At 44.4% G+C, this 72,089-nt stretch overlaps 1 protein-coding gene across 1 annotated transcript; it reads right to left on the bottom strand.

The window, feature by feature from the left end:
* Nucleotides 1–22,414: 22,414 nt before the first annotated feature.
* LOC145802406 (uncharacterized) lies at nt 22,415–65,952 on the bottom strand. Its single transcript, XM_082895117.1, has 4 exons — nt 65,782–65,952; nt 23,287–23,364; nt 23,102–23,200; nt 22,415–22,859 (listed from the first exon to the last, which is right to left on the bottom strand). The coding sequence occupies exons 1-4, from the start codon at nt 65,950–65,952 to the stop codon at nt 22,575–22,577; spliced, it is 633 nt and encodes a 210-aa protein (XP_082751243.1). The 3' UTR covers nt 22,415–22,574.
* Between the last annotated feature and the right edge of the window lie 6,137 nt (nt 65,953–72,089).

The raw sequence follows: 72,089 nt of genomic DNA, 5'->3' as shown, positions 1-72,089 counted from the left end.
CGACGATAAAAGGCGTCTAACCCCATCAACGTCTCAGCCAGAGTCATGACAACGCAACTCTTGCCCTCTTTCAAGCCCTGGGTAACCTCGATCAATCGAACGGAGCCTGAGGCAAATAGAAAATGAGATAGCATGCACAAACAGAGGGCGTGTCGCCGGAAGCCTTGCCAATGATGGTTGTTGCGATCACCGGCATCGAAAAACCGATAGATCAAACTGGAAATGTCTAGCATTCCATCATAAATCAGAAACTGAGCGTCACGCATAGTGAGTCCACAGATTCGCCCTAAGGTTTGGGCATGGCCAAAATTAAGATAGGGCAGGATCTCCTCGTCACGCTCAGATTCCAGTAAAACTCGGAAATCTTCAATGGTAGGACACACTTCTTGCCCGCTAAAGCTAAAGACATGTGTCACCGGATTACAAAACCTTGCCGCCCATGGAGAAACGGGAGGTGTAACGGGATACGACCCAGAGTGAATAGTGCGTTTATGCCGAAACCTCGGAAATTCAGCTTTTCCGAGCCATCCAAGTTGTTAATCCAAGTTGTGAGATTTTAGGCAAGAAGCGCTTCCATTTGGGGCAAATCAGTGTTGAATTGGGAAAAACCACGAAACTGAGGCCTTTTTGTAGAAGATAAGGTTGAGTGAAGGACAGATGTCAGCATTCTGCTGATTCTGACAATTCATGGCTGGCCGGCCAAATATAGTGTCGACCGACCACCACTTTTGGCCGATTGATCAAAGTTTCTGGCCGATGGCCATTTCTCACGGCCGATGGCCTTTATCTCTGGCCGGTGGTCTTCCTCCTTGTTCTCTGAGCTGTTCATGTTGAGGATTGGGGAATTCCACCACCTCCAATGCCCTCCGGTGATCGATTCTTGTCGAGTCACGCCTATTTGCTTATCGAGTTGTTGTACATTTGCTTATTGAGTTGTATGTCACTCTCTTCAAGTCTTTAATTTTCTTATCGAGTTGTACTCACGCTTGGTTGGTTATATTGAGTCTCTCTGTTTTGCTTATCGAGTTGTAAATGGGTTCACTACCTGATTATTACGATGCGAACACTCTGTTTTCAAACTAATCTCATTCACATTGTTATGTGATGCCATGCGATGCAATGCATAGAATGTACAAATGCAACACCTTTTTGAACAAAATAGCAGTCTCATTCCCATCACATGCTTTGCAAAAATATGCAGTTTTGAGAAAAAGTAAAACCTGCTTGAGGCAGTGCAATGTGCTTAGACTATTAGTAAAAAGGAAAGTGAAGCAAAAAGAGAGTGAGGTAGCGAAGTATCAGGATTGATGCCGGTAACCCCTCCCTTGTGGTCAATACATCTCTCGCGTCCTTGTTTGGATCAAATGTATGGTTCGGCACCTTCATTTCTTAAGGCAGTGCAAGGAAGTACGCCTTCGAAACATTCATAGATCTCCGAGTTGACCTCAAGTTGTGTTTTCTATGAACGATGCTCTGTACATACGAGAAACATCCTTCCCCGAAACCTTTATGTATCTTGTGAACTTCACAAATCCTTTCAATCATACTGTGTTGCAGTACTTTGCATTTCAGCATCATGAATAGCTCGTCTTTGTTTAATTTCAAGCTTGCGTAGACCGCATGCTTTACTTACATGTGTTCAAGTTCCTTTTTATACACATTGCTTGCGTAGACCGCATGCTTTACTTACATGTGTTCAAGTTCCTTTTTATACACATTGCTTGCGTAGACCGCATGCTTTACTTACATGTGTTCAAGTTCCTTGTTATACACATTGCTTGCATAGACCGCATGCTTTACTTACATGTGTTCAAGTTCCTTTCTATACACATTGCTTGCGTAGACCGCATGCTTTACTTACATATGTTCAAGTTCCTTTCTATACACATTGCTTGCGTAGACCGCATGCTTTACTTACATGTGTTCAAGTTCCTTTCTATACACATTGCTTGCGTAGACCGCATGCTTTACTTACATGTGTTTAAGTTCCTTTTTATACACATTGCTTGCGTAGACCGCATGCTTTACTTAAATGTGTTCAAGTTCCTTTTTATACACATTGCTTGCGTAGACCGCATGCTTTACTTACATGTGTTCAAGTTCCTTTCTATACACATTGCTTGCGTAGACCACATGCTTTACGTACATGTGTTCAAGTTCCTTTTTATACACATTGCTTGCGTAGACCGCATGCTTTACTTACATGTGTTCAAGTTCCTTTCTATACACATTGCTTGCGTAGACCGCATGCTTTACTTACATGTGTTCAAGTTCCTTTTTATACACATTGCTTGCGTAGACCGCATGCTTTACTTACATGTTCCTTTTTATACACATTGCTTGCGTAGACCGCATGCTTTACTTACATGTTCCTTTTTATACACATTGCTTGCGTAGACCGCATGCTTTACTTACATGTGTTCAAGTTCCTTTCTATACACATTGCTTGCGTAGACCGCATGCTTTACTTACATATGTTAAAGTTCCTTTTTATACACATTGCTTGCGTAGACCGCATGCTTTACTTACATGTGTTCAAATTTCTTCATACACATTGTGCACGTTGTCATGTGTTCTTTACTTACATGTGTTTGTGCCTTCACAGCATTGTTACGCGCCCCACTCGACTTGCGTTGTCACACACTTTCGATTGCATTATTGGGCATGTTGTTGACAATATTGTACCTGTTAAGTTTGTTTTCTTTGTAGGCACGATATTGTATGTACTGTTCATTTGAGGCTGGTGCAACTAGACGAACCGGACAGGTACTGTATTCTCTAAGTTAGACGTATCGAGAATTGCATAATTCTCTTACATCCTTTCTGCATTGTAGTGTAGTTTGGTGTATGCTAGCTTAAAACTGTCGCGTGTTATGCTTCGTTACAGCTTTCTTTGCATGATCACAAGTTATGCTCGGCTTTGTGCATTGTCTTGCATTCTGCCCCTGCCCTCGGGCACGTATCTTTATCTGCAGCTTGTATGCCTTGTCTAAGTCTTCGGCCTTGTCAAAAATGGGTCGTCACTGGGCTTTGACATTCACTCCCGTCATTGTTATGACTTTCGAGTTCTGTCAAAGAGGGGCAACTGTAGACACCCCATTTTTGACCGTCTTCAAGAATTGGATATCACCGCTGGAACACTCGGTGATTACTCATGTTTGTGTTTCGTTTTGAGTTCCCGGAGGTCTCGGCTACATGCCTTGCCTCAGGATCTCTCAACTCGACTGTTCTGTTTTTTGTTTTGCACCAAACACTTGTGTTTTTGCTTCTGAGGGTAGAAAGTAGCTTGTTAGCTACCCCTGACACCCACCGGCCTTGGTTTGAGGCCACCGACCATGTTTTGAGGCTACCGGCCATTGGTGAATTATACCATTGGTCGGTCGACACTCAGTATGGCCGGACGGCCATCTGTTTGGCCGGTGACATACTTTTCTGGCCGGTATCACCGTTTTACCTTTTTCAGGCATGGTGCATGCCAGCTGTGCTAGCTGGAACGCACCAAACCTGCCCCGGGGCATGCTTGTGGCTGTTTCGCCCTTTTTGCACCCTTTTGGTGAAAGCTTCTTGAGGAAGCTTGACCCTTTGTCAAAGCTTCCTCAAGAAGCTTGCCAGCTGTTCTAGCTTCCTCAGGAAGCTTTGCACCCTTAGCTTGGCTTCCCTTGTAAGCCTTGACCCTTTTGAGAAGCTTCCCTTAGAAGCTTTGGCCAATTCGCTTGCCTATATAAGAGCCCCTCCTCCTCCTTTGTTTGGTTCAGCAAAAAACCAGAGCTATACACATATATCTGATATATATCATCCTCTCTCTCTATATCTCCCTCTCTCTCTTCATTTTGTGTGTGTTTGAGGGCCTAAAGTGTGTGTTTATTCTTAGTTTTGCACTAAAACACATAGCATTACACCTTACTTTGAATTTGAGAGGCTTTGGGGGTTTGTTCTTGAGGTTTTGGACTGGTTTTGATCAAAAGAAGAAGGCTGCACTTGCTGTTCATCAAGGGTTCTTCAAGGGTAACTCTTTTACTTTAGATTCCCCAATCTTGCATTAGACTTTTGCCTATCTTGCTCATTGTTTTAGACTTTGTGTATAACTAAAAAAAGTCTTGTATTTGCATGCTTAAGATATCTCATTTAGGTTGTTTTGGCTTTGGGGGTCGACCTCCCCCTCTTAGGCCTTGTTTGGCCCCTTTTTGTGCTTCCTTTATTAAGTTTTGATTTCTTTGGTGTATTAGCCTTCTCACCACTGAAATCCAGTGGATTTTCAGGGGTGAAGAAGGGGGTTTGAGGTCTTGCATAGGGGAGGGACACCCCTTTCCCTTGGTCTCTCTTTTACCCTCATTTTTTGCTCATAAGGGTAGCATGTATGCTTGGTTGTATTTGGCCCCCATTTCAGAAGTTTTTGGATGCTATTTGGTCACTTATTGCCTCTGTTTTTGGTTGGGTTTGTGGTCCCTTACATTCATAGTATACTTGCCTTGCATTCCTCCATTTTGCCAAGAAGTAAGCCATGCATTCATGCCATGATTCTTGCATGTTCTAGCTCAACTCTATGAAGGTATTAGCATTATTTTGCCATGCTCAAGGACTGTTGGGGGCTTTTTTAGTCATATTTGCCATGTTTAGGGTAGCCTCTTTGCATTTTGGCTTGTGAGCCTTGAGCGTGTGAGTTACTACCATGCTTTAGTTGGGTTGTTTCAATGATTTGGAGTCATTTTATATGTCATTTTAGTCCTCAAACCATGCTTGTATGCTTGCATTCATCACTTCTTTCATGTTTTGAGGATGTGCCCTCTTATGCCTAGAAATGAGCTTTGGTGCATGCATTGTGTTTAAGTCACTTAGGCGGCCATACCAGTGAATTTTGGGGGCTCATTTTACATATTGAAACTCTTATTTGTATTGAAAAGTGCATGCCATGAGTGGTTGGGGTGGTTGTAGTAGGATACTCTCTTTAGTGGCCTTGAATGCTTCCTCTTTTGTATCCATTTCCTAGCATGTTTTGGTGCCATCTTTTGCATGCATTTTAGAGTCTAACATGAGTGTTTGGTATCCATGTACCTCACCTTTGGGTGCTCTTGAGAATAGCCCTCCATGCCTTAGCTTTAGGCCCCTTTGATTTGCTTGTTTGGTATGCTCGTTGTCCATCATTTTGGCATTTTTGGCCACTGTTTTGGGGTGTGGCTGGGGCCTCCCATTTCAGCCTAAGTCCACTCTTGTATATGGTTGCATGCTTGACTTGTTACCTTTAGTTGCATGCTTGCATTATGCCATGTTTACATTACATTTTAGGTTGCATTGCATTGCATCTCGCATGCTTAGTACATTACATTTGCATGTTTAGGTTACCTTGCATTTGGCATACCTTGTAACTTAGCCTCATGTTGCATAGTTGAGCTACATTTGCATACATATATTTTATTGTTTGGTTTGGGGTGTCAAACCAAACATGACAATTGAGATGCGTTCGTATTCAAAGTGACGTAACGCGCCTCGATCCTCGGTCACCGACCCCCCCTTGACCTCAACATGATAGGGTGTTGGCATTCATGTGTTTTGTTTGCATGCATTTACATTAAGTTGCTAACTTGGCCTCTTAGGCCATCATGCATCAAAATGCACAATTGATGGCTCGAGGATCGAGGGCCATGCTCCCTTGAGTCCTTCACATGACAGGGAGTGTGTCCATGCATACATTTGCCTAAAAAGTCCATGCCATACACCGCTTGCCCTCTGTTGCTGTCAACTGCAGGATCTACAGGAAGGTTTGGCCGGTCGGCTAAATACAGTGCTGACCGGCCAGGAATTTTTGGCTGATAGCTTATTTAGTGGCCGGTGATCATCCCCTTCGGCCGGTAGTGTTTCTACTTGGTCAGTGGTATCCCCCAGCATCCAAAGAGCATATCCTTGGACTTTGGCAGTCCTCAGAAGGATCAAGGCAGTGTTAACAGAGGCAGTAGTGCTATGGCAGCAAGTTTCTGGGCGAGACGAGTCAAGCATGCATCATTCATGCATCCTGAGGCGGGGTTGTGGCAACCTTCTTTCTGCATTTAATTTGTTAATTAATTAGAAGTTTTGTAATAGTTAATTTGATATTATTTATTCGGACTGTAATATTTATTCGGACCCTCCGAGCGAGGGCAATTGTGTAATAAGTGTGCATGAGTGTGTGTATGTCTCCCAACCCCACGTCTTTCTTCCCTTTTATTTACTAGCTTTCGATGGTTAGCCTAGGGCATGTTTCAATTAGCATACAGTATGATAGCATGTGTTCATCCATACATTCATCTTACATGCATCGGGCTCGACGCATCATACTAACTTCATTTGTATTTCAATTCCAAAGTTGAATACATGTTAGTTGTAGCATCATCACATGCCATCTTAGAATAGCCGAGTCTATTATAGTTGCATCTTGTATGTGTTGCATTAGCCATCTTAACATGAGCTAGGATCATGGAATGATTAGTAACTAGCTTTTATTTTGGCTCGGAGTACTAGGTAAGCATTTATGCTTTAGCATACCACACGCGTGTGGGTATTGCCATAATAACATGATTACCACGAGGCTAGCTGCTTATGTGATATAACTGCTTGAATGCCTGTGGGTGGAGGTTGAATTACCTAAATTGGAATAATGTATTAAAACTGTGAGTTTTAAGCCCACTAGATAGTGGCAAAACCATCTTTTCTAAAGCCCATTTGAGGGTGGCAAAACCTGCATTTTAGCCTACTTACGAGTAGCAAACCATTTTCGAAACAAACATGAAATGTTTTGTTCCAATTTAGGCGATTTGGTCTATACTTGTTTGTTGTGCGTATATCATAGTAATTCTAGGGTAATAACCGGAATAAGAACACATAACGTTTTCAAAAACGGATATCACGGTTAGTAGAGGCCGATCTTCGGATCGGGCAAGAGGGGGTGCTCATAGCTGACCTTCCCCAATTGTACCCAAGCTCCCGAGCCGAGGCAACTTTGGTGATGACGGACACGTGGCCTTTGGCACCGAGTCAGGGTTTCCTAAATTCCCCATAAAAAATATTTAGGTGGCGACTCAGTATCTGGCAAAGTAATCCATGTTTGGCACTTCTTTCAACAAAAATCTGTTTTCAAAAACGATTTGCCAGATCTGGACTCTTTGATGATTCATCGGTCTTGCATTGCACTTTGCGAGATTAGATACAGGACCGTGACGCCAATTGAGTCCGAATTGTAGCATGGGGCCCGAGGGCGTGTCTACACCTACGTATCCCAAAAATGGGAATCAAGCCTTACGCAGTTCAGGCTTAGGTTCACTCGAGTATTTTCACTCTCCTTTTACGCTCTATCTTTTGGCAAGGCCGCCCTTTGCGGGTTTTCAACCTTGGGAGCTCAGTTTTTGTAATTTCAAATTTTCTATGCTCTAACTTTTGCCTGGGTCGCCCTTTCGGGTTTTCAGCCTAGCGAGCCACTCAGGGGTAATATTTCTTCAACTTGTCCATGTTGATCGGCTGCGAGAACTCTAGGCCATCTAGGTCCATCAGAACCATAGCTCCACCTGACCAGATAGACTTGATGATGTAAGGGCCAGTCCAATTGGGTCTGAACTTGCCCTTAGGGTCATTGATGGGAGCTCGGTTGTCCTTGAGCACCAAATCTCCTTCTTTCAAATTCCTGGACTTAACTTTCTTGTTGAAAGCCCTGGTAATTCGGCGCTGATAACCTTGAACATGGTACAGTGCTTTCAGTCTTCTCTCATCAAAGAGCATGACTTCTTCAAATCTGCTCTGCTGCCAATCGGCTTCGGCTATTTGACACTCAGCCAATACTCGTAAAGACGGAACCTCAATCTCGATAGGTTGAACGGTCTCCATCCCATAACTAATGAATACGGAGTCGCCCCAGTAGATGTTCGAATTGACGTCCAGTAACCCCACAGAGCAAACAACAGCTTATCTGGCCAATCCCGATAGGTTTCCACCATCTTCTGCAGTATGTGCTTGATGTTCTTGTTGGCGGCCTCAATCGCTCCATTGGTTTGCGGCCGGTATGTGGATGACTTATAAAAAGCCAGGTTGTATCTCTCCAACAAGTCAATCACTTCCTTCTTGAAGTGGGAACCATTATCTGAAATGACCTCGTTTGGGACCCCATAACGACAGATGATGTTGTTTCTGATAAACTTTGCAACGTGCAACGCCTTCAACACCGCATAAGATTGGGCCTCAACCCACTTCATGAAATAATCTATCGTGACTAGGATGAACTCATGCCCATTTGACCCCTTTGGAGTGACAACCTCGATCACATCGATTCCCGAAACTGAAAATGGCCATGGCGAAGTCATATTGTACAGCTTCGACGGCGGAATGTTCATGCGGTTTGCATGGATCTGACACTTGTGGCATCGCCGAACAAAGCCAATACAATCCTCCTCCATGGTGGACCAATAATAACCGTGTCTGAGGATCTTCCGCGCTAACATTACCCCATTCATATGCGCACCGCATTCCCCTCCATGGATCGCCTCCATCAGGCGTTTTGATTCTTCAACTTCAACGCACAGCTTATGCATTCCCAGATGACCTCTCTTGTACAATTTACCTCCGCAGATGATGAACTGAACGGCCATTCTTCTTATTGCCCTTTTATCCTTGGCATTTACCCCTGGTGGATATGCTTCCTTCTCCAAGAAATTCCAAATATCATAATACCAAGGGTTCTCATCTTGAGCCTCATCTATAGCAGCAATCGACTCGTAAGCCGGCACAAATTTCTAGTCAATAATGACTGGACGCATCCGAACTCCAAACGGGATGTCTATCATGGAAGATAGAGTTGCTAGTGAGTCTGCGAACCTGTTGTTTTCTCTTAGTAGGTGAGTAAAGTTTAGCTTCTCAAACCGAGGAATTAGCAGGTCCAAGGTCTGGTGGTACATTATCATCTTTTCTTCTTTGACCTTCCAATCCCCCTTAGCTTGGGATACAACAAGGTTCGAGTCCCCAATGACGTCCAACCGTCTTGCCCCTAGTTCTAGGGCTGCTTCTAGACCGGTAATGCATACCTCATATTCTGCTTCGTTGTTCGAGACTTTGAATGGGAGTTTAAATGCTAAAGGGATACGGGAATTGTCGGGTGCTATCAGCAACACCCCTATCCCATATCCATACTGGTTCGACGCTCCGTCAAAGTACATCGTCCAAGACTCATCTTCAATATGCAAAATGGTCTCATCTGGGAATAAGTATTCAACTGCTTCACCTCCTTCCACGGGATGATCGGCTAAGAATTCCACTACCGCTCTTCCCTTGATGGACTTGCGCCTCACATATTTCAGATTGAATTCGGAAAGCAACAGTAACCGGCGAGCTAGCCTACCCGTAAGTGTCGGTTTCCCGAAAAGATATTTGATGGGATCTAGTCGTGAAACCAACATTACAGAGTGAGCTAACAGGTAATGCCGTAACTTCCTGGTAGCCCATACCAAAGCGAGGCAAGCCTTCTCCAACGGTGTGTAGCGAGTCTCATACTCTAGCATCTTCTTGCTCAGATAGTAGATGGCTCTCTCCATTTTGTCCTCTGATTCTTGCGCGAGCATACAACCCATTGTAGTCTCAGTTACTGAAAGATACAAAATCAACGGCTTTCCCGGCTCAGGCGGTGACAGCATAGGTGGGTTTTGTAAGTATTCCTTGATTTGTTCAAAAGCAGCTTGGCATCGGCCGTCCCATTGGAACTTCTTTCCTTTTTTCAGGAGGCCAAAAAGTGGTTCACAAGTCAAGGTTAATTTTGGGATAAACCTCCTTATGATTGCACTTTACCCAGAAAGCCTCGCACCTCCTTTTTAGTCCTTGGTGGTGGCATTTCTAGGATGGCCTTGATTTTGGAAGGGTCGACTTCGATACCTCTCTACGTAATCGGAAACCCTAGCATTTTTCCTGCTGTAACACCAAACGTACACTTCTGAGGATTTAGCCGTAACCGAAACTCTCTGATCCTTTGGAAAAACTTTTGCAAGGCGGTGTAGTGGCCCTCTCTTTGTTTGGACTTGACAATCATGTCGTCCACACACACTTCAACCTCTTTGTGAATCGTGCCGTGCGATATTGTGGTCGCGGCCCGTTGATATGTAGCTCCAGCGTTCTTTAGCCCAAATGGCATTACCCTGTAGCAATAAGTCCCCCACGGGGTGGTGAATGCAGTCTTTTCTCGATCTTCAGGTGCCATCACTATCTGGTTGTAGCCTGAAAAGCCATCCATGAACGAAAGAAAAACGTACCCCGCTGCGAAGTCCACTAACTCATCGATATGCGGCAAGGGGAAGTCGTCCTTCGGACTAACTCTATTCAAGTCCTTGAAATCCACGCATACCCAGATCCTACCATCCTTCTTCAGCACCGGAACGATGTTGGCCAACCAAGTTGGGTATTCGGATACCAGCAGGAAACCAGCGTCAATTTGCTTGGTGACCTCTTCCTTAATCTTGAGAGCCTAGTCCGAGCGGATGCTTCTGAGTTTTAGTTTAACGGGTAGAGCCTCGGGGCCAAGAGAGATCCGGTGCTGTACAATCTCAGGATCGATTCCAGGCATGTCTTCGTAGGACCACTGAAAACAACTTTGAAATCTTTTAATAAAGCGACTAAGCCCTCGCATTCCTCTAAAGACAACGTGGACCCGATCTGGACCAGCCGTGGGTTCTCCTCAGTACCAATACCCACAGTAGTGATTTCATCCATTAAGGGTTTAACAAATCTTTCCTGCTCTTGTTCAATTAAGCGTTGCAAAACTGGAAGAATTTCTTCCTCGTCGTTTTCATCAAAATTTTGAAAGTCTGAGTTAATGCAATAAATCAAGGGCATAGAAAAGTACTCAGAAATCAGAGCCACATCATTCTCATTAAGCACATCCAAATCATTCGATTCTTCGGTTACAACAGACTCAGAAGAGAAAGAAAAAGACAACCTGGACAGGACTGCGGCATCCGAGTTGTCACCCCCAGGAATACCGGACTCAGACTTAGTCGAGCTGCAACCTGATTTTGACTCAACAAATTCGGTGGAATCAGATTTCGGCTCACTATCGGTGGTGCTTGACAAGAATCCCTCTTCATATTGCCAAATGAGAGAGGGTGCGATAGATGCATCCAAAATGTTTACTGGTAAGCTCGCAGCCATTTCATTCCTGATCACGCATACCGAGAAGTTATCCCCCAAGCACTTCTGTTCGATCGGAGGATCTAAAAGTAGACACGCCAACGCTACCCCCATTTCACTTTGGGCGTCCTCAGACTCCACTTTCTTGCTCTGACCAGCCTCAGCCAATGGGTCTGTCTGCTCCTCGGCAACATCATCCCCGGATAACTGTAGGTCGAAGAAGATCTCAGACCCGGGTACGCACTTCCTCACCGCATTCAGCCATGGTTCCGGGAAGCCACAAAATGGAAAGTCCTCCTCCTCCCGGACGAAGCATCCGTTTAGGGTGCCTTGGACAGGTCGGTGCATTAACTCAAAAGGCTTACCTACCCTCTTTGCTTTGGCTCTCCCGGCCATCTCCTTGCCTTTTCTCACCCAATCCTCTTTGGTGGGTAGATAACCCAAGCCAAAGGTGTGTGGGTTGTGTGGCACTTCGGCCAACGCTGCAACACCCTCCCGACCGCTCTTTCCCAATCCCATCCTGGGGATGTGTTGAAGCTTGTTCATGAGGTATACTGATTGAGCACTGACATACGCCCCCTCATTAACAGCCAAAATGTTCTACATGACCCAGGCCTCAGCCAGAGTGAAACCGGATAAGAACACATCCTCCATTCCATGCTCAATTTCCAGGACTGGTGCAGACACCTTTGGCGGTGGATGGATTGATGAATTCCCAAAAACAATGGCTACTCCTTTCCCATGGGGGTATTTCACCATCTGATGTAAGGTGGACGAAACTGCCTTCACCTGGTTCAACCACGGCCGCCCGAAAAGTAGATTGAAGGTCGCAGGAACTTCTAAGACGTGAAAGTCTACCTCATGCTGTCCCGGGCCAACCTTGACCTGAATTTTCACTGTCCCCATTACTTCTCTGCTTGTGTTATGATATGCCTGAATCACCTAGGCTGTCAGCACAAAGTCCGCGGTCTCTAAACCGATTGCATATGCAGTCCTTGCCGGGCACACATTGATGGCGGACCCAGTGTCGACAACCACCACGGGTATCCATTTGTTTCTACACTCCACAGAGATGTAGAGTGGCTTGTCATGGTTCACACCCTCAGGTGGCAGTTCTTTGGCGGAGAAAGTCAACATCCGGGTAGCTCCTCCCAGAAAAACTAAACCCACCAGCTACTCTGGTGTGGTGTCTATTGAGAGCTTGGCCTTGTCCATGGCCGATAAGACAGCTTGTCGATGCACTCGCGATGCCATAAGTAGTCCATAGATGGAGATGTCTGCTTGTATCTTTTTCAACTACTTCAATACAGCCTCTTCTTCGAGTTGCTTCTCTTTCTGTTTCTCAGCCTCCTTGTCCTTCCCAGATGCCTCTGGCTGATCTAGGTACAGGGGCTTGAAGTACCGCCCGCTTCTAGCCATATGATCAACTTCGCCGATGTACCAGGTATCGTCTGGTTGATTGCTCCCCCAATCCTCATCCGTGTAGGCAAGACATAGATCATCGTCCTCCCACCACATTCCATCGGCAGCCAACAGACACCTGTCCGGCTCCAGTTCAATTATACTTACAATACTTTCAGTCCACATGCTCGCAGCATTCTCTATCCTCGTGCACGCAGCATTTTCAGTCCCTTCAGGGGCCTTGGCTCTTCTGATTCTCTCAAACTCTTCGACTCCTTTTTGCTCTAATTGCGTTAGTACAACTGGCTGCTCTATAATTCCTGTATTCAAAATGCCCTGATCCTGAGCGAAATTCTTAGCAGCGGCGCTCTCCGGCGATGCATCCTGATTTCCGGCCTTTCCGGCCACAACTGATATTCTTGCCCCTATCGGGTCCTGTTCTGGTTGGAACTCTTCCACAACATCCAGTTGATCATCTAGCCACCCGGTAACCTCTGATGACTCCTCAAAATCTGACCAGTTGACTTCCATGCCCACTGGATCTTGTTCATCGAAAAATTGGAGGTTAGCAAAGTCCCCTTCCACAATTGCTAAGTCATCTATCCTCTGACCAGATTCATCCCCCTATATCACACAAAGCTCTGTCCCTGCAGATAATTCCACATTTGGCCCAACCTGGCCCACTGATAGAATGTAGTCACTCGGACTGTATACCTCCTCAGCAAAACTCCTAGATTCCTCAAATTCTAACTCAACGATCCTATTCTGCCCTGAAACCTCCATTGTTCTGTCTTCGACAGTCACCACCATCGATTCAGGTTGGGTTCTGGAAATGTCCAACATGCACAAGTCAGTGCAGTCAAGAAGGAGCACCTCCGGCATGGGTAGGTGGGACAGGGTAATATATATGCTAGGATCGTAAGACACGACCCCAGCCTAGATAAAGTTGATACGTTTGGGGGGTGGAGCATGGTTGTGCGGTGGGAGGGGGTTGGTTATGACGTTGGGTTTTTCCAGAGGCACAATCACCTGCTTGTCAACGAGATCCTGAATCTCGTGACATAATCTAAATCATTGGTCAGTGTCGTGACCATGTTGTTGGTGATATGCGCATTATTTGGTTGGGTTATGGGAGGGAGGAAGTGGATTTGGCATTGGCCTCAGCTCTAGGGGCTTCAAGTGCCCTTTTCTGATTAAAACACCTAGAACCTTGGACAGGGGCATATATAATGGGGTGAAGGTTCTCTGGCCTCGAGGTTGGTATTTGCTGGTTTGTGTGTTGCTTCTGAACGCGCCGGAGAAAGGTGTAGCTGCCATGGGTCTAGGAGGGGGAATGGTGGTGACCATGTTTACTTCTGAAGCTCTAGCATTTACGGCATTGCTGGTGCCTGTATTGTTGTTGCGGTTGAAGGTTCTTCTAGGTTGCTCTCTGACCTTGTTTCATAGCATCCTCAATTTGTACCCCCATGTAGACACCCCATTTTTGACCGTCCTCAAGACTTGGACGTCACCGTTTGAACACTCGGTGATTATCCATGTTTGTGTTCGTTTGGAGTTCCCGGAGGTCTCGGCTCGCACGCCTTGCCTCGGGATCCCCGAACTCGACCGTTTAGTGTCTGGTTTTACACCAAACACTTGTATCTTGCCTTTGAGAGGCAGGGTGGGGCTTGTAGACCATTCCCACCCACCACCGGCAGTGGCTAGATGCCACCGGCTGGTTTTTGCTGCCACCGGCAATTTAGTTTGCCGGTCGGCACTATTTGTTGCCGGTCAGCACTTTTTTTGTGCCGGTCGGCACTTTGTTTGGCCAAGATGGCATTTTTTGCCGGCCGATTGCTGTTCATCTGCTTTTGCAGATATTTTTGGACAGCTGTATAACTTTTGCTCCCCTCCATACACGTGTATGGAGGGATCTCCCTCTTGCAAAGCTTGTTGAATAAGCTTTACAAGAGGCTTATAGAGAGGACTCTCTCTAAGGCAAGAAAAAAGGGGGGCTTAGACATTTTTGAGAGAAAAAAGACAGAGGAGAGCTCTGGTTTTCTAGGGTTAGGGTTAGATACACTCAATCTATCTCTCTTTCCCTCCCATTTTGCACACTAGGTGTTTTGTGCCTTACTATTGCACACAAACACCTAGTGTTTCACCTTCCTCTTAAGATTAGAGTTCTAAGGGGTTGTTCTTGAGCTTTTTGACTGATTTGGAGCCAAAGGAGGCCATTGGAGCATCCTTGTTGAAGAGGACTACAAGGGTAAGAAACTTACACCTTTATTCCCCATTCTTGCATCAATTTTATACCTATCTTAGAGCTTTTTTTGTGATTATTGTATAACATAAAAAAGTTCTATTTTTAAGCCCTCTTTATTGTTTATTAAGAGTGTTTTGTTGTTTGAGGGGTGTTGACCACCCTTAAGCCCCAAAAGGCCTCATTTTGAGCCATTTTGTGCTAGCTCCGGGATTTTGGTGTTGAGGTCTCTTCACCACTGAAATCTTGAGGGATTTCAGTGGTAAAGATGATGCTTTGAAGTCCCAAGAAGGAGAGGGCCACCCCCTCTCCTTGTTGTCCTTGAAAAGGGCACATTTTGGCCTCTTAAAGAAGCCTATGCTTGAGTGTGTGTTGAGCATGTTTGGTTTGTTTTTCATGCTTATATATCCATGATATAACATGATTTCAAGTCGGTTTTGGAACCTTATGCATGTTTAGCATAGTTGCCATGTAATGCCTTATTTGTGCCTTAACATGTTCTAGGTTGTTAGCCTTTGTTGGAGCATGTTTTAGGCTTGTATTTGTGAAGGTTATATGCTTATTTTGCCATGTTTTAGATCTGTCCATAGTCGTTTGGGTCGATTTTAGCATGCATTATAAGGCTCCTTTGCATTTGGGCTTGTTGGCCTTGAGTATGTGCATGTGTAGCATGCCATCTTTGCATTGTTTTGGTGATTTGGGATCATTCTATATGTCATTTCAGTCCCATTTCCATGCTTGTTTGATTGCCTCGCATGTCTCTTTAATGCTTTGAAAGCATGTTTTGCAATGTTCCATGTTTTGGTGCCTTTGCATGCCTTTGAATTTGGGCCACTTAGATGCTATCTAAGGAGTCCTTTGGCCTTGTTATGAGCTAAAAATCTATTTTTAGTTGTTTAATGCATGCCATGTTTGGTCATGATAAGTGTAGTTCAATGCCTTATCAACTTGCCTTGAACACTTGGACTTTTTGTTGCATGCTTGACTTGATTTATAATTTGATTTGGCATCATTTTATAACATGATTTTAAGGCTCATGTTGCATGCTAATTTGTCCATGTTTCCTTCTTTCAAGTGTGCTTGAATGTTATTTGATTCATGCTTAAGTGTTGGTCCTTATGAGCATGTGTGTGTGCATGCCATTTAGCTCTCACTCTTTAGCACTTTTGGCTACTGTTTTAGGCCTATTTTAGAGTCGCCTAATTCATGTTTAAGTCCATCTTTGCCATCCATTTGCATTGCTCTATGCATGCTTGTATGCTTGCATGAGTTGATTGCCATGCCATGTTGCATTCCTAGCTTGTATGCCTAGGTTGCATTGCATTTCGCATGCATGCCTTGTTCCTTGAATTGGTGATAGGAATTGCGCCTTATTTGTTTGATTGGTTTGCATGCATTTGAAACCAAAGTTGCTTACTTGGTTCCTTGGGCCATCATGCATGGAAATGCGTGATTGGTGGTCCGAAAACCGAGGCACATGTCCCTTTGAGTCATCACAATGATAAGGGACATGGTTAGTGCATACATGTCTTGAAATATGCTGTCATGCCTTGTTTTGCCCTCTGTTGCTGTGAGTTGCAGGTTCTGCAGGAATACTCTGCCGACCGGCAGTGTAATGTGCCGACCGGCACAATTTTCTCTGCCGACAGGCCCTATTTTGTGCCGATGGCCATACCACACTGCCGGTGGAAGTTTCATCTAGCCGGTGGTGATCCCCTCTGTCCAAGGATGTAGTCCTGAGGTTTTGACAACCTCCAGAGGAGGAAAGGGAGGAAAACAGAGGCAGCTTGCGCATGGTGGCGCGTTTCCCGAGACGCTTTCCTGCTTTAATTAATTTAATTTAATTTGTTAATTAAATTAGTTAATTTGTAATATTAATTAGCTTGCGTAGTTAGTTAATTTGTAATATTTATTTGGTCCCTCCGAGCGAGGGCAAATCTGTAATAAGTGTGTGTGGGTGTGTGAATGTCTTCCAATCCCCACTTCTTTCTTCCCTTTTACTTACCTGCTTTGATGGTTAGTATTAGGTCACGTCTAATTTAGCATACCTTATGCTATGCATGTGTGCATCCATGCATTTGTATTACATGCATTAGGCTCGGTACATCACGCTAATTGCATCAATACTTCAATTTTCAAACTGAATACGTGATAATTGTGCATTTTCACATGACATGTTTAGGATAGCCGAGCCTATCTTAGCGACATTTTGCATGTGATGCATTAGCCACTTTTAACATGAACTAGGACATACATGTTTGCTAACTAGTTTACTGTTTTGGCACGGAGTACGATGTAAGTATTTTTGCTTTAGCATATCGCATGAGTGTGAATGTTGCCATAACAGCATGCTTAACATGTGGCTAGATGCTTATGTGTTAAACTGTTTTGAATGCCTGTGGGTGAAGGCCGGATTGTTTGAGTTGGAAAAACTCGTTGAAATCCGTATTTTAGCCTACTTGCGAGTAGCAAATTCCAAAGCATTTTCAAACCAAACGGATATGCAATGTTTATTTCCAAATTAGGCAATCTAGTCTATACTTGTTTGCTGTGCGCATAACATAGTAATTCTAGGCTAATAACCGGGATAAGAACACATAAAGTTTTCAAAATCAGATATCACGGTTAGTAGAGGCCGGTCTTCGGACCGGGCGAAAGGGGGTGCTCATAGCTGACCTTCCCCGATCGTACCCAAGCTCCCGAGCCGAGACAACTCCGGTGATGACGGACATGTGGCCTTCGGCACCGAGTCAGGGTTTCCTAAATTCCCCCATTTTAAAATATTTAGGTGGCGACTCTGTATCTGGCAAAGCAGTCCATGTTTGGCACTACTTTTTCAAAAATCTGTTTCTCAAAACGATTTGCCAGATTTGGGGGAGGGGCCTCGCGCTACAGTTCGGACTCTCGATTTGTGTCACGGTTCTTAATCTGAACCAAAGAGTCCAAATCTGGCAAATCGTTTTGAGAAACAGATTTTTGAAAAAAGTAGTGCCAAACATGGACTGCTTTGGTTCAGATTAAGAACCGTGACACAAATCGAGAGTCCGAACTGTAGCGCGAGGCCCCTCCCCGGGCGCTGTTACAGTTTCTGGCGACTCTGCTGGGGAGTTTTAGAGAGTTTGACTCGAACTCGTGATATCCTGTTTTTGATCTCATTTATGTGTTTTTTTTGCATTACATGTGCATTGGTGCGCCTAGGAACACAGTGTTTGCCATCTGCCATTCCTGAACGGTTTGCCGGAGGCTTGTCTTGTCAAGGCATGTCCATAAGGCTGACCGGCTATGGGCTCTGACAGTGTGGGAACACAAACCCCGGTTTACCGGGGCACCCTTTTTTTGACCATTCGACCTAGTGCATATTCGGAATCCATGGTGACCATTCCAAGCTAGGACAGGTTGCTTACCCGATTATAGGTTGTTTGAAACCGCTGCGTGCGTAGTGAAATCCTAGTTCCTGACAAAATAGGACAGGGAAACCCTACCCCAACATAGGGGTGTTTTGGCTCTCTCTTACTTGCTATGTGCTTTTAGAGTGTATCTCTACAGGAATGTACATACCAGTTTGCAAGTTTGGGGCATCAGGCCTAAGGGCATTGGTATCAGAATTTGAGAATCAGTTATCCGCGGGTATCAGATTCAGTATTTTGGGGAACAGAAATCTGGGAACAGTGATCAGCAGTAGGGAACAGTTGTTCGGCTACACCCGTGTTTGATCAGTTTGGGCTGAAGTGCTGTCTGTTTTTCTTTCAGTCCAGAGAGTTGCAGAGTTGATACAGAACAGCCAGTGTCTCCCCTTTGCTGAGGCAAGATTTATGGCGACACAAAGTTCAGAAGAAATTGTGGTTATGACAGCCGCACCGGAGCAGGGAACCACTCCGCAGAATGAAGCCAGCATCAGTATGTCATATCCGCCCAGGTCGCCCGTTGTGCACCCGGTTTGGGCTCCCCAGTTATACCAGGCTCGTGAGCCCACCACCTTCGAATTGATGGGGATGATAGGCGATCTCCAAAGGTCTGTGGCAGACCTCGCCTATGGAATGTCGGCTTCACCACCAGCGGCACCGTATGCCGGGAATTTTGTACCACAGGAGCCCCCGCTACTGGGGCGGATTGTGATAGAGCTCAGCCAGCCAGAGATGGCTTCTGGCTATAGCCACGATATGTCAGCACTAACCCCGACCCTCGATCAGGCTGAGGCCAAAGGAAAGGACAAGGCAAAGGTAGATGCCGACCCTATTGAACAACTGCTGTGGGCAGTCGAGGCTCTGAAGGCCAGAGGGATGAACAAGCAACAAACATCCGCAATAGTGACCAAAGCTATAGATGATGCTTTCCCCGCTCCAACCAAAGGCAGTTCAAGCCAGGCAGAAAACCGGGATGGGCCCCGTCATGCCCAAACAGTTCCTGTTGTTCCCAACCCTGCACCGGGAAAGGTTCAAAAAGCCAAGGCAGCGCCAGCTGATCCTTTCGCCAGCGCGTCTGGCAAGAATCCTCAAACTGCAAAGTACCTACCTCGAGGGCGCAGAGTCTTTCACGACCTCCACATGCCTTTGTCTAGGGCATTGTTGATATTGGCGAAGAATGGGCATCTTAAGCCTTTGGAGCCCCGACCGCTCCCGAAGAATCTCCCCGCCACCCATGATGCTACCTTGTACTGCGCGTACCATCAACAGTCCGGTCACAGCACCGATGGATGTTCCCGCCTTCGCCATGAAGTGCAGGATTTGATTGATAATAAGGTTATCCTACCACCTACCTCAGGCAAGCCCGTCACCACTCAGTTTTTGGATTTCGAGGGCTCAGATACTGCGAGTATGTAAAGTGAACCGCCTGCGGGCAACATTTGGTATTTTTTTTTTGATGAAGCGTTTGGCACGCATTTTTGAGCATCGGTGAAACCGAGTTTTGTAAATTCTGGCTTGGATATCGAGTCGGTCTTTTGTTTTGAGTCTGTCTCTTTGTCTTGAGTCAGTCTTTTTTCGCTTAAGGGTCTGTCTTGTTGTATCGAGTCAGTCCCCGTTGTATATAATACCCGGTGATTCAGGGGTTGTTGTCCCGAACACCGTCTTGTTTTATTATTATCTGTTTTTGTTTTGAGTCTGTTCCTGCCGAGGGGCCAGTTACACCAACAGAGCCGATTGAAATAGCTGTTGCTATCTCAACTTCATGCTTGCTTTCAGCATAAGGACCAGAGAATTTGATTGGGCTGACAGTACATCTCGCCTGCTCTCCTGCGCGCCAAACTCATAGCATTAACCTAAGTTTTCAAAAAAAAACTTTTTGAACACTGCGGTGATGAAAACGAAGAGGAAGGAATTCCTTGGGTTTTGTAAAATTTTGATCATTTTGAGAGAAAGAGAGGCGTGCTAAGCCTTTTTATGAATGAAATCATGCTTGTCGGCGTGAGTACTGAGAAGGACCCTGGCCTGATCCAGATTGGTTCTACACTATCTTCGGCACGAGCGATTCGTCGCTTTCTTAAAAACTTTCAAAAACAAATATTTTACGCGGCCTTGTGAAGACCTGTGTGGAATCGTTCTTGAGATCGCGCAGCTTAGGATCGCTCTCAGCCTCAAGATTCAACCCGCTCCGACTTTGAACCCATTCAGACTGTTCAAAAAGTTCAACGGACAAACGCCATGAAAGGCCCGTGTGGCCAGTTTTGAGGTAGCCTTCGATCAAGAAGCATCAAGGCCGAATCAGAAGGAGTAGATCTCGCCGGAAGAAGCTCGTAGAGTAACCCTGATGGGTTCTCCGCAAATCAGTGCAACAGCCGTTCTCTTAGACACGGAGAGGCTTCCAGTTCAGGAACCATTTGGCATGGACTTGCTACACTTTTACCCTTTGAGAGGCTCGCTGGGCCGAAAACCCAGAAGGGCGACCCAGGCAAAAGTTAGAGCAAGAGAAAAATACAAAAAAAAGAAGAAAAGAAAAGAAAAGACAAAAGATACCAAAAAGAAAAGAAAAAGAAAAATGCAAAAGAAATGAAGAAGAAATAGAAAATGAAAAGAAGCTCGCAAGGTCGAAAACCCGCATTGGGCGCCTTGGCAAAAATAAGAGCCAAACAAAGTGAAGGTTAAAATACCCGAGTGGACCTTAACCGGAACTACGTAAGGCTTGATTCCCATGTTTGGGATACGTAGGCAACTTCATCATGAAGTCCAGCCCCCAACGCTTTCATAAGCGTCTCAGTCCATGCAATGGTTTCAATTTCGTTCCAAAGTCCAGTGGCCAACACCCTTCAAGGTGACTGTGTCCATATATGTGTTGTGACCGTCTTCGTCATCGCTGTGTCTAAGAGCTCGACCACCGCCAATGAAGACTGTCTGTGAATTGCTGCGGCACCATCCCAAACAAGGGGCAACTTTCCGTTGCCACGAGCCGCTGTGAGCCGCCTTTCAAACTAGGGGCAACTTTCCGTTGCCTCCCACCCTCCTTCAAACCAGGGGCAATTTTCCATTGCCTCCGATCCGAGGTCGCGCATCTCGAAGAGTAAGTTCCATGCTTGTTGAGCATCAGCTGTTTAAAAAATAGTTTTTGAAAATTTTTACTGAGGTTGACTATTTTCTCGAAAACTATTTCATTTTCCAAAACCGGACCATTGTCTTGGACCTAAAAGGAAAATTTTCAGTGCTTGCTGCCTGACTTGCATGCTTTTCAAAACAAAAGTCGAACAAGTACGTTAATCCGACTCTCATTTCGATCAAAACCGTTTTAGTAGAAAGCAAAAACGAAAAAATGGTTAAAATGATGAACTAGGGGCACAGTTGAGCCAGGCGTTCTGTCTCTCCCCCGTCATCGACGTACTTGCCAGAAGAGCACTCTGCCTGCCCGAAGAATAGCCGTGAGCTAACGGTGTCGAGCATAAACCCGCACCTTTCCATTTATCCATCAATCACCCCGGGGAGGGATGAAAAATGAGAGAATGAAGAATAGAGAGGTGTAAGTTGAGAGAAAAGCGAGGAAAAGGGTTTCGAGAGAAAATCCGAGCTTGAGAATTGAGTGATGTGAGAATCACAAATAAGAAGGGGTGGGAAACAATACCCAGATTGAACTGGCTCCTCGTGGTCCGAGGTCCCCCATCTTTGGTTACGCGTCTGTGTGTCGTGTCTCTTTCATTTGACGGTCTCGTCTTTTGTTTTTAGTCTTTCCCGAGCGTGTCTCGTTGTGTTTAGGTCGTGTACCTATATTTGAGTCCTTTCCGCTCTGTTCAGTGGTAGGCTCGATATCCCGGTTTGAAAAACCCTCATTCGATTTCAAAAATCGCTTATGCTCAGAATGCTGTGCCATTCTCTACATTGGAACGTGTTCCAACTCCAACCGGTTCCATCTTTGAGGTCCGTCCTGATTAGATTGGGCTGTCTTGTTTGAGAATTGCAGTGTGCAGAATGAACTGAATGCTGTGTTTTGGGCTGTATGCAGATCAATCCCCAACAGAGTAAGGGCTGTGTGTCTAAGAATCAGGCAGTGGGTTGCTTGGGTTGTTTCGGTTGTTAGCTGTTTGAGTTATCTGATTATTACAGTGCAAGTGTTCAATTTTCAGACAACCAATCAATTCCATTTACATTGAGGTGTAACATGATGAGATGCGATGCAATGCATGAAATGTGTAAATGTAAACACTTTTTCAGATAAAAAGTTCGTTTCGTTTCATTTCATTATCTTTTTCAAATGTACAAGCTTTGGAAACAAAACCTGCCTGTGGCAGTACAAGGTAATCTATCTACCAACCAAAAAGAAAAGTACAAGGAAAGAAAGAAAAGATAACAAAAATCTGCATCTGTGTCGATCACTCCAAGGGCCGTCAGTCCGTCCTGGCCCTCTTCCTGGACGAAGGTCCAGGAGCATCAACAGCGTCGTCATCAGAGCCCGAGCTAGAACCGTCTGCGGTCTCCTCCTCCGACGACCCTGCCTCCGCCTCTGACTCCTCGTCGTCGTCATCGTCCGGGACTGGAGCCCGCGAGCTGCTCCCGACGTGAGTACGCCCACCCCTAGTGCGGGGAAATATCCTGCCCTCCTCATCTCTCCCCCGGGCAGGGACAGAAGGTCTGGCTGGAGCACCTCCTGCCATGGGAATCTGGAAGGGAGGCTGAAAAAGCACACAAAAAGTGAAATGCATCAGTATACTGTAGACAGTTTATCAGTGCAGAATGCAGTGTATGGATACAGTGTATGAATGCCGTGAGCAGTTTGTCAGTACAGAGTTTAGTGCAGAATGCAGTGTATGCAGTGCTCAGATACAGTGAGATCAGTGTATCAGGTGTTGTGCCGTGAATCAGATTATGCGAAGCAGTGTATGAATGGTTTGAGGCCAGTGTCAGAAGGACATACCGGTATGCTGTAGACAGCCAGAAGGTCAAATGTCCGCTGGAGCATCCCCATCATCGAGGCATTCATCGCCAACGACTGACGGGTGTACTCAGGAGAAGCCTGCAAAGGTATCAGATGCATTAGTATTCTGTGGAATATCAAGTAAACTGAAATGAAATGACTGTACGAAGTGCAGTGATACATACCGGCGGAAGGTCGGGGATGTCAGTGAACTCATGCCCAGCCGGTGGAGGGGCGAAGGGGATCTGATAGGTCGCCCTACCCTGCCCCTGGAAAGTCAGCACAGCGGGTAGGGCAGGCCACCCAGCTCCTCGTCCACCTCGCACTCCACCCCTGCCACGGACTCGGGCCCTCCTCGAAGATCCAGCCCCTGCTCCCGCTCCGGCCCCAGCCGCCGATGCTACAGGCCTGGCCCCCTCTGCTCGACGACCGCTCAGGGGACGCATCAGGTACGTCCGCACGTACTCCTGAGAGTCTCCAGTGCCTCGGAAGCCGGCCTCCTCCCAGCCGATGGAGTAATCATCCAGCTGCTCAGGGGTCAGCCCCTCGGTCTCCCTCATCTCTGCAGGAGGGTGAGCCGGGACTATCTGCTCAGGTAACCCGCGGGTCTGGCGTAGAAAACGCTCCCCCAGGTACCAAGCCCGACAGACAGGGCCCTCAAGCAGAATCCGGAAACGCGAGGTCTCCTCAGCACCAGGGAACCGACCCCGCATCGCCGACGGCAAGGAAGCCCATGGCCGCCATGTGATCTGAAAGTAACAGACAGTTTGTTATCTACTGTTATTGAAACATGCAGTGGGAAAGCGAAGCTAAATGAACTGAAAGTAAAACATACCTCGGCCGGGGTGATGGTGTCGAAATATCGGCGGAAGAAGCCGAATGTCTCCCGTGGTCGCCGGGTGCATCCCCCGTCAAAGCGACTCGAGAAAGGAACAGCCGGAGGAGGCTCCGCAACTGGCACAGGTGCAAGCCTAGGGAAGTAGGCGTAAACCCACAACTGCAAAACAGATGTCGGTATGACCATCAGATAAAGCAAGATATGCAGAATGAAGCAGAAATGGCAGAGCCGTGTATTGTGTACAGTGTACAGTGTGAGCAGTGTACAGTCAGTGTAAAGCAGAATGTATGTGTGTGCCGTGTGTACAGTATACAGTGAGTGTAAAGTAGACCGCAGTGTGTGCAGTGTACAGAGTACAGAGAATATCGGACAGAAATGGAAAGCGGAGAAGGAATGTACCTCCCAAGCTCGCCAGTAACCTCCGAGCAGCTGGCCGCTGCCGCGAGAAGCCGAGCTCATATATCCGTATAAGGTGGCCAGAGCAGCGCCGCCCCAATCGTAGTGCAAGATGTCCCGGACGTCCACCAGTGCACTGAGGAGACAGAGAGGCACGGTGTTCGCCCAGTCGGCGAAGATAGTAGTCCCGAACAGGAACATGAGGAAGCCCCGAGCATACCTCTCCACGTCCTCCTCGGTCATCTGCACCTCCTCCCCCAATGCGGGCTGGACCCTGAACTGTGCCTCGAACCAGGAATATCGGACGAAGCCTGGACGAGCTAGCGGTGGGGCCTCCCCCAGTAGATGGACCTGAGCGGCGGTCCACTCATCCATGTCGGTGTCGAAAGGGATCGGATCCCCCCCTACCCCGATGCCTGTGAGCATCGAGAAGTCATAAGGGGTCATCGTCATGTCCCCTGCGGCAGAAAAGTGGAAAGAATCGGTGGTGTCCCACCACCTCTCCGCCAGAGCGGCAAGAAGAGGTCTGCAGGTGGACAACCTAGAGAGCCCTCGGCAGAAGGTGCCGAAGCCCGCCCGATCCACGATGCGCTGGACCGCATCAGGGAGCTCGTCATACCACTCCCGCGCACCAGTATTCCCATACCCGCGAATGGTATGGGAACCCTCCTGTAAACAGAAAACAACAATTGCAGGACAACATTCAAAATGCGATTTTGAAAAGACAAATATGGCATGTATGCAAGTTTGTCAGATTCAGGCAGATACCGGGTGCCAGTGTGCTTATAGAAAATACGTGTGCTGTGTCAGCGTGTTTGGGCGTTTCAGAACAGATGTGGCATGTGTGCAAATCGAACAGATTCAGACAAATACTGGGTACCAGTGTGTGTGCAGTAGAATACAGTGTGTGCCGTGTGTTTGGGTGATTCAGGACTAGTGCAGTGTGTGTGCATGTGTCAGTCTCAAGCAGATATCAGTTGTATGTATGTTTACAGTCAACTACGGTCTACGGCATATCAGGTTTCAGCAATTAAAGAATACAGCTAACTATGGCAGTTTTGTATCCTACATTGCAGAAAGTAAAGCAGAAGATGAAGAGTTACCTCGGAAGTGCCGAATGAAAGGTGGGAGGTAGGCTCGCGTAGTAGTAGCTCAGGCGCCGCGTACCTCTCAAAGCTCCGGAACTGACGCAGGCCGTCCGGGGGCAGAACGTGGATCACCGGCCGGTAGGTCACCGGATCGAACGGGCGCTCGCTCAGTGGTAAGAGCTCGACCCCGGAATCCATCTCGTGGTCCGGGGGAGTCCCGCCACGTGGAATGTCGTCCGCCATGTAGAGAGTGGTGTGAAAATGGCCGGAAAAGGGAAAACCGAGCCGGAATACGAAGAGTCAACTGAAAAGTCAACTCCCGAGAGGGTCGGAAATGGCCGGGAAGGCCGGAATGTGAAAGGACACGGAAATGAAGAGGAAAGTGAGGGGAACAAACCCCGAGAAGGCGAGAACGCCGAACGAGGCGCCGAAACGAGAATGTGATCGGTGGAAAGTGTCCGAAACGCGAAGAGAAACGCGAATCCGACGACGAAACGGGCGTAGAACGCGAAGAAACGGGCGAAAAATGAGACAGAAGCACTCTAGAGAGAGAGGGCAAGAATTTTCGGCGGTGGAAAACTGAAGAATAGGGTTTTCAAGCCCTATTTTATAATGCCCGAAGTGAAAAGACAAAACTGCCCCGATTCAGCAACTGTTTGCCGGTCGGCAATGTTTTGTGCCGGCCGGCACTTTTTTGTGCCGATAGAATTATTTTTGTGCCGATGTCCAGCCGGTGGCCTCCCATTACTGCCGGTGGGGTTCCCACAGCCTTGGTTAGGCCATATGAGAAGTTTGTGGTCTTCATAGCTCAAGAAAGTGCAAGAAAGTGCATCTCCGATGTTCAACCGGCCTCCGTTTTGACTTCGGGCCGTGTCTCCAGTGCGTGGCACTCGAATTCGTGCAAGGTGTATCCTTTTTGTATCCTTTTGAATTCAAAAGTTGCCCCATGTGTGTTGCACGAACTCATCACACTACTTCGGTGCATTACATCGCGCTGTCACGCGCCACACATTTGCATTGTTATGCACGTGTTACATGCGTTGCAACACGCACCCCTTTGCATTGTCGTGCACATTTCTCATGCATCATCATTGCATTTCCATTCCATGCATTGTCATGCATTCCGGAATACGTGCGTTGTTGCGCATTTAAGCCCATTTACACTCCGTGTGGCATGCACGTCACACTTGGCATTGCACTTGTTAGTGCATTGTATTTTGTTCGCGCTATTTTGCGCATCGCACTATTTTGTGCATTGCATTTGTTCGCGCTATCTTGCGCACCTTACTTGCACTTGTTAGTGCATTGTAGTTTGTTCGCGCTATCTTGCGCACCTTACTTGCACTTGTTAGTGCATTGTATTTTGTTCGCGCTATCTTGCGCACCTTACTTGCACTTGTTAGTGCATTGTATTTTGTTCGCGCTATCTTGCGCACCTTACTTGCACTTGTTAGTGCATTGTATTTTGTTCGCGCTGTTCTGCGCATTGCACTTGTTAGTGCATTGTATTGTTCGTGCTGTTCTGCGCATTGCACTGTCTTGTGCATTTCAAACCTCGCGCTGTTCTGTGCATTTCAAAATTGTTCGCGCTGTTTTGCGCATCTCATTGCATTTTGCATGCATTCCATCGCACTGTCTTGTGCACTCGCGTTGCCTAACGCATTGCGCTATTTTGCGCATCATACCGTCGTGCAATACCGCTGGTCTGGCGAGACCTTAAACACGCACGGTCTGGCGAGACCTTAAACACGCATGGTCTGGCGAGACCTTAAACACGCACGGTCTGGCGAGACCTTAAACACGCACGGTCTAGGAGACCTTAAATCCTTTGGAGGTGCGAAACCTTCAGCGCATTGTCACGCGTCTTGTAAATACCGCACGGTCTGGCGAGACCTTAAACACGCATGGTCTGGCGAGACCTTAAACACGCACGGTCTGGCGAGACCTTAAACACGCACGGTCTAGGAGACCTTAAATCCTTTGGAGGTGCGAAACCTTCAGCGCATTGTCACGCGTCTTGTAAATACCCCCGTGGTCTGGCGAGACCTTAAACGCGCATGGTCTGGCGAGACCTTAAACACGCATGGTCTGGCGAGACCTTAAACACGTACGGTCTAGGAGACCTTAAATCCTTGGAAGGTGCAAGACCTTTATTGCATTGGTGTGCACACTATTGCTTTGTACATATCTTAAGCCGCGTGTTGTCGCGCATCTCATGCAACATGCATTTCATACATCATTTGCACTTCAAAAAAAAAAAACAAAAAAACATGCATTGTCATGCATACATTTTGCATCCCGGTCTAGGAGACCTTAAATCCTCTGAAGGTGCAATTCCTTCGGTGTTTGTCGTGCCCGAACGACTTTCGGTGGTCTAGTAAAGCCACCTGTCTGTGCTTGCGATGAGTTCCTAGAAGACCAACGGGGACGGTGGAAACTAGAGTTCGAACGGCTTATGCCTAGAACGCAAAGGTTCGGGAGTTCCGAGACTAAAGTCTGGTTTAAATACCCAGAGGTTTACCCTCGGCTTGAAATCTGTATGGAAGCCCCATAGGTTGAGGCGGCATGTCTACGCCTCAGTTCTGGATACTGAACCAACCTAGTATATCACCCTGTTGGTAAGATAGGGAAAGTTGCAATCATAGTCATTGCATATTTGCATTGTCTTGCATTTGCATTGTAGTTTGCATGCATTCATTGCATCACCTTCCGCCTTTGGCTTGCGCCTTTCCAGGTTGAGCTTGGTCTGGTATGTGTCCTTACTTTTCATGTTAGAACACAGTTCTTGTGTATCGCGCCGATTCCGCGTTGATATGTTGGTTGAGGGTTGCGGCACCTTTTCTGTGTTACACATGGCTCGTATGTGTGCATGCCTTTCCTAGGCAAGATTTGGTTTGGCTTGTATGCCATATCCATTGTATCCATTCCATTGCATATTTGTAAATATTGCATTGTAGATTGCATGCATTCATTGCATCACCTTCCGTCTAATGGCTTGCGCCTTTCCAGGTTGAGCTTGGTCTGGTATGTGCCCTTACTTTTCATGTTAGAACACAGTTCTGTATGTGTATCGCGCCGATTCCACGTTGATATGTTGGTTGAGGGTTGCGGCACCTTTTCTGTGTTACACATGGCTTTTATGTATGCATGCCTTTCCTAGGCAAGATTTGGTTTGGCCTGCGTGCCATATCCACCCATTACATTGTAGTGTAATTTTTGCATCCGGCATTAGGATCGTAGTCCTTTCTCCAGCGGGTTGTTTCCCCACTTGTGTCATTCCACCCAATACTTGTTCTTGCGTCTGTCTACAATACTCATAGTTCAGTTGACCGTTCTATGGTAGACAGACTTGTTACCTCCATCAATCTATTTGACATAGGTGTGGTTTCGAACCGCTCGTGATTGGATCACGATTCAATTGCTTTGCATGTAGCTTGCATTGTTTCAATTACATTGCATCTGCATTTGCATTGTTTATACATTGTTTTGTATATATTGCATTTCGTTTTTCATCCATTTTGCATTGTCATGCATGTTGCTAACAATATTGTACCTGTTAAGTTTGTTTTCTTTTTCAGGCACGATATTGTATGTACGGTTCATTTGAAGCTGGTGCAACCAGACGAGCCGCGCAGGTATTGTATCTCCCGAGTGAGACGTATTGAGAATTCCATAATTCTCTTACATCCTTTCTGCATTGTAGTGTAGTTTGGTATGCTAGCTTAAAATTGTCGCATGTTTGCTTCATTACAGCTTTCTTTGCATGATCATAAGTTATGCTCGGCTCTGTGCATTGTCGTGCATTTTGCCCCTGCCTCCGGGCGCATATCTTATTCGTCTTGTATGTTTGTCTGAGTCTTCGGCCTTGTCAAAAATTGGTCGTCTCTGGGCTTTGACATTCACTCCCGTCATTGTTATGACTTTCGAGTTCTGTCAAAGAGGGGCAACTGTAGACACCCCATTTTTGACCGTCCTCAAGACTTGGACGTCACCGTTTGAACACTCGGTGATTATCCATGTTTGTGTTCGTTTGGAGTTCCCGGAGGTCTCGGCTCGCACGCCTTGCCTCGGGATCCCCGAACTCGACCGTTTAGTGTCTGGTTTTACACCAAACACTTGTATCTTGCCTTTGAGAGGCAGGGTGGGGCTTGTAGACCATTCCCACCCACCACCGGCAGTGGCTAGATGCCACCGGCTGGTTTTTGCTGCCACCGGCAATTTAGTTTGCCGGTCGGCACTATTTGTTGCCGGTCAGCACTTTTTTTGTGCCGGTCGGCACTTTGTTTGGCCAAGATGGCATTTTTTGCCGGCCGATTGCTGTTCATCTGCTTTTGCAGATATTTTTGGACAGCTGTATAACTTTTGCTCCCCTCCATACACGTGTATGGAGGGATCTCCCTCTTGCAAAGCTTGTTGAATAAGCTTTACAAGAGGCTTATAGAGAGGACTCTCTCTAAGGCAAGAAAAAAGGGGGGCTTAGACATTTTTGAGAGAAAAAAGACAGAGGAGAGCTCTGGTTTTCTAGGGTTAGGGTTAGATACACTCAATCTATCTCTCTTTCCCTCCCATTTTGCACACTAGGTGTTTTGTGCCTTACTATTGCACACAAACACCTAGTGTTTCACCTTCCTCTTAAGATTAGAGTTCTAAGGGGTTGTTCTTGAGCTTTTTGACTGATTTGGAGCCAAAGGAGGCCATTGGAGCATCCTTGTTGAAGAGGACTACAAGGGTAAGAAACTTACACCTTTATTCCCCATTCTTGCATCAATTTTATACCTATCTTAGAGCTTTTTTTGTGATTATTGTATAACATAAAAAAGTTCTATTTTTAAGCCCTCTTTATTGTTTATTAAGAGTGTTTTGTTGTTTGAGGGGTGTTGACCACCCTTAAGCCCCAAAAGGCCTCATTTTGAGCCATTTTGTGCTAGCTCCGGGATTTTGGTGTTGAGGTCTCTTCACCACTGAAATCTTGAGGGATTTCAGTGGTAAAGATGATGCTTTGAAGTCCCAAGAAGGAGAGGGCCACCCCCTCTCCTTGTTGTCCTTGAAAAGGGCACATTTTGGCCTCTTAAAGAAGCCTATGCTTGAGTGTGTGTTGAGCATGTTTGGTTTGTTTTTCATGCTTATATATCCATGATATAACATGATTTCAAGTCGGTTTTGGAACCTTATGCATGTTTAGCATAGTTGCCATGTAATGCCTTATTTGTGCCTTAACATGTTCTAGGTTGTTAGCCTTTGTTGGAGCATGTTTTAGGCTTGTATTTGTGAAGGTTATATGCTTATTTTGCCATGTTTTAGATCTGTCCATAGTCGTTTGGGTCGATTTTAGCATGCATTATAAGGCTCCTTTGCATTTGGGCTTGTTGGCCTTGAGTATGTGCATGTGTAGCATGCCATCTTTGCATTGTTTTGGTGATTTGGGATCATTCTATATGTCATTTCAGTCCCATTTCCATGCTTGTTTGATTGCCTCGCATGTCTCTTTAATGCTTTGAAAGCATGTTTTGCAATGTTCCATGTTTTGGTGCCTTTGCATGCCTTTGAATTTGGGCCACTTAGATGCTATCTAAGGAGTCCTTTGGCCTTGTTATGAGCTAAAAATCTATTTTTAGTTGTTTAATGCATGCCATGTTTGGTCATGATAAGTGTAGTTCAATGCCTTATCAACTTGCCTTGAACACTTGGACTTTTTGTTGCATGCTTGACTTGATTTATAATTTGATTTGGCATCATTTTATAACATGATTTTAAGGCTCATGTTGCATGCTAATTTGTCCATGTTTCCTTCTTTCAAGTGTGCTTGAATGTTATTTGATTCATGCTTAAGTGTTGGTCCTTATGAGCATGTGTGTGTGCATGCCATTTAGCTCTCACTCTTTAGCACTTTTGGCTACTGTTTTAGGCCTATTTTAGAGTCGCCTAATTCATGTTTAAGTCCATCTTTGCCATCCATTTGCATTGCTCTATGCATGCTTGTATGCTTGCATGAGTTGATTGCCATGCCATGTTGCATTCCTAGCTTGTATGCCTAGGTTGCATTGCATTTCGCATGCATGCCTTGTTCCTTGAATTGGTGATAGGAATTGGGCCTTATTTGTTTGATTGGTTTGCATGCATTTGAAACCAAAGTTGCTTACTTGGTTCCTTGGGCCATCATGCATGGAAATGCGTGATTGGTGGTCCGAAAACCGAGGCACATGTCCCTTTGAGTCATCACAATGATAAGGGACATGGTTAGTGCATACATGTCTTGAAATATGCTGTCATGCCTTGTTTTGCCCTCTGTTGCTGTGAGTTGCAGGTTCTGCAGGAATACTCTGCCGACCGGCAGTGTAATGTGCCGACCGGCACAATTTTCTCTGCCGACAGGCCCTATTTTGTGCCGATGGCCATACCACACTGCCGGTGGAAGTTTCATCTAGCCGGTGGTGATCCCCTCTGTCCAAGGATGTAGTCCTGAGGTTTTGACAACCTCCAGAGGAGGAAAGGGAGGAAAACAGAGGCAGCTTGCGCATGGTGGCGCGTTTCCCGAGACGCTTTCCTGCTTTAATTAATTTAATTTAATTTGTTAATTAAATTAGTTAATTTGTAATATTAATTAGCTTGCGTAGTTAGTTAATTTGTAATATTTATTTGGTCCCTCCGAGCGAGGGCAAATCTGTAATAAGTGTGTGTGGGTGTGTGAATGTCTTCCAATCCCCACTTCTTTCTTCCCTTTTACTTACCTGCTTTGATGGTTAGTATTAGGTCACGTCTAATTTAGCATACCTTATGCTATGCATGTGTGCATCCATGCATTTGTATTACATGCATTAGGCTCGGTACATCACGCTAATTGCATCAATACTTCAATTTTCAAACTGAATACGTGATAATTGTGCATTTTCACATGACATGTTTAGGATAGCCGAGCCTATCTTAGCGACATTTTGCATGTGATGCATTAGCCACTTTTAACATGAACTAGGACATACATGTTTGCTAACTAGTTTACTGTTTTGGCACGGAGTACGATGTAAGTATTTTTGCTTTAGCATATCGCATGAGTGTGAATGTTGCCATAACAGCATGCTTAACATGTGGCTAGATGCTTATGTGTTAAACTGTTTTGAATGCCTGTGGGTGAAGGCCGGATTGTTTGAGTTGGAAAAACTCATTGAAATCCGTATTTTAGCCTACTTGCGAGTAGCAAATTCCAAAGCATTTTCAAACCAAACGGATATGCAATGTTTATTTCCAAATTAGGCAATCTAGTCTATACTTGTTTGCTGTGCGCATAACATAGTAATTCTAGGCTAATAACTGGGATAAGAACACATAAAGTTTTCAAAATCAGATATCACGGTTAGTAGAGGCCGGTCTTCGGACCGGGCGAAAGGGGGTGCTCATAGCTGACCTTCCCCGATCGTACCCAAGCTCCCGAGCCGAGACAACTCCGGTGATGACGGACATGTGGCCTTCGGCACCGAGTCAGGGTTTCCTAAATTCCCCCATTTTAAAATATTTAGGTGGCGACTCTGTATCTGGCAAAGCAGTCCATGTTTGGCACTACTTTTTCAAAAATCTGTTTCTCAAAACGATTTGCCAGATTTGGACTCTTTGGTTCAGATTAAGAACCGTGACACAAATCGAGAGTCCGAACTGTAGCGCGAGGCCCCTCCCCGGGCGCTGTTACACCCCATCTCGTGCAAATTGAAAAGGTAGGGAAAGGGAGCACGATCATTTTCTGCATTAGTTTAGGTTGGAGATTGCGCACAATCATCCGAATTTGATCTTTATCAGTAGGCCTTAAGGTCATCATTGAGGCCTTGGCCCTCCACCGGGCTACAAAATCCGAAAAGTTCCCTTTAGGCTCCTGCCTTGTCGTCTCAAGATCACGGGTTGTAATCTCGATTTGAGTGTTATAAGAATATTGTGCAATGAAAGCCTCGATCATCTCATCCTAGTTCCGTTTGACATCGTCTTCTAATTTTGCATACCAGATAGTGGCCACACCCGACAGGGTCCGGCCAAATAATGAAAGCTTTTGCGGTCTGGTGAGGCCCATCGGCCGTAGTATATCTGAGAACAACCGGAGATGCACCATGGGATCCCCAGATCCGTCAAAGCGGCCGATTTGTGGCATTTTGAATATATCTGGCAGCGTCACAGCCACGTCAATATACCCGTCCACAATGTCTGGGATGGACTTTACCCCCTGGGATTTCTTGAACAACTTTTCGAGCTTGCTCAACTTCAATGCTGTAAGGTCCACTTCGAACTCGAAGGAGAGTCCGGTTGATTGATAGGCGTAGGTGCCTTGGACAATTAAGGTACAATCGGGGGTGGAGCCAGCCCTGTCGGAGTTTCCGTCTCTCCCTGGACATTTGGTACCTCCCCGGGTGGCGGAACCCCTGGTCGGGGAGGAGCTTGGTGTGAGGCGGATGCTCCGTTTTGCTGTTGTAACCTGGTGATGAGCTCGGCCTGCTGGGCCATGATTGCAGCCTGCTGCTTGGCAAATTCTGCTTGATGGACAACGTTTTCCTGCATGGCTTTCATGCTCTCTTGGAGTTGACGCATCATTGCCTCCATCCCTGACGTATTCTGCTGATCCATTTGACTGACTGGTATATCTATCTCTATGGCAACAATTGAGACCTCAGCCCGACTGTCCACTGATGGGGTAGACCACTGCTCTGGCAACCTCTGCTCAGATACACTGCGTTTTCTCGACCTCCGTCTGACAACCGGGAGTAGAGAGTGGAACACTGGTTGTCCGTCAACCAGATCCTCAGATCAATTGAGTCGGCGACCTCTAGTCCAGAGTGCTTGGGAAATATTTGCTTGGTCTGAAGCAATTGTGCTAAACTACCTAGCAAAAAGATAAATAAAGTAATAATAAGAAAATAAACAACCAGACAAACGGACAGCATAACGGCTTAAAATAAACACACAACATACAGTTAGGCATCACAACACACAGTTGATAAGCTGAAAATACTGTTCTCCAACACTGATCATTATCCCCAAATCACTGCCCTCAAAAAAACTGAATCTGATACCCGCAGATAATTGATTCCCAAAATACTGAACTGGTGCCCACAGGCCTGATGCCCAAACTTGCAAACTAATACATGCATTCCTGTAGAGACGCACTCTAAAAGCACATAGCAAGCAAGTGAGAGCCAAAACACCCCTATGTTGGGGTAGGGTTTCCCTGTCCTATTTTGTCAGGGGCTAGGGTGTCACTACGCACACAGCGGTTTCAAACAACTTATGATCGGGTAAGCAACCTGTCCTAGTTTGAAATGGTCACTATGGATTCCGAATATGCACTAGTTCGAATGGTTAAAAAGGGTGCGCCAGTAAGACTGGGGTTTGTGTTCCCGTCGTGGCAGAGCCCGCAACCGGTCAGTCTTATGGCACACTTCTCGAAGCAAGCCTCCGGCAAACTGTTCAGGAAAAGCATACGGCAAACACAGTGTCCTAGGCGCACCAATGCACATGCAATGCAAAGAAACACATAAGTGTAGTCAAAACAAGATATCATGAGTTCGAGTCAAGTTCTCTAACTCCCCAGCGGAGTCGCCAGAAACTGTAGACATCCCCGAACATCTCGGGCGGGAATCCCTCCCTGTTTTGTTCATTTGGGCTTACTATAGTTTGGACTCAATGTCACAGTCATGTATCTAATCTCGCAGAGTGCAATGCAAGACCGATGAATCATCAAAGAGTCCAAATCCGGCAAATCATTTTTGAAAACAGATTTTTTGACAGAAGTGCCAAACATGGATTGCTTTGCCAGATACAGAGTCGCCACCTAAATATTTTGTTTTGGAAAATTTAGGAAACCTTGACTCGTTGCCTACGGCCACGTGTCCGTCATCACCAAAGTTGCCTCGGCTCGGGAACTTGGGTACGATTGGGGAAGGCCACTTCGTGGGCACTCCCGCTCACCCGATCAAAGATCGGCATCTACTAACCATGATATCAAGTTTTGAAAACATTATGTGCTCTTATTCTAGTTATTAGCCTAGATTTACTATGTGGTGCGCATAGCATACAAGTATAGACTGGATCGCCTGAATTGGAAAAAAACATTTCATGTTTGTTTTCGAAAGCGGTTTGCTACTCGCAAGTAGGCTTCAAATGCAGATTTTGCCACCCTCGGGTGGCCTTTAGAAAAGATGGTTTTGCCACTATCTAGTGGGCTTAAGACTCACAGTCAATGCATTATTCCAATTCAGATAACCCAACCCTCACCCACAGGCATTCAGGCAGTTATATTACATAAGCAAATAGCCTCACGGTAAGCATGCTATCATGGCAATCAGCCACACGCATGCAAGGATGCTAAAGCATAAACACTTACCAAGTACTCCAAGCCAAAACAGAAGCTATGTTAGAAATCCATGCATGATCCTAACTATACAGAAATGCCTAATGCAACACATGCAAAAATGCAGCTACAATAGGCTCTGTTATTCTAAGATGGCATATGATGATGCTACTGCTAACATGTATTCAATTTGGAATTGAAATACAAATGTAGTTAGTATGATGCGCCGAGCCCGATACATGCAAGACAAATGAATGGATGCAAACATGCGAGCATAAGTATGCTAATTGAAACATGCCCTAAACTAGCCATCATAAGCTGGTAAAAAAAAGGGAGAAAGACGTGGGGTTGGAGGACATACATCACACACACACGCAGACTTATTACAATTGTGCCCTCACGCGGAGGGTTCGAATAAATAATACAAAACCAAATAAATATCGAATTATTACACAACACTAATTACTTAACAAATGAACTAGGTAAGCAAAGTAAACTAGCATGCTACGCTACGTGCAATGGACTGCCTCAGCTCTGCTCGGAATGATAGAGGGTGTATGCAAGCTCAAGTTGGCTTGTCGATAAATTTCATCGCGATGCCTCGCCTCGCCTTTGTTTGCAGTTGATCTCAGAAACTTGCATAAAGCTCCAAAAGGCTGAAACTCCACCTTGGGAAGGCCACCGACTAGTTATTAGCATGGGAGGCCACCTGCCGACCACCCTTTGTGGTGGAGACCAAAGAGGGTGGTCGGCCTGCCAGAAAACCTGGTCGGCTGACCAGTTTCCGCCTCTGGTTTTTGGCTTTTTCTGCAAGAAAGGCAAAAGAGAGAAAAGGCAATGTATTTTCAACATATGTGTGCACGACCACTCTCCCCGTCCTTGCACAAGCTCTAGGGAGTGTAGTCCTCGATCCTCGTGCCACCAATCACGCATCTTGATGCATGATGGCCGAAGAATCGAATTGCACGACTCGATGTGAAATGAATGCACATATGAACACAACAAGGCCTAAACTCCATCATGGATAATCCAGAGCGTCGGCGACCAGGAATCGAGGTACGTTTCGTCTCTTAGAGTACAAAACGTCCCTCGTTTCCCGTGTTTGGAGTACTAAACCCTACTCCAAACACAATGCAATATGCATGATATGCATGAATGCAATTCTAACATGGAACCTAGCATATGCAATGCTGTGGACTAAAATGGCATACATAATGCACGTGATATGACATGGCATACACAATGCTGTAACATGCAACCTAGCAAACGCAATGCTATGGACTAAAATGGCATACACAATGCACGATGGACTTACACCAATATGAGTGGACCTCAGCCACACCCTCATCAGTGGCCATATGATGGAAATGAGACAACCGAAACACATGCAAACATGCACGATGCAAAGGATCGATCCTAAGGCACAACATGCAACTCTAACTAAGCATGGTAAAGGATGAAATATGGCATAAAATGACACATGATACATCTCTGAAATGGCATAAAATATGATCCCAAAACATGCAAATATGGCATACAATGCAAGCTAAGGGGCCCGGGTACCGAAACTAGTGAAGTGCGTTACACTAGAGGTACCCAAAGCAATGCACCAAAGGCAAAACCAACCCCAAACAGACCCTAGGCAGGTCTGAAACAGTGGGGAAATGGCCTAAAATGATGGCTCGGAATGCAACGAAATGGAGCTCATTCAATGGTCCAAAAACAAGGCATACAAGTCTGACTCTCAAACACATTTAAAGAGTACAAAACAGGGCAATATGGCATTCAAACAAGCTCTAAAATATGGTGTATAATGTGCCCAAAACATGAACACACCTCAGTATATGTATGGAATGAACCTCAAAACTCAAAGTTAAGCATGGGTATTGAACTACAAGCATGAAAAACCAACATCATTCAACCATGAACCCCAAAAACAGAGCTAGGGCAGTCCAAAATAAGCACAATATCAGTTTAAGGCAAGGCCAAAAAGAGCTAAAATCAAGGGTCAACAAAGCATGCGAAATAAGCTAGTGAACCATGATTTACACTACAAGTATGTGAAGCACATGAGGGCTCACCGAACCAGACAAAAACAGAAGTATGCCATGCCAAAATATGCACAAATAACAACTGAAACTCAGTCAATGCATGCAAGAATGAAGTGTTCCTTTGGAAGGCCATGAGGTGGATTACTCTACACATACATGATGGACATACAAAGTGGCAAAACTACCTCTGGAAAGACGTTATGACAGTCCTAAAACTCACTGAAAAGGGCCTAAAATGGGTCAATGAAGCATGCAATGAAAGGTCCCTTTGAAAGGCCTTGAGGGGGATTGCTCAACAAATGCATGAGGGACACAAAATATGGCCAAAAGGACTCTGGGCAGAGTCAAGGAAGACCTTAAAACTCACCAAATAGGGCCTGAAATTGTGACTTCACAACATGCAAGTAGGAGCCCCTTTGGAAGGCCAACAAAGCTAGTAAAGAGAACAAGGGATGAGAGGGTCACCCCTCTCTGATTTTAGGGCTCAAAAACACATCTAAGCCACTGAAAATCCATTGGATTTCAGTGGCTAAAAGGCCAAACCAAGGCCAATGCAAATGCTCAAATGCATAGCTCAAAACATGAGGAAATGAAGCATGAAAGGGGGTAGATGACCCCCAACAGAAAAATGACCTTAAGAAAACATGTTTATTAGCTCAAAATAAAACTTTTTTCAGTTTATGTCAAAACCCAAAAATGCTTGCAAGTAAGGCTAAGATAGGAAGCAAAATAAGCCTACAAAGAGGGAGAGAACATACAAGGAGGTAGATGACCTCAAATAGAAAAGTCTCCTTAATAAAACTTCAAGAGGCGCCCAAAATAAGACACTTTTCAGTTTAAGAGGAAACCCAAAAATACTTTCAAATAGGGCTAAGTTATGAAGCAAAATAATGCAAAAATAAGGGAAATGATGACTTACCCATGTAGCACAGCAATGCAGCAAGTTCTGGACCAAGAAGGTGAGCCTTCAGCCTCTGAAAATAGCTCCGAGGTGATTGAATGGATGGTGGAGGTGGTAGGCTATGAGGTGTAGTGTAAATGGCCAAGAATATTAGGGTTTGGAGCTTGGAGAAGAGAGCTATGGATGGTGGGGTGTATCTATCTCAGCCAAATGTTTCTAACCCTTGTAAATGGAGAGGGAAGGTTTGTTTTATAGAAGGAGAGAGCCAAGGCTTCATGGAGAAGCCTCAGGAAAGGGTCAAAGCTTCTCAAAGAAGCTTAACCAAAAGGGTCAAGCTTCTTAAGGAAGCTAGACCAAAGGGGTCAAGCTTCCTCAAGAAGCTTGACAAAAGGGTCAAGCTTCTCCTTGAAGCTAAACAAAAGGATCAAGTCTTCCTTAAGAAGATAAACAAGAGGGTGAAATCTCGGATAGTGGGTCAAATGCTACACAGCTGGCACAGCTGTATGCAACTCAGGAAGGCCAAAACGCAGAAGGTAGGCCGACCAGTTCAAGTGGTCGGCCGACCACTTCCCCTGTCGGCCGACCAGGGTTTAAAAAGGTCAATGAGAAAAGTTGGTCGGCCATACCAGAAAGGTGGCCTCCAAGATGACTAGAATACAGCTGTAGGGAGACCAGAAAATGTGGCCCAAGAGAGAGAAAAAACAGCTTTCTAGCAAGGTTCAAAAGGGCCAGGAAGAAAAGCTGGTCGGCCTACCCATATTGGTGGCCTCCCATATGAATACAACACAATGGTGGTATGGGAGACCAGAAATTATGGCCCAAAAGTGAGGAAAACCAGCTTTATGTCAAGAAAACCAACTGGAGGAGAGAGAAAATGGTCTCCAAAAGAATTGCTGGTCTCCCACTATAGTACCACCTTCCAAACAATGAAAATAGGGTCCATACAAAAAATGAATCCTAACCGATGCAAAACGAGGGTTCGGGGGCCAAAACGCGCGGCCTGGGGCCCCGAAAACCGGCTGTTAGGCACCAGAGGTAGCACGCGATCACGAAGGTGACCTCTCAGGCCACAATGTCCCTCAAAAGAGAGGAAACAAGGTGTGTGCCAGAAACCGGAGCAAACAGAGGTAGTTAAGCGGTCCTAAACCGAGGCACACGACCGACGGCTCCGAAAATCGAAAACTGGCCTCCAAACGGGAAAAATGGCCTACGACCACGAAACGTAGCCTACAGCCACTAAGAGATGGTCTATGAGACCTCTCCCTCCCTTTGGGAAGAGAAAACAGAGAAAACAGGACCTGGTTTGTAAACCGAGGCAAAGCACAAATGAGCCTCGAAGTCCGGAGGCAAGGCTCGCAGTCGAGACTCTAACACCTCAGAACGAGCACAATATGCACCATCACCGAGCGCTCAATCGGTGACGTCTGAGTCTTAAGGTCGGTCAAAAATGGGGTGTCTAGAAATGGACAATGCAGTAAATGCATGCAATAGATGCTATGCACCACTTAGGATAGATGCGATGATGCAGCTAGGAAGCGATGCTCTTGAAAGTACCTTACAGGGGCAATCGACGATGACTCACCTTATGCTGTTGGGGTTCTTCCGCTTTTACATCTTGGATTTCCAAACCGCAGGTACTACTTTTCTCCCTGGCGATGGTCGCAGCTTTCCCTATTCTCCAACAGGGTGACAGACTAGGTTGGTTTAGTATCCAGAATTGAGGCGCATACCCGCTACCTCAACCTATGGGGCTGCCATACAGATTTCAAGCTGAGGATACACCCCTGAGTATTTAAACCAGACTTTAGTCTCTGAAATCCTGAACCTTTGCGTTCTAGGCATCGGCCATTCGAACTCTAGTTTCCACCGTCTCAGTTGATCTCTTAGGAAATCACAGCAAACATTGGCAGGTGGCTATAACAGACCACCCGAAGTCGTTCGGGCATGACAAATACCAAAGAAATTGCACCTTTAGAGGATTTAAGGTCTCCTAGACCAGGCGATAAAACAGATAATGCAATGGATGTAACAGATAGAGTTGTAGATGCAAAAAGGGTAACGCACTCCAGCCACGCTGGAATCGTGAGAGGAGGAAGAACAAAGAAAACCAATCAGGAGAGCGTTCCACACAACCTAAGATAAATTCCAAACATGCCGAACTCGTCTGAGGAAAGGAACACTCAAACCACGCTGAAATCGTGGGAAGACATCCAAAAACAAACCGCCCAGGTGCGCGCACGACGCAACCTGAGATGAATTCCAGACACGCTGAAATCGTGAGAAGAGGTCCGAAAACAACTCGCCTAGGTTCGCGCACGACGTAACCTGAGATGAATTCCAAACACGCTGAAATCGCATGAGGAAAGGGACACTCTAACCACACTGAAATCGTGAGAAGAGGTCCGAAAACAACCCGCCCAGGTGCATGTACGACGCAACCTGAGATGAATTCCAAACAAGCTGAAATCGTGTGAGGAAAGGGACACTCTAACCACGCTAAAATCGTGAGAAGAGGTCCGAAAACAACCCACCTAGGTGCGTGCACGACGTAACCTGAGATACAAGAAAAACTGCTCGGGCTCGTGTTCCACACGTTCCAAGAAACAACCTGTCCAAGGCCGTGCTTCACGCGTCCTGAGATACAACCCGCCCAGGGCCACGCTTCACGCGTCCTACGATAAAACCTGCCCAGGGCCGCGCTTCACGCGTTCTGAGATAAAACCCACCCAGGGCCACGCTTCATGCATCCTGAGATAAAACACGCCCAGGGTCGTGCTTCACACGTCCTGAGATAGCCCTGGAGGACCACGATCCTAAACGCTGCTTAGCGTAAATGGATAAACGATAGAAGATAACGCAAGATGCGAATAAATGCAATAAGTGCGATGATAGGATACATGTTACAGGCAATGTAAAGCATGATGTTTAGGGAATGCAATAAACAAACAAAGCGGCGCTTTAGAAAGCACCTCATGGGATGAGAGGCGATGAACCGTTCTACTCTGATGGGGATCCCCCTCCCTTTATGTGTTCTTCGAAAATTTGCCTTCAACTCAAAGTACAAACGTTCCGAAATGCTGAAAAGGGGTAACTTCTGCACGTAGAAACCACAAATGTCGTTTTCCTTCCTGATCATATTCACAACTTTCCCTATTTTCCAACGGGGTGGCAAATTAGGTTGGTTTAGTATCCAGAATTGAGGCACATACCTACTACCTCAACCTATGGGGCTTCCATACAGATTTCAAGCCGGGGATACACCCCTGGGTATTTAAACCAAGCTTTAGTCTTAGAAATCTCGAACCTTTGCGTTCTAGGCATCAGCCATTCGAACTCTAGTTTCCACTGTCGCAGTTGGTCTCCTAAGAACTCATTGCAAACACGGCCGAGACGCCCCTGGCAGGGAATGATACTCAGGGAGAGCACTTCTGATCGCCATTCTGGCATTGAAACAGGCTTGAGTTGGAACTTGAGCTTGAGGTAGAGACACACTCATTCTTCGGAGCATTGACAAGGCCCGAAGAGGTACATCCGAAGTACAATCACGGAATTTGCTAAAATTGAAACAAACTCAGATGCCTCGAATTTTCCCCTTTTCTTTTGCTTCACAGACCGGAACCTGTATAGCTTCAAATAGGTCCAACTTTTACTATTCTCACATGACCTAGGTTGAACCCTACAGTTTATGAAAGAACCAAATCTTGTTTTGTACATATGAGGAGAACGACACAGGACTCTAGGCACAAAACGATTTGTTTTTGAAATTGAAATTGAGAATGAGTTTTTGATCAGGTATTGAGCCTACGACTAACCATAGCAAAAACGACTCAACAACGGAAAACAAAGGTAAAACAACCTGAACACATCTATTGACACTCGAAATGACTCAAAACAAGAATCGAGACAAAAAAAAAAAAAAACACGACAAAACACAAGACTCAAATGTGCACAGGGAGCCTATTTCTCTGGGTATTGTTTCCCACCCTTTCTCACTTGTGATTCTCACATCACTTGGCACTCAATCTCTAGTTTTCTGAAAAAGCCCTTTTCTCACTTTTTCGCTCAGCGCACATCTCTCTATTTTTCAATCTCTCATTTTTTATCCCTCCCTTAGGTGGTTGACAGATAAACAAGAAGTGGCGGGCTCTTGCCCCTGGCATTCTGCTAGATTCTCTTTCTTCCGCTCACAACAGTGAGCTTTTCCATAGAGGGGTTATGATGCGTCTGGATGTGCAGAAGATCCGCAATCGACATCGGTTGACGATGCACTTGGCCAGTTTAGATGTGACCAGACCTTCTCGGATAAGGGAGTGGAATATCCTGCTCCATTTCCAATTCTTGCTTCGCACTTAGCTTGATACCTCGCTGCTTCGAGGATGAGAGAGCTTTCGGCCCTTTGCTGTTAGCTTCAGTTGTGCTCTTTTCTAGCAAGTGTAGTGCCCTTTCCGGCAAGTATGCTGCTCTTTCTGGCAAATGCATTGACAACAGGGAAAAGACAGGAAGCCAGACTCAACTGTGCCCCTAGTTCATCATTTTGACCATTTTTTTGTTTTGGTTTTCTACTAAAACAATCTTGACCAACTTGAGAGTTAGATTAACATGCTTGTTTGATTTTCTGATTTGAAATCATGCAAGTTAGGTTTATGAGCACTAAAAAATTTTCTTTTTAGGGTCCAAATATGATCCAGTTTTGGAAAAATGGAATAGTTTTCGAGAGAAAATTAGTCAACCTCATTAAAAATTCTCAAAAATTGTTTTTGCAAATGGCCACTACTCGTCCAACACAGAATTTATTCTTAAGATGCGCAACCTCAAATCCAAAACAATGGAAAATTGCCCCTTGTCTAAATGGCAGCACAGCGCACTGTACGGCAACGAAAAGTTGCCCCTTGTTTGAATAGCACCGCAGCACACTGTAACCAGTTCTCATAGTGACAATCACCACCGAACACTCAGATACAAAGAAGACAAAGATGATCAGAACCATTACATGGACACAGTCAATTCGGAAGTGTTAATGGCTGGACTTCAGAATGAAGTTGCTTACGTATCCCAAAGATGGGAATCAAGCCTGATGTAGTTCCGGGATAAGGTACACTCCGGTATTAACCTCTCCTTTTTGCGCTCTAACTTTTGCCAAGGCCGCCCTTCCGGGATTTCAACCTTGCGAGCTACGTTCTTCTTTTCTTTTCAATTCTTTTCATTTCTTATTTTCTTTGTTCATTTCTTTTCAGAATTTTTCATTTCTTTTTCTTCGTTTTCATTTTTCTTCTTTTCTTGCTCTAACTTTTGCCTGGGTCGCCCTTCTGGGTTTTCGGCCTAGCGAGCCTCTCAAGGGTAAAAGCGTAGCTTTGTCCATGTTGAATGGTTTTAGAATCTCAAAGCCATCTGAATCCAGGAGAATGGCTGCTGTTCGCTGATGATGTAGAAGTCCATCCAATGGCGGCTGAATTTGCCCCTAGTGTTGTGGATAGGAGCTCAGTTGCCCTTCAACAAAAACTTTTTTCTTTCCTCCATTCTGGAATTTGGCTTTCTTACCAGTCTTCATTGGTATGCAGAATGACCCCTCTTTTGAGTCTTTGAGCACATTTGACATTTTTGCCCCTAGTTCAAGGGCTGCTTCATATCCAGCATTGCAAGCTTTCTTTTGATCATATCTGACCTTCTTGCCCCTAGTCCAAGGGTTTCTTCTGATATGGCCATACGAGCCTCACATTGTGGTTGACCGTTGAACATTCTGAATCCAAGTTCAAGGTTTGAAAGCAAGGGGTCGAGTCTCGAGGCCGACCGAGAGTGATCCTATGCTGCACAATCTGAAGAGCAATTCCACGCAGGTCTTCGCAGGATCACGCAAAACATTTTTTTTTGAAATCTTTTAAGAAAGTGACTAGTTGCTCGCAAAGAAAATGTAGAACCAATCTGGATGAAGCCAGGATCCTTCTCAGTACTCACATTAACAAGCATGATTTCATTCATTAAGGGCCTAGCACACCTCTCTTTCTCTCAATTGATCAAATTTTTGCAAATCCCCAGGAATTCCTTCTTCTTTGTTTTCATCACTATGTTCAAAAAGTTTTGAAAAACTTAGGTCAATGCAATGATTTCAAGGCACAAAAAAGTGGGTGAAAAGCACTGCCGTTTCATTCAGACATTCTGGCACAACTGGATTAAGGCAGAAACAAACTCAAGAGTGTGAAAATCACTCCTATTTCATTCAAATCTTCTGGTGCAACTGGCCCCATGGCAGAAATAGACTCAAACGAGTGTGAAAGACAAACAAGTATTGGCCCCATGGCAGAAATAGGCTTGGCTATTCTAAAGATGGCATGTGAAATGCTACAACTAACAAGTATTCAACTCAGAATTGAAATACAGTGCAGTTAGTATGATGCGCCGAGCCCGGTGCATGCAAGACAGATGAATGATGCAAACATGCGAGCATAAGTATGCTAATTGAAACATGCCCTAATCGAACCATCATAAGCTTGTAAATGAAAGGGAGAAAGACATGGGGTTGGAAGACATACATCACACACACGCACACTTATTACAATTATGCCCTCGCTCGGAGGGTCCGAAAGAATAATACAGTCCGAATAAATAATTATATATTACAAAACCCTAATTAATTAACAAATTAACTAGGAAAGCGGATAAACTAGCATGCAAGCTTATGGACCGCCTCAGCTCTGTTCCGAATGATGAAAGATGCATGCTCGATTTGCCTGGCGCGGAAATCCATTGCGATGCCCCGATTCGCCTCTGTTTGTAATTAATCCCCGAATGCTATGCAAGGCTCTAGAAGGCAGTTGATTTCTGATTTGCTGCAACAGAGAGCAAGAAAGGGGCACAGCAAAGTATTTTCACATATGTATGCAAGACTACTCTTCAGGGAGTGTAGTCCTCGATCCTCGTGCCACCAATCACGCATCTTGATGCATGATGGCCGAGGAGTCGAATTACACGACTCGATGTGATATGAATGCACATGAAAACTGTAATAACCCGACCCTCGTGCATGATTCTGGTATTCTTTTTCGTACTTTATTTTGTACTTTTGACTGCTATTTGTGAAAGTCTATGTGAAATTACGTATAATTCAGTGAACCGTGGGAATATGGACTCCTATCTGTTTGCTAAGAAAATTATCTGTCACACTTATGATGTTTAAATTAGGAATTAAGAGCCTTAGAGGATTGATAGTCCGAAATTGACTTCACATTTAAGAACATCATAATTTTTAAGTAATAATAAGCAATTTTGTAGAAATTTGATTTGGAATGATTAAATTCATTAAGTTTGTCCTATTCAACTTTGACCTCCTATTATATATATATATAAATATGTGTGTGTGTGTGTGTGCTTCTTTGAATAGGAAACTTGAGAACTTCAAAAAAAAAAAATATCTCTAGAGAAGAAATTAGAGAGGGAAGGGTTTGATGAAAATGTGGGAGTTCTCAAGACCAAAGAGTGGGAAATTAAGAAGGATTCAAGAGCATTAAGCTTAAAGTAAGTCTAAGCCCTCTAATTCTACTTTCTTTCTTTCACAATTTAAAGTAGGAATTTCTTGATGTGGTGGGTTGGAGTTGTAAAGGAATTCATGTATTTGACTAAATGGTTATATGTGGGTGTGATGGAAATACTTAGAATTAAGTTATGTTGTGAATTTAAGATTAAGGATGTAGTTCATGTTTGGATTAATACATGTTTATAGTCTTGAATTACATGTTTTTGAACCACACTTTATCAATTAAAGGGCTTATTTGGAGCCTTATGCAAGCTTACAAAAAATGGGGTTTTGTTTGGGAAAATTTCGGACTACACTGCTGGAATCGCCGCACGTGCGGGGATCACTGCCGCACGTGCGGAAGGCCTGCCGCATGTGCGGGGCTAACAGCCGCACGTGCGGCCCATGTTGCAAAAATTTGTTTGCTCGGTTTTACGTGCTTAACCCTCTGGTATTTTTAGAATTTGTGTTTGATGCCTTTACGATGCCTGTAAATTCATTCGAAGTGATATGAAACAGGAAACGAATTAAAGAAAAGAAAAGGAATTAATGTCTAAGTTGTATATATGTGTAGGTCTAACCCGGGAAGGACGAGCATTCCGTTATAGCACTGTGAGTAGTAGTACTTTGATGTACCTTTAACCGTTTATCGTTATTGATGTTAAATCTTCGTCGTAAGAATTATGTTGACATAAATGTTATGAATGCTATATGAGGAACATTGTGAAATTATGGAAACATCAAAAAGGATTTGTGAAGTATGGATCACCAACTTGTGAAATATGAACGATGTGACCGAGGGCCATTTGTGAAGTATGAATTTCCGAATTGTGAATTGTGAAACTATGAAGCTAAGAGCCGGATTGTGAACCTATGAAACCCAAGAGCTAATTTATGTATATGTGAATTTATGAGGCCGAGGGCCGACTTGTGAATTTATGTGGCCAGGGGCCATTTGTGAACTATGAACCTATGAGGCCAAGGGCCAAACTTGTGAACTTGTGAATCCAAAGGGCCGAAGGCCGATGTGATAAGTTGTGAATCTATGAAACCTAAAGGCTATCGTGAATGTGTGAACCCCTCAGGCCAAGGGCCGAACTGTGGAATTGTGAAACCGATAAAGTCATCTGTAAGCTAATGAAAATGTGCTTGCTTTGTCCTGTTAACTTTACGTTAATTATGTCAACTTGTGGGAATGATGTAACAGTTACCATTAGGACTATGATAATTAGAAGGCAAGGCAACTATGTTAACATATAAGAATGATTAAGCAAAGGTGTATGCTATTGATAAGAGAGCACGTGAATTAAGTTATTTACCAAAAAGAATTTATGTTCATTCTTGAAGAATAGATTCAGAGTAAATATAAGAGTAGCTATGTGTATCCATCTGAATTTGAAGTTATTTTACTATGTTGCTTATGAATTGGAAGTTATTCAGAATCTACGATATAAGTGCAAAGTTTAGCATTATTATGTGACTCTCATGAGAATGTGAATTGGTCTCTTATTGTTAAGCGTATGATAATGACATGATCCAACAAGAAACGCTCTAGTTATAATATGTTCCGTTTGAATTAATGAATAATGTTCAAGTATGTTTCAGGCATGTTTCCAGTATGTTACAAGTTCAAGTATGTTCAGGTATGTTTCAAGTAAATGTTATAAGTTTAAGTCTGTCACAAGTTTATGTATGTACATGTTCAAGTATGCTACAAGTTCACAATGTTGGGGGATTCCTTTATGGAACGAACAAAAAGGAATACTTATTATTGATTTGCTAGCACTATTACGGTGCCAAGTATAAGCAAATATGAATTCTGCTTTCTATTTTCTGAGTCAAGCATAATGCATATGTATGAATTTATTTCCGGGGTATGACATTACATGTATGGTTTGGTCTGGAAGACCTAATGATTATTGGTATGGAACAAAGTGCTACTTGGAACTAAGTGCTACATTGTGAGCCACCGCTAGAGTCCATGTGAGACACCTCTTGAATCCATACATATATGAAAGTTATGAGGCTTATAGCCATCCGTATAAGTTGTTACGAAATGAAACAAAGTGCTACACGGAACTAAGTGCTACATTGTGAGTTACCTCTAGAGTTCGTGTGAGACACCTCTTGGGTTCGTATATGCCATGTGTTTCAAGGGCCTTAGTGCCATATGTTACAAGGGCTTTATGCCATATGTTTAAAGGGCCTTAGTGCCATATGTTACAAGGGCTTTATGCCATATGTTTGAAGGGCCTTAGTGCCATATGTTACAAGGGCTTTATGCCACATGCTTCAAGGGCCTCGTGCCACAAGTTCCAAGGGCTTATAGCCACCATGTTTATGTTGCAAGATTGAACTTAAGGCTGTTATGTACGTAACACAGAATCAGACTAACCATGTGAATTCTACATCTTTATATGCATCGCTATGTATTATGTTTCAATTTAAGCATCGTTTTATTTATGTATTACTATTCACTGAGCTTGGCTCACTCAGTCTAATGTCTGTTTCTGTAGGTAACCAACCAAGTGGTCAGTCCTAGTCGCGATACCCGTTTTCTTTTGTTAACCTTCGTGGGTTCAAGCGCTGCACGACGCCATTATTTTTGTAAAGTCTATCGAAATGTTGGCTAAATTTTGATTACCCATTTAAAGTTAAAGAGGTAGAACTTCAATGAGTTTTCTTTTATATATAAGTCCAATGATGGGACTGGGTTTGTACATATGGTTGTTTATCACCGATGCTACAACATATGGTTTGGAGCTTTATCTATTTTCCATGATGAATGTGATGTATAAGAGGTCCTGGCATGTAGATGTAGCTCAATGGAATCTATATGTATAGTTATTTTCCTATTTTATGCTTCCGATGAGGCCCCATATGTTATTTATTACAGGATAAGTGTTCGTTTTCAAACGGGTCATGCCCAAACTTTTAGGGGCGGGTTTGGGGTGTGACAAAAACACGACAAGGCCTAAACTCCATCATGGGTAATCCGGAGTGTCGGCGACCGGGAATTGAGATACGTTCCATCACTCGGAGTACGAAAGGTCCCTCGCTTCCTGTGCTTGGGCTAACTCCTATCCCAAACATAATGCAAATGAGAGGGCATACACAATGCGACTAACATACAACCTGGCATACGCAATGCTATGAAATGGCATACACAATGCTCGATGTAACATGGCATACACAATGCTCTAACATGCAACCTAGCATACGCAATGCTATGGACCGAAATGGCATACACAATGCACGATGGACTTACATGAAAATGAGTGGACCTCAGCCACACTCACATCAGTGGCCATTTGATGAAAATGAGACAACCAAAATGCGTGCACACATGCATGAATACCAAGGACCGAACCTAAGGCATCAAATGCCACTCTACCAATGCATGGCAAGGGATGAAAGATGGCATATAAACCTGCAATTTCCAGCACTGAAATATGATGCGTAATGGTCCCAAATCATGGAAATATGGCACCCAATGCATGAAAGAGGCCCCGAAACTCAAAACTAGGTAAATGCATTGAACTATAATCATGCAAAGCAAGCATTATTTGATCATGAAGTATAAAAACAGATCCAAGGCAGTCCCAAAATATGCACAATATTAGTTCAAAGCATAGCCAAAAAGTGCTAACATGAGGGGCTAAAACAACATGCAACCTAGGCTAGTAAGCATGGTTTACATGGCATGTACAAGAAGCATAGGAGAGGTCACCAAACCAGCCAAAAATAGGAACATGATATGCTAAAATATGCCCAAATAATCACTGAAATGCATCCAATGCATGCAAAAATGATGAGCTCCTTTGGAGGGCCATGCAAGGGGTCACTCAACACATACAACAAGAACACTTAACATGGCAAAACCAACTCTGGAAATCAATTATGACAGCCCTAAAACTCACCAAAAAGGCCCTGAAATGGGCCAAGAAAGCATGCAATGAAAGGTCCTCTTAAAAGGCCTTGAGGAGGATTGTTCCACACATTCATGAGTGACACAAAATATGGTCAACGAGGCTCTGGAAATAGCTAAGGAAGACCTTGAAACTCACCAAATTGGGCCTAAAAAGTGACTTCACAACATGCAAGTAAGGGGCCCTTTGGAAGGCCAAAAGGGTCAACAAATAAGACAAGAAGAGAGGGGGTCACCCCCCTCTGATTTTAGCTCTCAAAAACACATCTAAGCCACTAAAAATCCACTAGATTTCTGTGGTTAAGAGGCCAAACCAAGGCCAATGCGAATGCTCTAATGCATAGCCCTAATCATGAGGAAATGAAGCATGCCAAGAGGAAGATGACCCCAAACAGAAAAATGCCCTTAATCAAACATCAAGAGGGGATCAAAATAAGACTTTTTTTAGTTCATGGAAAATCTCTAAAATGCTTTCAAATAAGGCTAAGATATCATGCAAAATAAGCCCTAAAAGAGAGATAAAGCATACAAGGATGTAGGAGACCTCAAACAGAAAATTATCCTTAATCAAATTTCAAGACGAGCTCAAAATAAGGCACTTTATAGTTTATGAAAAAACCCAAAAATGCTTGCAAATAGGGCTAAGCTATGGAGCAAAATAATGCAAGAAAAGGGGAAATGGAGACTTACCCTTGTAGCACAGCAATGCAGCAACTTCTGGACCAAGTTGGTGAACCTTCAACCCCTACAAATCCGTGCCAAAGTGTTGGAATGGATGGTGGAGGTGTTCTACTAAGGGTTATTATGCAAATGGTGCAAGAAAATTAGGGTTTTTGGAGCTCAAGTGTAAAGAAATAGAGGGAGAGAGGTGTATAAGCCTTCAAAATTGTTGAACCCCTGCAAACGGAGATCAGCCTCTCCTTTATAGAGGAGAAGCTCTAAAGCTTCTCTAAGAAGCCTCAAATATCCTCCATTATGGAGGATGCACCAAATGGCCCCCAACTGGCACAATTGTGATGTATTTAGAGAGAGCAAAAAGCAAGAAGCAGGCCGACCAGTTCAAGTGGTCGACCGGCCACTCCCCCTGGTCGACCGACCAGGGATCAAAAGGTTCAAGGAGAAATACTGGCTGGCCACCCCATAATGGCAGCCTCCCAGATGAGTGCAACACAACTGTATGGTGGAAAGCCAGAAAATGTGACCCAGAGAGAGAAAAACTAGCTTTTTAGCAAGGTTCAAAAGGGTCAAGAAGAATTACTGGTCAGCCTACCCATATTGGTGGCCTCCCAAATGAGCACAACACAATGGTGGTACGAAAAACCAAAAATTGTGGCTCAAAAGTGAGAAAAACTAGCTTTCTTTCAGAAAAACCGGCTGGAGGAGAGAGAAAAAGAGAAAGCTGGTTTCCAAGGGGAAAAGGTGGCCTCCCACCATACTACCACCTCCCTAGCAATAAAAATAGGGTCCCTACCAAAAATGGACCAAGACGGATGCAAAATGAAGGTTCGGGGCCCAAAACGCGCAGTCCGGGGCCCCGAAAACAGGCTGTTAGGCACCGGAAGTGGTGGGCGACCACGAAGGCGGCCTGCCGGGCCACAGTGTCCCTCAAAAGGGAGGAAACAAGGTGTGTGCCAAAAACTGGAGCAAACGGAGGTAGTTAAGCAGTCCCGTACCGAGGCACACGGCCGACGGCTCCGAAAACTGGAAACTGGGCTCCAAACGGGAAAAATGGCCTATGACCACGAAATGTAGCCTACGGCCACTGAGAGATGGTCTATGAGACCTCTCCCTCCCTTCGGGAAGAGAAAACAGAGAAAATAGGACCTGGTTCACAAACCGAGGCAAAGCACAAAAGAGCTCCGAAGTCTGGAGGCAAGGCTCGCAGCCGAGACTCTGAAACCTCAGAACGAGCACAATATGCAACATCACTGAGCGCTCAGTTGGTGACGTCTGAGTCTTAAGGTCGGTCAAAAATGGGGTGTATACAGTTGCCCCTCTTTGACAGAACTCGAAAGTCGAAATTGACAAGAGTGAATGTCAAAGCCCAGAGACGACCCATTTTTGACAAGGCCGAAGACTTAGACAAACAGGCAAGATAACAAAGATGTGCCCGCAGGCATGCCCGTAGGCAGGGGGCAAGATGCAAAATGATATGCACAAAGCCGAACATAACTTATGGTCATGCAAAGAAAGCTGTAATGAAGCATATCATGCAACAGTTTTAAGCAAGCATATACAAATCTAACTACAATTCATGCAGAAAGGATGTAAGAGAATTATTCAATTCTCGCTACGTCTCACACGGAGAACATAATACATGTCCGGCTCGTCTGGTCGTGCCAACCTCAAATGAACCGTACATACAATATCGTGCCTCATGCTGGTAGGGGTGTTTCGCTTCTTCTTAGTTGAACCACAGGTACTACTTTTCTCCCTGACTATGGTCATAGCTTTCCCTATTCTCTAACAGGGTGACAGACTAGGTTGGTTCAGTATCCAGAATTGAGGTGCATAAACATGCTATCTTAATCTATGGGGCTGCCATACAGATTTCAAGCCGAGGATATACCCCTGGGTATTTAAACTAGACTTTAGTCTCGGAAATCTTGAACCTTTGCATTCTAGGCATGAGCCATTCGAACTCTAGTTTCCACCGTCTCAGTTGGTCTCCTAAGAACTCACTGCAAACATAGGCAGGTGGCTATACCAGACCACCGGAAGTCGTTTGGGCACGACAAACACCAAAGGAATTGCACCTTTAGAGGATTTAAGGTCTCCTAGACCAGAAAGTGCGTAAGACAGTGCGAATGATACAAAAATGCAGTGTGCACAAGACAGTGAGATGTAGTGTGAATGCACAAAACAGTGCTAAACAGATGCACAAAATAGTGCGATGCTAAAGGTGTACAAAACAGTACGAGCAGGGTGAAGGCACAAAACAGTGCGATACAGATAAGGTGCGCAAGATAGCGCGATGCAATGCACTAACAAGTGCAGGTAAGGTTCGCAAAATAGCGCGATGTGATATGCAAAGCACAAGACAGTGCGATTGAGGTGCGCAAAATAGCGCGAATGATAAACTGCACAAAACAGTGCGATGTGCAAAATAGCGCAAATGTAAACTGCACAAAATAGTGCGATGTGAAAAATAGCGCGAATGTAAACTACACAAAACAGTGTGATTGAGGTGCGTAAAATAGAGTGAATGATAAACTGCACAAAACAGTGCGATGCGCAAAATAGCGCGAATGTAAACTGCACAAAACAGTGCGATTGAGGTGCGTAAAATAGCGCGAATGATAAACTGCACAAAACAGTGCGATGCGCAAAATAGCGCGAATGTAAACTGCACAAAACAGTGCGATGCGTAAAATAGCGCGATTGATTTGAAATGCACTAAACAGTGTGATACGCTAAACAGCGCGAGTTATTTGAAATACGCTAAACAGCGCGAGTTATTTGAAATGCACTAAATAGTGCGATACGCTAAACAACGTGAGTGATATGCAATGCATAAGATAGTGTGAGTGAGATACAACCACAAGATGCACAAGAAAGTGCTAGTGAGATACAAAGCGTAAGTGCACAAGATAGTGCGATAAAATGCATCTTCTACGCAAGTAATGGTCACAATGCAAAATAGCGCGATGAAATGCATGCACAATGCAGGACTTGGTATACAACTTACGGCATAGTATTCCATTCATTTGGCACACAACTCACAACACAACACTTTGTTCGTTTGACACGCAGCTCACAACACAATATTCTGTTCGTTTGGAATGCAGCTCGAAACACAACACTCTGTTTAATCTGGGACACAGCTCTTTTTTCGGGCACACAGCTCATTTTTGGGCACACAGCTCGCTTTCGGACACACAGCTCCTTTTTCGGGCACACGGCTCGTTTGCGGGCACACAGCTCATTCTTCGGGCACACAGCTCCTTCTTCGGGCACACGGCTCATTTGCAGGCACCCAGCTCATTCTTCGGGCACACAGCTCCTTTTCGGGAACACAGCTCGTAACACTGCTCAATCTGAACACTCAGTCCATAACGCAGCATTTGGTTTGCATTTTGAACACACAGCTCAAGCACTTGAATTTCTGAACACGCAACTCATATTTTTTGTCATGAACACGCAACCCACCTTTTCTGAAATCTGGACACGTAGCTCAAACTTTTGTCGTGAACACGCAGCTCCCACTTTTTGAAATTTGAACACACAGCTCATTTTCGATTGTGAACACGCATCACACACTTGTTGAAAGAAGTCGAACACGCAGCCCAAACTTTTGAATCTCAAAACACGCAACTTATATTTTGAATGTGAACACGTAGCACACACTTGTCGAAAGTCGAACACGCAGTCCAAACTTTTGAATTTCTGAACATGCAACCCATTTTGATTGTGAACACGTAGCACAAAGTTGTTGAAAGAAGTTGAACATGCGGCCCAAACTTTTGAATTTCTAAACAAGCAGCTCATATTTTGAATGTGAACATGCAGCACACACTTGTTGAAAGTTGAACACGCAGCCCAAACTTTTGAATCTCAAAACACGTAACTCATATTTTGAATGTGAACACGTAGCACACACTTGTCGAAAGTCGAACACGCAGCCCAAAATTTTGAATTTCTGAACACGCAACCCATTTTGATTGTGAACACGTAGCACAAAGTTGTTGAAAGAAGTTGAACATGCGGCCCAAACTTTTGAATTTCTAAACAAGCAGCTCATATTTTGAATGTGAACATGCAGCACACACCTGTTGAAAGTTGAACACGCAGCCCAAACTTTTGAATTTCTAAACACGCAGCCCATTTTGATTGTGAACACGCAGCACACAGTTGTTGAAAGAAGTTGAACACGTAGCCCAAACTCTTGAATTTCTGGACACGCAGCTCATGTTTTGAATGTGAACACGCAGCACACACTTGTTGAAAGAAGCTGAACATGCAGCCCAAACTTTGGAATTTCTGAACACGCAGTACATAGTTGTTGAAAGAAGTTGAACACGCAGCCCAAACTTTTGAATTTCTGAACACACAGCTCATATTTTGAATGTGAACACACAGCACACACTTGTTGAAAGTTGAACACGCAGCCCAAACTTTTGAATTTCTAAACACGCAGCCCATTTTGATTGTGAACACGCAGCACACACTTGTTGAAAGAAGTTGAACACGCACCCCAAACTTTTGAATTTCTGAACACACAGCTCATATTTTGAATGTGAACACGCAGCCCAAACTTTTGAATTTCTGAACACGCAGCCCATTTTGATTGTGAACACGCAGCACACAGTTGTTGAAAGAAGTTGAACACGCAGCCCAAACTTTTGAATTTCTGAACACGCAGCTCATATTTTGAATGTGAACACGCAACACACACTTGTTGAAAGAAGTTGAACACGCAGCCCAAACTTTTGAATTTCTGAACACACAGCTCATATTTTGAATGTGAACACGGAGCACACACTTGTTGAAAGAAGTTGAACACGCAGCCCAAACTTTTGAATTTCTGAACACGCAGCCCATTTTGATTGTGAACACGTAGCACACAGTTGTTGAAAGAAGTTGAACACGCAGCCCAAACTTTTGAATTTCTGAACATGCAGCTCATATTTTGAACGTGAACACGCATCACACACTTGATGGTGAACACACAGCCCACAGTTTTTGAAAGTTCAACACGCAGCTCATTTATTTCATTTGCACATAGCTTATACATCCCACTTTGAACACACAGCTCACACATTTCATTTGTGAACACGCAGCCCACGCATTTTTCTTCTGAACACGCAGCTCATACATTTTCATTTGCACGCAGCTCATTCTTAATTCTGAACACGCAACTCATAAATTTTCATTCCTGAACACAGAGCTCGTTCACTTCATTTTGAACACACAGCTCACACATTTCAATTCTGAACACGCAGCTCTTACATTTTCATTTGCACGCAGCTCATTCTTAATTCTGAACACGTAGCTCATAAATTTTCATTTCTGAACACACAGCTTATTCACTTCATTTTGAACACGCAGCTCATAACACAGCTCTGCTCGATCTGAACCCCGGGCTCATAACACAATATTCTTTTAATTTTGAAGGCATGGGCATCGATGCCTGAGCTTGCAGAAGTTGAAACAAACTCAGATGCCTGACATTTTCCCTTTTTCGTTTCCCCCATGACCCGGGTTGAACCCTGTGGTTTTTGAAAGAACAAAATCTTGTTTTTCCCAAATGTGGAGAACGACACGGCACTCTAAGCACAAAATGATTTTTTGAAATTAAGAAATGTATTCTTAACTGGGTATTGAGCCTACGACTGAACACAACAAAAAAGACTCAACAACGAAAAAAAAGGTAAACAACCAGAAGATAATGAGACACGCTCGAAACGACTCAAGGCAAGAATCGAGACAAACAAAACAAAAGACACGACACATAGACGTGTTACAAAGACGAGAGACCTCTCAGAACGCGAGGAGCCAGTTTCTTCGGGTATTATTTCCCACCCTTTCTCATTTGTGATTCTCACACCACTCGGCCCTCAGGCTCTGTTTTTGCGAAAAAAGCCCTTTTCCTCACATTTTCTCTCAGCGCACATTTCTCTATTCTTTAATCTCTTATTTTTTATCCCTCCCCTGGGTGGTTGATGGATGAACAGGAAGTTACGGGCTCACGCCCAATCGTAATCAGCTCGCGGCTATTTCCTCCGGTAACATCTGTCGACGCGCCGGATGAGGGAAAGGAGTATCTTGATTCATTCCAATCTTGTGCTTCGCACTTGGCTTGATATCTCGCTGCTGGGAGGATGAGAGAGCTTTCAGCCCTTTTGCTGTTAACTTCAGTTGTGCCTTTTCTGGCAGGTAGAGTGCCCTTCTTGGCAAGTATGGTGCCCTTTCTGGCAAATGCATTGATAAAGGGGAAAAGACAGAAAACCTAACTCAACTGTGCCCCTAGTTCATCATTTTGACCATTTTTTATTTTTTTGCTTTTGCTAAAACCATTTTAACCAAAATGAGAGTTAGATTGACATGCTTGTTCGATTTTCTGATTTGAAATCATGCAAGTCAAGTTATGAGCACTGAAAATTTTCCTTTTTTGGGTCCAAGAAACGGTCCAGTTTTGAAAAATAGAATACTTTTCGAGAAAATTAGTCAACCTTAGTTAAAATTCTCAAAAACTATTTTTGCAAATGGCCACCGCTCAACGACCATGGAACCTTACTCTTGAGATGCACAACCTCAGATCCGAAGGATAATTGCCCCTTGTCTGAACGGCACCGTATGGCAATGAGATATTGCCCCTTGTTTGAACAGCACCGTAGCACACTGTATTGCAACGAAAGTTACCCCTTGTTTGAATAGTGTTGCAGCACACTTTATGGCAACGGAAAGTTGCCCCTTGCTTAAATGGTGCCGCAGCGCATTGCAATCAGTCCTCAGAGTGACGATCACAACCGAATTCTCGGATACAGAGAAGGCAAAGATGATCAAAACCACTACATGGACACAGTCAAATTTTAAGTGTTTTGTGGCTGGACTTTGGAATGAAGTTGCCTACGTATCCCAAAGAGAGGAATCAAGCCTCACGTAGTTCGGGGCTAAGGTACACTCGGGTGTTGACCTCTCCTTTTACGCTCTAACTTTTGCCAAGGCCGCCCTTCCGGGTTTTCAACCTTGCGAACTATGTTTTCCTTTTCTTTTCTTTTCGATTCTTTTCGTTTCATCTCTTTTCTTTTCTTTTTCTCTCTCTTTTTTTATCTCATTTTTTTTCTTTTCTTGTTTTTCATTCTTTGCATTTTTTTCTTTTCTTTTCTCTTTTCCTTTTTTTTTGCTCTAACTTTTGCCTGGGTCGCCCTTTCGGGTTTTCGGCCCAGCGAGCCTCTTAAGTGTAAAAGTGTAGCTTTGTCCATGTCAATTGGTTTTAAGATCCTAAAGTCATCTAAATCCAGGAGAATCGCTGTTGTTCACTGACGATGCAGGAGTCCATCCAATGGGGGGCTGAATTTGCCCCTAGCGTTGTGGATAGGAACTCGGTTGTCCTTCAGCAATACTTTCTTCTTTCTTCCTTTCTGGGATTTGGCATTCTTGCCAGTCTTCATTGATTCGCAGAATGATCCATCTTCAGCTCTTCGCGCACACCTGACATTTTTCTGCCCCTAGTTCCAGGAGTGCTTCTGATCTAGCTTTGCAAGCTTCTTTTGACGATGGCTGGCCTTCTCGACCTGACTTTATTGCCGTTAACGCATAGACTGCTTCGAATCTGGTCACACAGGCCTCACATTGCGGTTGGCCATTGAACATTCTGAATTGAGGTCCAAGGTTTGAAAGCAAGGGGTCGAGTCTCGAGGCTGAGAGCGATCCTAAGCTGCACAATCTCAAGAGCGATTCCACACAGGTCTTCGTAGGATTGCACAAAATATTTTTCAAATCTTTTAAGAAAGCGACTAGTCGCTCACGTCGAAGACAATGCAAAACCAATCTGGTTCAAGCCAGGATCCTTCTCAGTCCTCACATTAACAAGCATGATTTCATTCATTAAGGGCTTAGCACGCCTCTCTTTCTCTCAATTGATCAAATTTTGCAAAACCGGAGGAATTCCTCCCTCTTCATTTTCATCACAGTGTTTGAAAAGTTTTGGAAAACTTAGGTCAATGCAATGAGCTTGAGGCACAGAAAAGTAGGCAAAAAGTACTGCCGTTTCATTCAAACTTCTGGCATAACTGATGCAAGGCAGAAGCAAGCACAAGAGTGTGAAAGTCACTGCTGTTCATTCAAATTTGTTGTCATAACTGGCTCGAAGGCAGAAATAGACTCAAAAGAAAGTAGAAAAAAGACAAACACAAAACAAGACAGTGATGCCCGAGGTAACACCCCCGGAATCACCCGACTCCTATACAACAGGACTGACTCGATACAACAAGATAGACCCTAACAAAAGACTAACCCAAAACAAAGAGACAGACTCAAAACAACACAACTGAACTGACCAAAATACCCAAGTCAGAAACCAGAAGAACTACCATTCACAAATGCTCAAAACAGTGCATGCCATACGCCACATTCGGAGTAAACTGAGTGCCTCCCGCAGGGGGTTCACCCCCTGATCACATTACATTATCCTTCAGATTCACTAATTCAGGGATGATAGACTTTGCTGAGCTTGGTGGGAGGACGACTCCATTGTCAAAGAAATCCTGTACTTCGTGGTGAACACGAAAGCAATTGTCAGTGCTGTGACCGGTTTGTTGATGGTACGCACAGTACTGGGTAGTATCATGCTTAGCTGGAAGGGGATTCGGGTGGGGGCGAGGCTCAAGAGGTTTGACGTGGCCTTTCTCAACAAGGATTTGAAGAGCCTTAGACAAAGGCATATAGAGGGCATGGAATACCCTACGACCTCGGGGTGGGTACTTCGAGGTTTGTAGATTTTTGCTGGGTGCACTAGCGAAAGGGTTGGTAGGTGCTGGCTTGGTTTGCCAATCTCTTCCAACTGCAGGATTAGAGCTCAAAGGATCATTTCTGGTACGACGGCCCTTCTCTCGGTTTTCCCCTTGGCTTGAACTGCTCTCACTTTGAGTGAGGAAAGTGTCATCCACAGTTTTTACAGCAACAGCGAGCACCTGCTGTTTATTCAGTCCTCCGGCTTTCAAAGCCTCAACAGCCCACAAGAGTTGTTCGTAAGGATCGGTGTCCACCTTCACCTTCTTCTTACCACTCACCTCAGCTTGGTAGAAGGTTTGAGTTGCTACATCGGAGCGGAGCCCCATTGTTGTCGACATGCCACTGTCGGAATTTGGGATGGCTTCAGGTTGGCTGAGCTCAATTACAATTCGCCCCAATAGCGGGGGCTCCTCCGGCATGAAGTTCTCGGCATACGATGTGGTTGGTGGCGAAGCCGACATTCCATAGGCTAGATCAGCCACAGATCTTTGAAGATCGCTAATCATTCCTATCAACTCGAAAGTGTTGGGCTCACGGGCCTGAAATAGTTGGGGTTCCCAGATCGGATATGCGGCAGGTGACCTGGGCGGGTATGTCATGTCAACATTGGTCTCACCCTGCATGGTGATTCCCTAGTTTAATGCGGCTGCCATAACTACTATTTCGTCTGAATTCAGTGTCATCACGAGTCCGCTGAACTGATCGTAGGTGATGTGACTAGTGAATGACAGATTAGACGGACCGGACTGGTGACTGACGGATCTGATGAACCGGTGAGCCTTTTCCTGTCTTGCCTCAGCAAAGGAGAACACTGGTTGCTCTGAACCGAGTCTCTGAACTAAAAGGGAAAACATGTAGCATCTCAGCCCAATCCCACTAATACAGATATGAACATAACTGAATAACTGCATTCGACCACTAATCACTGTTCCCAAAATTACTGCCCCCAAAACTGAATCTAATACTCGCAGATATAACTAATTCCCAAAATACTGAACAGGTACCCACAGGCCTGATACCCAAACTTGTGAGCTAATACATGCATTCTTGTAGAGACGCACTCTAAAAGCACATAGCAAACAAGTGAAAGCCAAAGCACCCCTATGTTGGGGTAGGGTTTCCCTGTCCTATTTTGTCAGGAAGTAGGGTTTCATTACGCACGCAGCGGTGTCAAACAACCTATAAACGGGTAAGCAACTGGTCCTAGTTTGGAATGGTCACTATGGATTCCGAATATGCACTAGATCGAATGGTCAAAAGGGTGCCCCGGTAAAATCGAGGTTTGTGTTTCCGTCGTGGCAGAGCCCGCAATTGGTCAGCCTTATGGCATGCTTCGCAAAGCGAGCCTCCGGCAAACCCTTCAGGAATAGCATACGGCAAACACGGTGTCCTAGGCGCACCAATGCAAATACAATGCAAAGAAACACATAAGTGTAGTCAAAACCAGATATCATGAGTTCGAGTCAAATTCTCTAACTCCCCAGTGGAGTCGCCAGAAACTATAGACGTCCCCGAACGTCCCGGGAGGGAAATCCCCCCCTCCTGTTTTGCTCATTGGGCTCACTACAGTTCAGGACTCAATGTCATGGTCCTGTATCTAATCTCGCAAAGTGCAATGCAAGACCGATGAATCATCAAAGAGTCCAAATCCGGCAAATCATTTTTGGAAAATAGATTTTTTATAAAGAAGTGCCAAACATGGACTGCTTTGCCAGATACAGAGTCGCCACCTAAATATTTATTTTGGGGGAATTTAGGAAACCCTGACTCATTTGCCTAAGGCCACATGTCTGTCATCACCAAAGTTGCCTCGGCTCGGGAACTTGGGTACGATTGCGGAAGGTCACTTCGTGAGCACCCCCGCTCGTTCGATCAAAGATCGGCCTCTACTAACCATGATATCTAGTTTTGAAAACATTATCCGTTCTTATTCCGGTTTATTAGCCTAGATTTACTATATGATGCACACAGCATACAAGTATAGACTGGGTCGCCTGAATTGGAACAAAACATCTCATGTTTGTTTTGAAAATGGTTTGCTACTCGCAAGTTGGCTTAAAATGCAAATTTTGCCACCCTCGGGTGGCCTTAGAAAATATGATTTTGCCACTATCTGGTGGGCTTAAAACTCATAGTCAATGCATTATTCCAATTCAGATAATCCAACCTTCACCCACAGGCATTCAAGCAGATATATCACATAAGCAATTAGCCTCATGGTAAGCATGCTATCATGGCAGTCACCCACACACATGCAAGGATGCTAAAACATAAACACTTACCGAGTACTCCAAGCCAAAACAGAAACTAGTTAGAAATCAATGCATGATCCTAACTATACAGAAATGCCTAATGCAACACATATAGGAATACAACTACAATAGGCTCGGCTATTCTAAAGATGGCATGTGAAATGCTACAGCTAACAAGTATTCAACTCAGAATTGAAATACAGTGCAGTTAGTATGATGCGCCGAGCCCGGTGCATGCAAGACAGATGAATGATGCAAACATGCGAGCATAAGTATGCTAATTGAAACATGCCCTAATCTAACCATCATAAGCTGCTAAATAAAAAGGAGAAAGACGTGCGGTTGGAAGACATACATCACACACACGCACACTTATTACAATTGTGCCCTCGCTCGGAGGGTCCGAAAGAATAATACAGTCCGAATAAATAATTAAATATTACAAAACCCTAATTAATTAATAAATTAACTAGGAAAGCGGATAAACTAGCAAGCAATCTTATGGACCGCCTCAGCTCTGTTCCGAATCATGAAAGATGCATGCTCGAGTTGCCTGGCGCGGAAATCCATTGCGATGCCTCGATTCGCCTCTGTTTGCAATTAATCCTGGAATGCTATGCAAGGCTCTGAAAGGCTGTTGATTTCTGATTTGCTACAACAGAGAGCAAGAAAGGGGCACAACAAAGTATTTTCACATATGTATGCATGACTACTCTTTAGGAAGTGTAGTTCTCGATCCTCGTGCCACCAATCACACATCTCGATGGATGATGGCTGAGGAGTAGAATTGCACGACTCAATGTCATATGAATGCACATGAAAACACAACAAGACCTAAACTCCATCATGGATAATCCGACGTGTCGAGGACTGGGAATTGAGACACGTTCCGTCACTCGGAGTACGAAACGTCCCTCGTTTCCCGTGCTTGGGCTAACTCCTATCCCAAACATAATGCAAATGAAAGGGCATACACAATACGACTAACATAAAACCTAGCATATGCAATGCTATGAAATGGCATACACAATGCTCGATGTAACATGGCATACACAATGCTCTAACATGCAACCTAGCATACGCAATGCTATGGACCGAAATGACATACACAATGCACGATGAACTTACACCAAAATGAGTGGACCTCAGCCACACACACATCAGTGGCCATTAGATGAAAATGAGACAACCGAAATGCGTGCACACATGCACGAATACCAAGGACCGAACCTAAGGCTGCAAATGCCACTCTACCAAAGCATGGCAAGGGATGAAAGATGGCATACAAACATGCAATTTCCAGCACTGAAATATGATGCGCAATGGTCTCGAATCATTGAAATATGGCACCCAATGCATGAAAGAGGCCTCGAAACTCAAAACTAGGCATTTGCATTGAACTATAATCATGCAAAGCAAGCATTATTTGATCATGAAGTATAAAAATAGAGCCAAGGCAGTCCCAAAATATGCACAATATTAGTTCAAAGAATGGCCAAAAAGTGCTAACATGAGGGGCTAAAACAACATGCAACCTAGGCTAGTAAGCATGGTTTACATGGCATGTACATGAAGTATAGGAGAGGTCACCAAACCAGCCAAAAATAGGAACATGATATACTAAAATTTGCCCAAATAACCACTGAAATGCATCCAATGCATGCAAAAATGATGAGCTCCTTTGGAGGGCCGTGCAAGGGGTTACTCAACACATACAACAAGAACACTTAACATGGCAAAACCAACTCTGGAAATCAATTATGATAGCCCTAAAACTCACCAAAAAGGCCCTGAAATGGGCCAAGGAAGCATGCAACGAAAGGTCCTCTTGAAAGGCCTTGAGGAGGATTGTTCCACACATGCATGAATGACACAAAATATGGTCATAGAGGCTCTGGACAAAGCTAAGGTGGACCTTGAAACTCACCAAATTGGGCCTAAAAAGTGATTTCACAACATGCAAGTAAGGAGCCCTTTGGAAGGCCAAAAGGGTCAACAAACAAGACAAGGAGAGAGGGGGTCACCCCCCTCTGACTTTAGCTCTCAAAAACATATCTAAGCCACTGAGAGGCCAAACCAAGGCCAATGCGAATGCTCTAATACATAGCCCTAATCATGAGGAAATGAAGCATGCCAAGAGGAAGATGACCCCAAACAGAAAAATTCCCTGAATCAAACTTCAAGAAGGGCTCAAAATAAGACTTTTTTTAGTTCATGGAAAATCTCGAAAATTCATGCAAGTAAGGCTAAGATATCATGCAAAATAAGCCCTAAAAGAGAGATAAAGCATACAAGGATGTAGGAGACCTCAACCAGAAAAATATCCTGAATCAAACTTCAAGAGGAGCTCAAAATAAGGCACTTTACAGTTTATAATAAAACCCAGAAATGCTTGCAAATAGGCTAAGCTATGGAGCAAAATAATGCAAGAAAAGGGGAAATGGAGACTTACCCTTGTAGCACAGCAATGCAGCAGCTTCTAGACCAAGTTGGTAAACCTTCAACCCCTGCAAATCAGTCCCAAAGTGCTGGAATGGATGGTGGAGGTGTTGTGCTAAGGGTTGCTGTGCAAATGGTGCAAGAAAATTAGGGTTTTTGGAGCTCAAGTGTGAAGATATAGCGGCAGAGAGGTGTATAAGCCTTCAAAATTCTTGAACCCTTGCAAATGAAGATCAGCCTCTCCTTTATGGAGGAGAGGCTCTAAACCTTCTCTAAGAAGACTCAAATATCCTCCATACACGTGTATAGAGGATGCACCAAATGGCCCCCAACTAGCACAGTTGTAATGCATTCAGAGAGAGCAAAAAGCAAGAAGCAGGCCGACCAGTTCAAGTGGTCGGCCGGCCATTCCCCCTGGTCGGCCGACCAGGGGTCAAAAGGTTCAAGGAGAAATGCTGGCCGGCCACCCCAGCAAGGTGGCCTCCCAAATGAGTGCAACACAGCTGTATGGTGGAAACCCAAAAAATGTGACCCAGGAGAGAGAAAAACCAGCTTTTTAGCAAGGTTCAAAAGGGTCAAGAAGAATTACCGGTTGGCCTACCCATATTGGTGGCCTCCTAGATGAGCACAACATAATGGTGGTATGAAAAACTAGAAATTGTGGCTCAAAACTGAGAAAAACTAGCTTTCGGTCAGAAAAACCGGCTGGAGGACAGAGAAAAAGAGAAAGCTAGTTTCCAACGGAAAAAGGTGGCCTCCCACCATACTACCACCTCCCTAGCAATAAAAATAGGGTCCCTACCAAAAATGAACCAAGACGGATGCAAAACGAAGGTTCAGTGGCCAAAACGCGCAGTCCGGGGCCCCGAAAACACGCTGTTAGGCACCGGAAGTGGCGTGCGACCACGAAGGCGGCCAGCCGGGCCACAGTGTCCCTCAAAAGGGAGGAAACAAGGTGTGTGCCAAAAATCGGAGCAAACGGAGGTAGTTAAGATGTCCCGAACTGAGGCACACGGTCGACGGCTCCAAAAACTGAAAACTGGGCTCCAAACGGGAAAAATGGCCTACGATCACGAAACGTAGCCTACAGCCACTGAGAGATGGTCTATGAGACCTCTCCCTCCCTTCGGGAAGAGAAAATAGAGAACACAGGACCTGGTTCGCAAATCGAGGTAAAGCACGAAAGAGCCCCGAAGTCTGGAGACAAGGCTCGCAGCCAAGACTCTGAAACCTCAGAACGAGCACAATATGTAACATCACCGAGCGCTCAGTTGGTGACGTCTGAGTCTTAAGGTCGGTCAAAAATGAGGTGTCTACAACTGCGAGCACTTGCTGTTTGTTCAGCCCCTTGGCTTTCAAAGCCTCAACAGCCCACAAAAGGTGTTCATAGGGATCAATGCCTGCCCCTATCTTGTTCTTACCACTGGCCTCCACTTTGCCAAGGGATTGGCCTTCTTCCAATGCAACCTATCCCAAGATTGGGGAGCCTTTTGGCGTGAAAACCTTGGTAAGGGATGTGGTTGATGATGGAGCCAAAACTCCAAAGGCTAAATTTGCCACTCTTCTCTGAAGGTCTTCAATTATTCTCATCAGCTCAGAAGTAGTGGGTTCACAGTTGGGGTTCTGAGACTGGATGTGTGGTAGGTGCTCCAGATGGGCGTTGTATTCCGGCATCGGTCTCACCCTGCATGGTGATTCCCTAGTTTAATGCTGCTATCACAGCCACAACTTCTTCCGAACCCTGCGCCATCACGGTCTGCTGAATTGAACAGAGGTGATGTGACTGGTGACTATCGGATCAAATGAACCGGTGAGCCCTGACGGGCCCGTCTTTGCCTTGCCTCAGCGAAGGAAACACTGGTTGCCCTTGAACTGAATCTTTGACCTGACAAAGTCTATCAACACAAGTCCTGTGTACTCGGGGGATATTGGAGCCTTTTGAAGCTATGGTTCCAAGACTACCTTGCAAAAGAGAAAATAGACAACATCTCAGCCTGATTTCACCAAAACAGGTATGACCACAACTGAATGACTGCACTCTTTACTGAATTCTGCACCAAATTCTGCCTGTAAACCGATACCCTCAAATAAAACTGATTCCCCCAAATACTGATGCCCTCAGCCTGATACCCATACTTACAAACTGATACATACAACCTGTAGAGACACACTCTGACAGCACATATCAAGCAAATGAGAGCCAAAACACCCCTATGGTGGGAGAGGGTTTCCCTGTCCTATCTTGTCAGGAGCTCGGGTTTCACTACGCATGCAGCGGTTTTCAAACAACCTACAATCGGGTAAGCAACCTGTCCTAGTTTGGAATGGTCACTATGGATTCCGATATAAGCTAGGTCGAATGGTCAAAAAGGGTGCCCCGGTAAAAATCGAGGTTTGTGTTCCTATCGTGGCAGAGCCCGCAACTGGTCAGCCTTATGGCATGCTTTTCCAAGTAAGCCTCCGGCAAAATGTTCAGGAATAACAGATGGCAAACACAGTGTCCTAGGTGCACCAATGCAAATGCAATGCAGAGGAACACATAAGTGTTGACAAAACAACATATCATGAGTTCGAGTCAAGTTCTCAAAATCCCCAGCAGAGTCGCCAAAACTGTAGACCGCTAGAACTCTGCTCCGCGCGCGAGAGCACGAATTGTAGTTCTTTGGACTTCTGTCATGGTTCTGAATCAAATCTCACAAAGTGCAATGTAAGACTGATAAATCACCAAATAGTTCGATCTGACAAATCGTTTTGGAAAATCGATTTTAATTGAAAAGCGCCAAACATGGACTGCTCTGCTAGATTTCAGAGTCGCCACCTAAATATTTTATTTTGGAAAATTTAGGAAACCCTGACTCGTGCCTAAGGCCACGTGTTCGTTATCACCAAAGTTGCTTTGGCTCGGGAACTTGGGTACGAGAGGGGAAGGTCCTGAAATGAGCACCCCCGCTCGCCCGATCAAAGATCGGCCTCTACTAACATGATATGTTGTTTTTTAGAACAAATGTGTTCTTATTCCGGTTATTACCCTAGAATTACTATGAGATGCGCGTAACATACAAGTATAGACTAAACCGCAAGAATTGGAACAAAACATCTCATATTTGCTTCTCAAAAATGGTTTGAAAGTGCTACTCGCAAGTAGGCTAAGACGCGGATTTGCCAACCTCAAGTGGGCTTAGAAAAACATGATTTTGCCACTTCAAGTGGGCTTAAAACTCACAATCATCGAGTTGTTCCAATTCAGGCAATCAAGCCTCCACCCATAGGCATTCAAGCAGTTATAGCAGTTAAGTACATAGCCTCATGGCAAGCATGCTGAACATGGCAACACTTACACGCATGCAAGGATGTTAAAGTGTAAATGCTTATCTAGCACTCTGAGCCAAAACGAAAGCTAGTTAGTAATCAATGCATGATCCTAGCTAAGTTAAGAATGCCTAATGCAACACATGCAAAATGCAACTAAGATAGGCTCGACTATTCTAAGATGTCATGTGAATGCAACTTGATAACATGTATTCAAATTGGTATTTAAATGCAATGCAGTTAGTATGATGCGCCGAGCCCGGTGCATGCAAAACAGATGAATGATGCACGCATGCAAAACATAAGTATGCTAATTGAAATATGCCCGAAAACTAACCATCGAAAGTTGGTAAATAAAAAGGAGAAAGACGTGGGGTTGGAAGACATGCATCACACACACGTACACTTATTACAACAGTTGTGCCCTGTCAACGAAGTTTCGGATTAATAAGCTAACTAGCTAATCTAGGTTAATTAAACTAACTATTACAAGTCACAACTAATTAACTAATTCTGGCTAACTAATTAGTTATTACAGCACAAATTGAATTGTTAAGCGCATTAAGTAATTAAGTACAAAACCAACGCATTAGCTAGCTAAGCAAAGAAGCTAAGTAAAGTAGTAAAAGAGGAGCCTCAGGGCGAGAAGTGTATGCATGCTCGGTCACCTCGTTCGGAAATCCATTACGATGCCCCAACTTGCCTCTGTGTGCATTTGATTTCAGAACACTGCACAAACCTCCAGATAGCTTCTACTCCATCATGGGAACCTCCAGGAAAGTTTTCGACCACTTATTGGTGTTGTAGACCACCTGTAGACCACTTACATTTGCTGCAGACCAGAAAAAGTGGTCGGCCAACCACTTTTGCTGGTCGGCCGACTAGAAAATGATGCCCAACTCTAGTTTGCTGCAACAGAGAACAAGAAGGGGCACGACAGTGTATTTACAAGATGTGTGTGCACAACCACGCTCCCTATCATTTCTGAAGCTCAAGGGGTTGCGGTTCTTGACTCTCAGGCCACCAACCAAGCATCGCAATGCACGATGGTCGAGAAGCCAAGTTTGCACGAATCAATGTGAATGAATGCACACGTAACACATAAGGGCCTTAACCTCTATCTTGCATGATCAAGAGGGTCTTCGACCGAGAAATGAGGCACGTTTCATCACTTCAAGTATGAAATGTTCCTCATTCCTCGTGTTCGGATTGATGTCCAATCCAAACACGTAATGCAACTCAAGCATGCCAAACACAATGCAATGCAACATGAGCATGCAACAACATGCAAACACTATGCAATGTAATAAAATGCAAGCAACATGCAATGCAAGGGCTATGTAATGCAATACTCAATGGACCAAACCAACCTCAAACAAGCCTCATGCATGCCAAGACAATGGCCAAAACATGCTGAAAATGAAGTTCGGAAGCAATACAAGCATGCATACACATTGGCCCATCAACTAAGTGTAAGTGCACAACTCTCAAACATGATTAAGAAGTGACAAACATAGAAGTGTGACAACACTATATGCTCTAAAATCAAGTGTCAAATAAAGCCAAATCATTCAAAGAACACAAGCATAGCATACTAGAGTCCTTAAACATGAAAGCTAGTGAAGTACACAACACTAAGGCTATACAACGCAATGCTCAATGGAGTGAACCACCCCCGGACAGACCTTATACATGCCAAGATAGTGGCCAAAACACTCTGAAATGATGGCATGAAAGGTAAGAAAATGCATGCTCATGCAGTGGCTCAACAACTAGGCATAAGGGTCAACTTTCAAACATGATGAAGAAGTGACAAACATGAGGATATGGCAATGCTGCATGCTCTGAAATCATGCATGAAATGATGCCAAACCATTCAAACAACACAAGTGTAGCATGCTAGAAGGCTTAAAACTCAAGACTAGCAAGGCCAATTGCACTACAGCTATGCAATACATGAACCATATGGCCAAGGCAACCCAAAACGGTCCTAAAGCATGTCAAAATGATGCTAAAACATGTATGGACTAGAGCTAACACATGCTAGCATGAAGGGCATGAGGCATGGAGTACACAAGGCCAATAAGGAGGATTACACTACACCTACCAAGACCAAGCATGAGATGACTTCACCAACAAGAATTAGAGTTATATTATGGCAAAACAAGACCAAAAACACATTGATACGGCAGCCCAAAAGCTTAGGCAAGATGGCATACACAATGGCTCATTTTTAAAGCATAAAGAACCAACCCTCCAAAGCATTGAATGAGTGAAAGATGTGAGGGCCTGACCACACTACATGCACTGAAATCACATACCAAATGATGCCAAATCATGCAAACAGCCCAAGCAATGCATGCTAGTGACTTGGAAACTCAAAGCTAGTGAGCTAGAATGTACTACGGCTATACAAAACAAGGCATGCATGACCGAAAACACTTAAAACAGAGCTTAGGCATGGAAAAACATGAAGAAAAGCTTCTTGGAGTAGAGCCCAAAGCATGCTAGAATGATGGTCAAAAACATGATGCATGTTAGGGTAATGAATGGAAATGCACTACAAGTGCAAGGAGCATGCAAGAGGCTATCAAACCAAACCAAAACAGAGCTAAGGCATGGTAAACCAACACCAAAAACATGCCGAGATAGAGCCAAGACATTCTCGAAAGGTGAGCTATCAACATGAGCATGTAAGGCTAGTTTGCAAGGATTACACTACAAGTGTATAGAGCATGCAAGAGTGGCCTACACTAAGCCAAAACAAAGTATGCCATACTGAAATAAGGCCAAAAATAGGCTGAGATGGGGCTAACATATGCTAGATAAACATGCTCAAACATGAGGCCAACAAAGCAAGCCACCAAGATACAAGGAGAGGGGATGACCCCCTCCTGTTTGGGACCTCAAAACACACTTTCCACCATTGAAATTCCTCTGAGTTTTAGTGGTGAGAAGGCCAAAAAAAGGTGGTCCCAATCGCTTAAAAGGACAGCCCAAAACAAGGCCAAACAAGCACTACAACAAAAGTAATCTATGGTGACGAAAAGTAGTAAAGAAAATAAATTTCGTCACTAAATAAGAATAATCCGCGACGAATTATTAAATTTTGTCACGTATAATAAAAAATAAAAATAATAGGTGATGAAATTTGTTTTCGTCAACAAATATTTCTTTTTAGGTGAGGAAAAATTAAGTTTTGTCACCGAAGGTTTTCCCGTTAATTTTTTTTTGGTTGGCGCCAAAATTTGAGACTTTTGGTGAGAAATTTTTTTTGTCACCAATTATAAAATTATTAGCGAGGAATATATTTTCGTCACCAATAATTTTGTATATATATTTTTTGAGAAACATGATTTTAGATATTTTAAGACCATTTGGTGAGAAATATATTTTTGTCACTATTAATTTTTAATATTTTGAGACTTTTTAGTGAAGAAATTATTTTGTCACCAATTTTGGAGGAAAATTTTTGATATATTGGGAGGTAATGGAAAAAATAGACAACTAACTTTTTTTCCCTTTTTATTTTTATTTATCAATTTCTCTCTCTCTCTCTCTCTCTCTCTCTCTCATCACAAAACACAAGTTAATTAACTCTCTAAACCTATGGTGATGAAAAGTAATGAAGAAAATATTTTGTCACTAAATAAGAATAATCCGTGACGAATTATAAAAAATTTTCGCATATAATAAAAAGTAAAAATAATAGGTGACGAAATTTATTTTCGTCAATAAATACTTATTTTTAGGTGAAGAAAAATTAAATTTCGTCACCAAAGATTTTTCCTCTAATTTTTTTTGAGTGGTGCCAAAATTTTGAGACTTTTAGTGAGAAAAAAAATTTGTCACAAATTATAAAATTATTAATGAGAAATATATTTTTGTCACCAATAATTTTAAATATTTTAAAAAAATTAATTTTAAATATTTTAAAACTATTTAATGAGAAATATATTTTTATCGTCAATTCACCCAAAAAAGAAATATGTATTACAAAAAAACATATACATCAATTGAGAGTGGAGGGCAACCAAGTTTTTAATTTTTTTAATTGTTAAACCGAAGACAAAAGTAATTTTTAAAGTGGAAGAAACTATTTGGCTACAATGGGTTAGTGTGAGAAGCTCTACCATTTCTCTAGAAATTCCTAAATTTCTAGGGTTTCAATATCTCGTTGATGACGATGGTATAGTCACAGTTTACAGAAGGGGTTTCTTTTAGCACTATGGAAGGGGCTTTTGTTGTATGACATTGATGGAGGCTAATGGTTTGGTGAGTCAAAGGAGGAGGGCGTAAAGACTGAGATGTTCAATGCAGGACTGAGGTCGATTCGGCCGCCAATCGCGTGTTGCGAAGCTGTTCTCTCTGAATTCTGGGATCGACGTTGATGAAGCCAAGCCTTACGCCGAGTTCTGGATGGGCACTCACGAGTCCGAACCCTCCTTCGTCCTCCAAAGCTTCAATGATAGTGTCGATTGGTTCAGACTGTGTGGGTTTGA

This window comes from Camellia sinensis, chromosome 11, assembly GCF_055761805.1.
Source record: "Camellia sinensis isolate YWXY chromosome 11, ASM5576180v1, whole genome shotgun sequence".
NCBI classification, from domain to species: domain Eukaryota; kingdom Viridiplantae; phylum Streptophyta; class Magnoliopsida; order Ericales; family Theaceae; genus Camellia; species Camellia sinensis.
Note: the sequence above shows the minus strand (reverse complement) of the source record. Positions and strands in the feature narration are given on the sequence as shown.

Bases quoted from the DNA above. Each gene is read 5' to 3' on its own strand.
- LOC145802406 (XM_082895117.1), bottom strand. From the start codon at position 65,952: ATGCCGGAATACAACGCCCATCTGGAGCACCTACCACACATCCAGTCT. The intron at 23,365-65,781 runs GTTTTCACGCCA...TTCCAGGGGCAG, and splicing joins CAACCACATCCCTTACCAAG to GGTAGGGCGACCTATCAGAT. The intron at 23,201-23,286 runs GTATGTATCACT...ATACCTTTGCAG, and splicing joins ACATCCCCGACCTTCCGCCG to GCTTCTCCTGAGTACACCCG.